Source organism: Ambystoma mexicanum, chromosome 14 (genome assembly GCF_040938575.1).
Source record: "Ambystoma mexicanum isolate Mex_15411 chromosome 14, UKY_AmexF1_1, whole genome shotgun sequence".
Taxonomy (NCBI): domain Eukaryota; kingdom Metazoa; phylum Chordata; class Amphibia; order Caudata; family Ambystomatidae; genus Ambystoma; species Ambystoma mexicanum.
Window position 1 is genome coordinate 530,015,704 of NC_090940.1, and position 72,089 is coordinate 530,087,792.

Genomic DNA, 72,089 nt, shown 5'->3' on the forward strand with positions numbered 1-72,089 from the left:
ATCCCTGCCACAGTCGGGAGTCGGACGTCCAGCAGGGGTGGGCACCTCAACAACTGCACCCCAGCTGGAGGAGGATGTGCAAGCAGCAGGAGCCAGGGCACAGGCAGCGGCACAGCAGCAGCCGCAACTAGGTAGGAGCCATGATGGCTTGAGGCCTTCATCCTCGGAGGGGCAGGCATCGGCTGGAGGACAGGAGGTCCCTGGACGGGAAGTGTCTTCCGTGCGGCAATGGTTGGGCCTTGCGATAGATGCGGAGCGGCAGCGGGTGGAAGAGGCACGGCTCACGATGGTCAGGGCGGAGAACTCCATGCGTAGGGCCCTGAGGCGGGCCGAGTGCTTCAAGGCCATTCGCAGGGACATGGAGTGCAAGATGTCATCGTCCCTGCGAACCCTCGGGGCCATGGAAGAGGACTTCCTCCGGGACATCGAGCAGGAGTTCGATGATGCCCTGGCCCGGAACATTAACATGTGAGCTGTTGGACTTGCCCGCTGCCCTTGTAAATAGTTAGATAGTGTTAGGTTTCCTTTGGTGTTTTTCTTTATTTTGGTTGCGCTTGGACAATGCACCACCTTTCTGTATATAGTTTTTCATTAGGTAGCATTTTTGATAGGTTTCATTTCTTCAGTTGGGATCATGGACCCTGGATTGTTCTTCTGTATATAGTTCACTATTGTATTCATCTCTTGTATTATTTTATTTCATCATGGAGCAATGGTTTTCACTTTAGTTTTTCCCTTGGATTTCATTTTTTGAACTGTGACTTTGGACACCTTTCCTTAGGATTATGATTTATTGTTTTTCATTATTTTACAGACATGCAGCTTTTCGTTTTTAATTCCCTTCGTCGTTTGTTTGTTTTTTATTCCATTCATGTTGCTTTTAATACATTTTTTTGTTCATACTTCGATGTGTGGTATTATCTCATTGGTTTCATGCGTGTCATGATATGGGTTTTGACATTCACTCGCACCCATTGTGTGTGTGTGACGTATGTGTGTTCGTTTACATACTTGCCATTGGGGTTGTATCATGAAATTGGCATTTCTATGTGGGTGGATGCAATACTTGGGTGGGTCTTTGGCATGTGGAGGCTGGCCATAAGGGCCAGGGATCTAGATTGTGATAACGTGTTGGCTGGGGGACATGAGTGGGGGCCTGCTGGCAGGTGCCCCACACTGCTGGAGGGTGGGGTGCAAGGGGACATGAGTGGGACATGAGTGGGGGCCTGCTGGCAGGGGCCCCACACTGCTGGGGGGTGGGGGTGCAAGGGGACATGAGTGGGACATGAGTGGGGGCCTGCTGGCAGGTGTCCCACACTGCTGAGGGGTGGGGGTGTAAGGGGACATGAGTGGGACATGAGTGGGGGCCTGCTGGCAGGTGCCCCACAATGCTGGGGGGTGGGGTGCAAGGGAACATGAGTGGGGGCCTGCTGGCAGGTGCCCCACAATGCTGGGAGGTGGGGGTGCAAGGGGACATGAGTGGGACATGAGTGGGGGCCTGCTGGCAGGTGCCCCACACTGCTGGGGGGTGGGGGTGCAAGGGGACATGAGTGGGGGCCTGCTGGCAGGTGCCCCGCACTGCTGGGGGGTGGGGGTGCAAGGGGACATGAGTGGGACATGAGTGGGGGCCTGCTGGCAGTTGCCCCACACTGCTGGAGGATGGGGGTGCAAGGGGACATGAGTGGGACATGAGTGGGGCCTGCTGGCAGGTGCCCCACACTGCTGGGGGATGGGGTGCAAGGTGACATGAGTGGGACATGAGTGGGGGCCTGCTGGCAGGTGTCCCACACTGCTGGGGGTGGGGGTGCAAGGGGACATGAGTGGGACATGAGTGGGGGCCTGCTGGCAGGTGTCCCACACTGCTGAGGGGTGGGGGTGTAAGGGGACATGAGTGGGACATGAGTGGGGGCCTGCTGGCAGGTGCCCCACAATGCTGGGGGGTGGGGTGCAAGGTGACATGAGTGGGACATGAGTGGGGGCCTGCTGGCAGGTGTCCCACACTGCTGGGGGTGGGGGTGCAAGGGGACATGAGTTGTTGATCAGTGGTGCAAGCGGACAGGTGGCTTGTCTGGGGTGCATGGCCATGGTTGATGGGCTGCCTCCGGGACATGACCAGGGGTGCGTGGTAGTCCCCTGTGGTGTGGTCTGCCTGCAGGGGCCGTGGAGGGTGTAGAGGGGACACCTGGGAGGACCCACACTGCCAATTCACGTATAGGACTCCCCGTGCACCCCGAAATTCACGTACCCCGCTCTGACAGCTAAATCGCGTGTGAAACTTACCAAGAACCCCTGAAATGCACGTACCCCACTCGCACAGGGCCTATCGCGGGTGAAACTTCCCGCGAACACCAGTAATGCACCTACCCCACTCGCACATGGCCTATCGCGTGTGAAACTTGACGCGAACCCCTGAAATACACGTACCCCACTCGCACAGGGCCTACCGTGGGTGAAATTTCCCACGAACACCAGTAATGCACGTACCCCACTCGCACATGGCCTATCGCGTGTGAAACTTCACGTGAACCCCTGAAATATACGTACCCCACTCGCACCGGTCCTATCGCGGGTGAAACTTCCCGCGAACACCAGTAATGCACGTACCCCAGTCGCACATGGCCTATCGCGTGTGAAACTTCACGCGAACCCCTGAAATACACGTACCCCACTCGCACAGGGCCTATCGCAGGTGAAACTTCCCGTGAACACCAGTAATGCACGTATCCCACTCGCACATGGCCTATCGCGTGTGAAACTTCACACGAACCCCTGAAATACACGTACCCCACTCACACATGGCCTATCGCGTGTGAAACTTCACACGACCCCAGGAATATTGGCCCTGTGCGAGCGAGCGGGGTACGTGTATTCCTGGGGTTCGCGCAAAGTGTCACCCGCGATTTCAGCAGGGTACGTGTATTACGGTGTTCGTGTGAAGTTTCACACACGAAAGGGCCCTGGTCGAGGGAGTACGTGAATTTCAGGGGTGCCCGGAAGGTTTTACACGCGAAAGGTCAACGCCTGTGCACAATACGTCACAAACGCGCCTACGCACTAAGGGCCTTTGGTCCAATGATATCGCGTACGTGTGCTGATGCGCTTACGTGCTAAGGGCCTTTCCTCGAATTACACGCTGATGTGCAAGATTTTCACGTGCCAAATCACTCCGTATCAAGCTGGCCACGCTTACACACACGGAAGACCACGCTCCTGCCCAGAAGGCCATTTTCCTGCCCCCCAGAGCCCCGAGCCGGCTCCCACCAGCCATCTGCTGGTGCCTGTCTGCCTGCTGGCCACGTGCCCTGCTATTTGGTGCCTGCACGTCAGCCATCTGTAGGGGTCCAGTTGCTGTGTCCACCCCTGCTGGAACAGAAGACTCCCGACTGGGATTCCATCGCTCCACAGCCCAGCCCCAGGACCCAGTTGCCCACCCACTCCTGCCTCTGGGGTTGCCATGTCGGGCACTACACCATCTGGCACCACTGGCAAACCCCAGCCAGATAGGCAGAGGGCCACCAGCTTCACTGCCACCGAAGTTGGTGTCCTGGTGGAGCATGTCCTGGGGCATTATGATGCCCTCTTTGGAACATCACGCGCCAACAAGGAAGGACGGGAGAGGATCTGGGACGACGAAGTGGTTGCCATCAACGCGGAGGGGGTGGCAACCCGCGACATCAAGCACGTCAAGAAGCGCTGGGAGGACTTCAGGTCCAGGACCCTCCACAAGGCCCGGCGACTCACGGAGGGTGGCCGGGCACGCCTGAGTGCCATCCAGATGAGGGTACTGGAACGCGTAGGCCCAGCGCTCCACGCCCAGATCCTTCGGAGGCAGACCCGTCTGGAGTTGAGCAATAAGTGGCCAAGCATTGCTGTGTGAGACAGTGCATGTTGCAGTGTGCTGGTAGTCTAATGCTTGCCTGTATGTGTGACATAGGCCATGTATGGATATGTGTGTGTGCAGGGACATCATGGACATGCATGTGAGACCAGTTATGTGTGAGCCATATGGTTGGTGCATGTGTTTTAAAGCAACATGGGGAGCTCTATGTGGAATGCACACATGAATGCATGGCTGTCTCTGTTCCTGGACATGGAGGAGGGGGTGAGGAATGGGTGCTGATGTCATGTACATGTTTGGTGCACGTGTGTGTGTGTGCCTGAGAAGTGTGTGTGTGACTTTGAAACGCCATGGATGCATGTGACTTTGAAGGCAACATCTTGGACAGGGGCCCTTCTACATGGATGTTGATGTTGATTGCAGGCGCACAGACTGTTTCTGCATGTGTGTTGTGTGCATTCACCCATGTGTTGTGGAATGACAGGATGGCAGTGACATTTGACAGTGCCACTCATGTGTTATTGCTTCCTGTCTAGGGTATTTTGTACTGTACCCTGATGCTTGTGTTCTATGTCTCCCTCTACGCAGCGTCAAGTGAAGAAGAGGGCGGAGATGGCGCTGTGGAGCCAAGCGGCGGGGATGCCTCCACTGGGCAGCGATGCAAGGCCCAGCCACCCTCCCAGGAATTACCATCATCCGGGAGCGAGGGGGCTGGTGCTGGGTCTGCCTCAACGGCTGTGGCGGAAGGGCCGGGTGAGCCCCCACAGGGGCTTCCAATGGCGGAAGACGGTTTGGAGACATCCAGGTTGGTGGTCTCCACAGAGGAGGAGGAGCCCGCTACGGAGCCGCACATGGGGCCTGGTGGGGGTAGTACCACTTGTGCAAGTGGTGCAGTCCAGGGACAGGGTCAGGAGGCAGCACAGGTCACCGCGGAGGGGCCTGTGCATGTCGCTGTCCTTGACCCTGTGACTGCACCATCATGCACCAGCACGGAGGCCCCATCCCAGGCCCGTCCGCAGGTAGGGGAGAGTGCCATATCACCTGCCTCTCCACTACCTGCGGACGAGGGGTCCCGCGACCATATAGGATCCGTCCTGGTGGGTGTCGTGTTGCGCACGCGTGTCATTCGTGATGACGTGCGTTCTTCCTTGGCGGAGAACGCACGCCATCACGAAGAGCAGCGTCGTGACGTGGCACTGCTGGGAGGGGCCCTGGTCGGAGGGTTCCTACATGTGACGCGCACTCTGGCAGACCTCTCCTCCTCTGTGGAGGCTATGCACCGGTCGTTCTCCACATCGTCTTCTGTCCCAGATTCCACCAGGGCCCTCTGTGGACCTGGCCTGACCAACACAGCCAGCTTGGTGGAGCTCACATCCCTGCCACAGTAAGGAGTCAGCGGTCCAGCAGGGGTGGACACCACAACTGGAGACCAGCAGATGGAGGATGTGCAGGCACCATCAGAAAGGGACATGGACAGCAGCAGAAGGAGCAGGCTGTAGGTGGGAGCAATGATGGCTTGGGGCCATCAACATCAGAGGGGCAGGCATTGGCTGGAGGGCAGGAGGACCCTGGACGGGAAGTGTCTTCCGCGTGGCAGCGGTTGGGCCATGCGATAGATGCAGAGCGGCAGCGGGCGGAAGAGGCACGGCTCACGATGGTCAGGGCGGAGAACTCCATGCGTAGGGCCCTGAGGAGAGCCGAGTGCCTCGAGGCCATTCGCAGGGACCTGGAGTTCCAGATGTCATCGTCCCTGCGAACCCTCGGGGCCATCGAAGAGGACCGCCTCCGGGACATCGAGCAGGAGTTTGATGATGCCCTGGCCCGGAACATCAACATGTGAGCCGTTGGACTTGCCCGCTGCCCTTGTAAATAGTTATTTAGTTAGTATTAGGTTTCCTTTGGTTTTTTCTTTATTTTGGACCTTTTGGACAATGGACCACATTTTTGTATATAGTATTTTTATTAGGTAGGAGTTTTTGATAGGTTTCATTTCTTCAGTTGGGATCATGGACCCTGGATTGTTCATCTGTATATAGTTGACTGTTGGATTCTACTTTTTTGTTTGGATTTCCCCATGGAGCAATGGTTTTCACTTTTGTTTTTCCCTTGGATTTCATTTTTGGAACTGTGACTTTGGACACCTTTCCTTTGGATTATGATTTGTTGTTTTTCATTATTTTACAGACATGCAGGTTTTCTTTTTTAATTTCCATTGTCGTTTGTTAGATTTTAATTCCATTCATGTTGCTTTTAATACATTTTTTTCTTCAAACTTCGATGTGTGGAATTATCTCATTGGTTTCATGCATGTCATGATATGGGTTTTGAGATTCACTTGCACCCATTGTGTGTGTGTGAGGGACATGTCTTCATTTACATACTTGCCATTGGGGTTGTGTCATGTAATTGGCATTTCTATGTGGGTGGGTCCAATACTTGGGTGGGTCTTTCCCATGTGGAGGCTGGCCATATGGGCCAGGGATCTAGATTGTGATGATGTGTTGGCTGGGGGACATGTGTCAGGGCCTGTTGGCAGGTGACCTGCACTGAAGGAGGGTGGGGGTGCAAGGGGACATGAGTGGGACATGATTGGGGGTCTGCTGGCAGGTGCCCTGCACTGCTGGGGGGTGGGGGTCAAAGGGGACATGAGTGGGGGCCTGCTGGCAGGTGCCCCACACTGCTGGGGGGTGGGGGTGCAAGGGGACATGAGTGGGGGCCTGGTGGCAGGTGCCCCACACTGCTGGGGTGTGGGGGTGCAAGGGGACATGAGTGGGGGCCTGCTGGCGGGTGCCCCGCACTGCTGGGGGGTGGGTGTGCAAGGGGACATGAGTGGGGGCCTGCTGGCAGGTGCCCCTCAGTGCTGGGGGATGGGGTTGCAAGGGGACATGAGTGGGGGCCTGCTGGCAGGTGCCCCTCAGTGCTGGGGGTGCAAGGGGACATGAGTGGGGGCCTGCTGGCGGGTGCCCCGCACTGCTGGGGGGTGGGTGTGCAAGGGGACATGAGTGGGGGCCTGCTGGCAGGTGCCCCTCAGTGCTGGGGGATGGGGTTGCAAGGGGACATGAGTGGGGGCCTGCTGGCAGGTGCCCCTCAGTGCTGGGGGTGCAAGGGGACATGAGTGGGGGCCTGCTGGCAGGTGCCCTGTACTGCTGGGGGGTGGGGGTGCAGGGGGACATGAGTGGGACATGAGTGGGGGCCTGCTGGCAGGTGCCCCGCACTGCTGGGGGGTTGGGGTGCAAGGGGACATGAGTGGGGGACTGCTGGCAGGTGCCCCTCAGTGCTGGGGGTGCAAGGGGACATGAGTGGGGGCCTGTTGGCAGGTGCCCCACACTGCTGGGGGGTGGGGTGCAAGGGGACATGAGTGGGGGCCTGCTGGCAGGTGCCCTGCACTGCTGGGGGGTGGGGGTGCAGGGGGACATGAGTGGGACATGCGTGGGGGCCTGCTGGCAGGTGCCCCGCACTGCTGGGGGGTGGGGGTGCAGGGGGACATGAGTGGGACATGAGTGGGGGCCTGCTGGCAGGTGCCCTGCCCTGCTGGGGAGTGGTGCTGCAAGGGGACATGAGTGGGGGCCTGCTGCCAGGTGCCCCACACTGCTGGGGGGTGGGTGTGCAAGGGGACATGAGTGGGGGCCTGCTGGCAGGTGCCCTGCACTGCTGGGGTGTGGGGGTGCAAAGGGGCATGAGTGGTACATAAGTGGGGGCCTGCTGGCAGGTGCCCCACACTGCTGGGGGGTGGGTGTGCAAGGGAACATGAGTGGGGGCCTGCTGGCAGGTGCCCCTCAGTGCTGGGGGGTAGGGGTGCAGGGGGACCTGAGTGGGACATGAGTGGGGGCCTGCTGGCAGGTGCCCTGCACTGCTGGGGGGTGGTGCTGCAAGGGGGCATGAGTGAGGGCCTGCTGCCAGGTGCCCCTGACTGCTGGGGTGTGGGGGTGCAAAGGGGCATGAGTGGTACATGAGTGGGGGCCTGCTGGCAGGTGCCCTGCACTGCTGGGGGGTGGGTGTGCAAGGGGACATGAGTGGGGGCCTGCTGGCAGGTGCCCTGCACTGCTGGGGGGTGGGGGTGCTGGGGGAGATTAGTGTGTGCCTGCTGGCAGGTGCCCTGCACTGCTGTGTGGTGGGGGTTCAAGGGGGTAATGCGTTGGTGATCACTAGTGCAAGGTGACATGTGGCTTGGCTGGGGGGGCATGCCCATGGTGGATGGGCTGCCTGCGGGACATGACCAGGGTGCAGGGTAGTCCCCTGTGGTGTGGTCTGCCTGCAGGGGCCGTGGAGGGTGTAGACGGAAAACCTGGGAGGACCCACACTGCCAATTCACATGTAGGACTCCCCTGCACCCCCGAAATACACATACCCCACTCGCACAGGGGCTATCGCGTGTGAAACTTGCCCGCAACCCAGTAATACACGTATCCTGCTGAAATCGAGTGTGGAACTTCTCGCGCACCCCAGTAATACACGCACCCTGCTGAAATCGTGTGTGGAACTTCCCGCGCACCCCAGTAATACACGCACCCTGCTGAAATCACGTGTGGAACTTACAGCGCACCCCAGTAATACAGGTACACTGCTGTGATCGCGTGTAAAAGTTCCCTGCACCCCAGAAATACACGCTGAAATCGCATGTGGAACTTCCCGCACACCCCAGTAATACTGGTACCCTGCTGAAATCGCGTGTAAAAATTCCCTGCACCCCAGAAATACACGTACCCTGCTGGAATCGTGTGTGGAACTTCCCGCGAACCCCTGTAATACACGTACCCTGCTGTAATCACGTGTTCAACTTCCCCGCACCCCAGAAATACATGTACCCTAATGAAATCGCGTGTGGAACTTCCCACGCACCCCTGTAATACACATGCCCTGCTGAAATCGCGTGTCAAACTTCCCCGCACCCCAGAAATGCACGTACCCTGCTGAAATCGCGTGTGTAACTTCCCGCGCACACCAGTAAGACACCTACCCTGCTGAAATCGTGTGTTAAACTTCCCCGCACCCCAGAAATACACGTACCCTGCTGAAATCGCGTGTGTGACTTCCCGCGCACCCCAGTAATACAGGTACACTGCTGAAATCGCGTGTAAAAGTTCCCCGCACCCCAGAAATACACGTACCCTGCTGAAATCGCGTGTGGAACTTCCCGTGCACCCCAGTAATACTGGTACCCTGCTGAAATCGCGTGTAAAAATTCCCCGCACCCCAGAAATACACGTACCCTGCTGGAATCGCGTGTGGAACTTCCCGCGCACCCCTGTAATACATGTACCCTGCTGTAATCGCGTGTTGAACTTCCTCGCACCCCAGAAATACACGTGCCCTGCTGAAATCGCGTGTGGAACTTCCCACGCACCCCAGTAATACACGTTCCCCGTTTGCCGTTTGCTGTTTGGCAGCCCTGTATACTGGTCCAGGGTTAGCGCAGCCCTTCGCGATGAATTGTGAATTTTGATGGCTTTTCCTTGCGCGAGGGCGTTCTTGGGGGCGTAACTGGCGCAGCTGCAGGGTCGCTGCGCCACTCTGCGCCACGGCTGGTTTTGGAGGCTGAAATCCATGAATACGCTGTGCGTGGATATCGATTTTAGCGCACGCGGCTGGCGCAGACATTCGCACGCGCACACTGTGCGCCAGCCACGTGTGCCACTTTTGTGCGAATTTCTATGAATTACCCTGAAAATATCCGTTGGCCAATCATTGGCAGACCTGTCATCAAATGGATAATGCTAAGGATATTAGATTTACAGGACTACATCTGCTCTCTTTGCCCAAGAGAGGGGGTAATATTGAACTTAAGCTTAGACTACTTGAAGCACGCCTCATTTGTAAACATAGAATGGTTACTAGAGGCCTTTATTCAGATCATGAGTTTCATGTATTTTTGTGACATACCTATGTTTGACACAGATGATGTTGCCTCCTTTCCACTTTTTCTTTGATTTTCTTTACCTTTCATGACTTCTGGGGTCATTACGACCCAGGCGGTAATTACGCCAACTTTACCACCATGGTGTAAACTACGTTTACACCATGGTGGATGGCGGATTTACCGCCCCATTCCAAGGTGAGTGGGGCGGTAAATCCCCATTTCCCATTTTCCCTTCCCCATTCCCATTTTTGCCCCATAGGGCATAATGGGAGTGGGGAAGGCGCTAATTACGCCACCGTAAATTACGGTGGCGTAATTAGCATCATGGCGGGTTAGCGCCATGGATTTTAACGGCTGCTAAAAGCAGACGTTAAAATTGGAATCAGGCGTTAAGGGTTAACAACGGCGTTAACCCTTAACGCCTGGGTCGTAATGAGGCCCTGGGGAAGGCACTAATTACGCCACCGTAAATTACGGTGGCGTAATTAGCATCATGGCGGGTTAGCGCCATGGATTTTAACGGCTGCTAAAAGCAGCCGTTAAAATCGGAATCAGGCGTTAAGGGTTAACGACGGCGTTAACCCTTAACGCCTGAGTTGTAATGAGGCCGACAGGTAATCACTACAGCATGTTATTGGTTTCGGTATCAAGTGATTTATGGACATGTTCTTTATGTAATGTCTATCTCAGGATTGTTAAAATGAATAGGTGATATACTCATGATGTGCTCAACAATGTACTGCCAGTGACAAGACTGAATTGCTAGTGACCTTTTGCTGTACACTAAGGTTTCAGTTATACACAGCATGTATCACTTACAGTTGAGTGGTTAGGCACTCGTGGCGAGCTCTGTGCAAATGACTATGGTCCTTTAGGATCATGCAATTTTCAAGAATTGATTATAATTATACAAGATAATCGGTGCAGCGGTTCCACATGTCCGCTGTGTGGCACCGGTTTTTCCTATTTCCTGTTATTCTAATAATGACTTACGCCAATATTCTCTGGCAACCTACTATATCTGCCTTTATGTTCTTATATCTCAATCTTCCATTGAAATAGCTAGGTTTTATAGTTTTAGCTTACTTTTAAAATGGGATCGGGTGCAATATGGCTGCACCGCAACCCTCCCAAGATGGCGGCGTATTTGTTTCGCTGCCCGCGTTGTAGCGACACGCTACAGTTGTAAGTTATAGAGTCCTGGAGACGCGGCAGTCCGCTCTCCCTTGGACTCATTTTTCAGCCGACTGGCAGGTAAGCAGGGTGCGTGAACCTGCACACGATCCCTGATTACAATTATTAGCTTTAATTGGCAACGATATAACCTTTGAGATAATTAGGCAATCGCCATTTTTCTCATTTTGTCTTTATAATTGATGCACGTTGGATTTACGGAATCCCTTATTTGTGCCTTGCTGACGGTCTGGTGACATCTAACCTCTCACATTATGCCGGCATTTCGGAATCGCTGCAGCCTGTAGAGTTAATTTACATTGACAACTGCAAGTTAATCAAGGTAATAGTATTATGATTAATAAACAATATTATAAGTCTCTGGTTGGCGGAGAGGACGTTAATTTAGTGTAAATGTGTTATTTTTCTTCTAGTTAAGCTTTTTGATTTCAGTTTGTGATTTACACAACTTATTAATTGGTAAGTGATACTTTTTGGTTGCAGTAGTGCTACTTACCATCTAGCGCTTGTTTTTCCCTTGGTTCTTTATTAATACTTATACTTTCCTCTTAACGATTAGTGGTTCAATTTAGACAAGAATACGTGGTAAATGTGTTTTTTCTCTGGCATATGCTACTGGAACAATGACTAATGGTTATTGCGCAGACCTATTCCACGACTGCCTATCTACCACTCTGGCTAACTGCAGATTTTGTTCTATTTTTTCTCTTTTTCTTTGTTTTGGGCTATCCTGATGCCATCCCTGATTGGGTAATATGAATATTACGTATTATTTCTCTTTTTGAATGTTACATGAATACTTTTTGCTAAATGCATATTTATTTTCTCAATTTTGTATCATGAATGTTGATATCTGATGCTTGATAATTGTGTAATTGCTGGATTATACACTATGCCGACAACCTGTTGCTCACCAATATTTGGCCCATGCATTTTGAATGGTGTTACAAAATTATCTTGTACAACTTGAAATAATGGTTGCTATTTTGAACTTTAACAGCCTCAGAGGAAGAGCTACGCTCGAAACAAGTGTCAGGCTGTTCTTGGAATGGATTAAATAACTGTACACCTGTACTTTGTGGCAGAAATTTCTTGTGTGTGGCGCAGTTCGATTGTTACAATTGTTCTAATTTGCTTACACAGTGGGTGCTGGGCAAGGCACTCACACACTAACAATTGAACGCAGCCGCACAGCCGCCTTAGAATTACGATGCAAGGGCTGGGATTTTTTTCCCTTTTTGCCCATTTTCCCTTGTCTCAATATGATATATGGCATGTTACAACATCAATTTCTGAAAACAATTGCAGCTGCTGGTAAAAAAAGGGTACAAAAACATTTGTAATAAATTGGACACATTCTATCAGCAACCATCTTTGGTGGAGCTCAAAAACTTGTGATGGATCTGTAGATATCCTGCTGGAAAAATGGAATTTAATGCTGCACCATTGTTCAAACATACACTCTTGGGAAGAAAACAAACATTTCCATGAATGTGTACATGGACCTTCGAGTAAGGACCAGGAGCACAAGAAAAAGTGGTTGGTGGCTGGCTCCCCTCCCCAAACAGCATCGAGAAGATTGTGTATGACTATAAGCTTTGAAGAGAGATGAAAGGGCTCACCAAATTCTGCCACACTGGAGATTTGGAGGTGTTCCATAATATGTGCCTCAAGTGCAGGCCTGATAGGTTGCCTTTCGGTATAAAGGTATGGAGGCCAGAACAAGACTGGCTGTACTTGCACACAAGAATGTTAGTAGGGAACAGGCAAAAACTGCAGGAACTCTTCGAATGCTTTGTTACAACATGGCGTTTACAAAAAGAAGCAAACATTGGGTGGCAATGCAATATACAGCAGATGGACTTTGAATTTGTTAAAGATCTGACATGGACTGTGCTTGCCATGCATACACATGGAATGACACAGGACATGGATTGACAGGATAATAACTATTAATTGTGTGATTGACAGTAATGAAGCATTATGGCGGGCTGAATTCAAAGGGACATGAGTGTGGGCGGAGCAGCCCCACTTTTTCAAATAGTCCACCATCTTTTTTCATAGTGCACCTTCATATGCCAGTATCAGTTAAAACAACATTCTATTAATATATTGATGAGTCAACCTTTTTTTGTGTGACTTAAACACTGGATCAAAGTCTGACAATGCACAACGCTGAGCAACTAAGCTGACAATGTATGGATTTTAGCATGCAACAAAAAAGCATTTAATTTTAAACTTTGACAAACTTGTACTTATCTGTCGCATAGCATTAAGAAGAGTCATTACCACTAGTCGTGATTTAATCATATGTTCTGAATGCAATGAATTGTAACATTATTGGAACAAGAACCGAGTCTAACTAGTTCCACAAGGAGTTTCATTGGATTACAAGTCAAGGATACATCTTTTTCAACAGCCACTCAATCTAATGACCCAGCTTTCATGATTTATACCTCTGTCTCATGTACCCTATTTTATATACGCCACACCATATGGTTCTACCATTGAACCGTTTCATACCCCTGCTACCATCTTGAGCATCCCTATTCTCTTTACTGACCTACCTTCCCTTGCACGCAACCCATTTCATTTGCCCGCATTGCCCATTGATTAATTGCTTATAAATCACCCCCCTTCATTGCATTGGTTCATGGTATATCACATTTATTTGCTTTTCATGTTTTGCAAGACACGAGAAAAAGTTGTGGTCGGGGACCTGATATGGTAAAAGTAGCTATGGGGACTCCCCATTGACAAGACAGCAAAAGAAACTGATTGAAACTGACATTTATTGTGCTGACATATTGCACATTCTTGTAAAGCTTGCTGCATATTTCAATTCATGGAAACAGAGGTAACTGCGTTGGGTGTCATCCATGGAAAGATGATGGAGATGGAGTAAGTCTGACCAATAGTATGTATTTGTGTTGTGCAGAAAGGGGAGGAGCTTTCCTTCAAACACTTTAAGTTTTCAGAAAGGGCCATGGAAAGGGGTGAACAGAATGGCATCTCAGATGCACACATTTTGACAGACTTTTACAAGAAATGCTTTAAGGGGACAATGTTGTCTATTATGTGCATACAATATGACCAAAAATGGTACTATTAGAATAATATGTAATACCTGACTGTTACATCCTTCTGCACATGTTATTGAATTGTGCCCAAAAGTGAGCATCACAGTCTACCATCATTGTAGTACTCATGATTATTACTCTGGGTGCGACCAAACTCTTTTTTGTAATGAACTCACAAGAGCTCAAGAATCTCATCAGAAAAGTGGAGAAGCAGTCATGCAAAATGAAAGCAAGGTAAACATTTTTAAGAAATGGATTCTAACTTTGTTGGCAAGTAGGAATCATGGTAAGTGCCTGCAGATTGCAATAGACCAACAGTTTATGGGTCACAGTGTGAGCCATCATTGAAACCTCGGGTGACAAAATATGTCATTTAAATGCATACTTCACTGATTTGCACTATGATATTGTGCCTGTGGCCTTTGCTCATTTTAATCTCACTGTGGAGGCCTGCATGTGGAGGCCATCCAAGCGTTCCTGCAACATTGCAGAAATCAAGATGATTGCTGGACTAGATCTACACAGAAGCCAGGAAACCTTCCAAAACTGAGCTCATTAAAGGCATGCTGGAACTCTAGGGATTTTGGTTTTGTTGTGATGTTGCTTGACTTTAAATTGAATGAAGACTGGTACTTGTTTGTAAAAAAACTTTCGACATTAATGAAATCACCTCCTGGTACGATCTGAACCGTATGGGCAGACAGATCTACGGCCCAACCACAATGCTGTAGTATGCACTCCCTTCTGGGCATCTTTATAAAATATGCCCAGTGCTGAAATGCTTGTTTGTGGACACTAGCAAACAGCAATGTGTGGTGTACATGTTCTGCACCCATGGTGAGACTGGGGCATACAATTGTCTTGGGCAAAAAAGAAAAAGTGGCTCACAGTTGCAAATGGCAATTCATTCCTTTTTTACCAGACTGTTTGAATGGTACCCAAGGGGGAGCTTTTTGACAAAATGTAATGCAAATTGTGAAATTTAAAGAATATTTGTTCAACAACAATGGTCAAAACTACTAGCCACATCATGAAGTAACTCATCAAAGTGGCCCACATTGACCAAAAAAGTAGTGCACTTTCACTCAAAAACTTTTACTTTTGGGCATTGCCCTATTGGCCTCTAGGCCACTCCGAGTCTGTTTGCACCCTGCTGAGGTGCGTCGTCAAGGACTCTGTAAATGTTGTGGGACCAGACGCCTTGATACCGTTAAAATGTAAGTAAATATTTGGCTTTCTGGAATAGTTGCAGTATTACATTGGGCCTCATTCCGAGTACGGCGCTAACCAATGGCGCTATTAACGCCTTGGTTGACGCCGTACCCGGACCGGCAGCGCATTGGTGGATGGCGGAATTACCGCCCCATTCCAAGGTTGGCGGGGCGGTAATTCCCCAATCCCCATTTACCCTTCCCCATTCCCATTCTTGCCCCATAGGGCATAATGGGAGTGGGGAAGGCGTTAATTACGCCACCGTAAATTACGGTGGCGTAATTAACATCAAGGTCCCTTAGCGCCATGGTTTTTAACACCTGCTAAAAGCAGGTGTTAAAACCTCCATGGCGCAAAGGGAACTCGGAGTATGGCGGTAAGGGATTACCGCCACCGCTCTCGTTAGCGGTGGCCGCTATCCCTTACCGCCATACTCGGAATGAGGCCCATTGTGTTTGCCGCACACCATTGCATTGAAAGCAGAAAAAAATATTGTTTATTTTTGTGGCCTGTTTTCCCAAAAACGAAGCCAACTGGCGGCTGGCTGAAAACACACAATAAACGGCCTCATTGTTATTTGTCCTTAAATGAACCGTACTAACAATTTGAAGGACACAAAGGGCCTCATTATAAGTGTGGCGGCCATGGTATGAACGGTGCCGGTAAGACACCGGCACCGTTTATACCGTGCGGCCACATTACAAGTTCTGCTCGTAGGTTTCCTGACAGCTGTGCACCGTATTGAAAGCAGACATAGGAAAGTTACGTTTCTATTACTGAGATCTGTCATTTGAAGCAGTTCTTTACCATCACATTCAGGGAATGGTTAGTCAACAAATGATGTTAGTATACTGTAAGGAAGGCATGGTATCAAAGTAAGACAGACAAAAGTGATCACAGTTCAAGGGTGTTTATTGAATTTTATCAATGGTGAGATAAAGGCCTATCTAAACCTAAATCTAAAGATGGGAGCAAGCTACGACCATCAAATAATAATAACGCAGTCCTAGTGGAGTCTTGTCAAAATAAAGGGCCTATACTAAAAAGCCTTTTGCCAATCCTTACAGCTCATTTACAAATAGTTTGGGGAAATGTTAATGAAAATGAAAGAAGTGTTAACAAAATGATAAGTTAGGATGTTCAGGCCATTGGCCTCCCTGCCACACATTTTCCGCACGGGACAAGGTTGTTCACTCGAGCATAGTACACTCTTGGGCTTCTTCGGCACAAGGACACAGTTCTATTACAAGCATTAGGGCCTTCTATGCCCAATTCTCTTAAGTTATCAAAAGTCTCTTCATCCAGAGGGCCTGATGTATCAAACTAACAAAAAGTTCCTTTCCAAGTATTCAAATAATTCACTCTTCACCCCGAAACCCCCTGAATCGGGCTCAAATCCTTTTAACACAATTAGTCTCCTTCAGTCAGGCTCGGACCAATTACAGAATGTATATATTTTCTTGAGTGAATCATGGTGCACCCCGGACTCCCCTCAGTTGGCCCCAGACACCCTTTTCACAATTAGTCTCCCTCAGCCGGCCTCGGACCAATTACAGTTCATATAACTTTTCTCGGGTGACACCCGGTTCGGATCTCCCTCAGTTGGGCTCAGATCTCCTTTTCACAATTAGTCTCCCTCAGCTGGGCTTGGAACAATTACAGTTCGTATTAGCTATCGAAGACTTTCGAATGTGCACAGGGTTTGGGTGGACCCGTTGCAGGACTACTTAGATTTCACAGTTCACAATCTTATACTCTCATTTGGATACCTAACAGAAACCTTGAAATGAGCACCCACGTGGCAGCTGGCCACTCTGTATATGGCATCTACCTTGGTCTCAAAAGTTCAGTCACTCCTTGGATAATCAATTATTTCTGTGTCGGTCATCACATATGTCTTATACTCTGTTATTTGAAAATGTCTTCATGCGATGTTGCCGCTTGCAAACCTGGTTCTAACACAGACTGTTCTGCTATTAGTTTCCCATACAAACCGGCTGTGCTGCCTTTACTGTGGCGACTTTGTTGTAGGAGCCAAGGACAGTACCATGGCGGCGCGTTGCTCCTCCCCACCTCGGTTATCGATGTGGGAGAGCCACGGGTATCTTCGACACACAATGCACCTTTCTTCAGCTTTAATTCCCGGTCTTATGTTTCTTATTATCGGGGCTCATGAAAGTGGTGGTTTCCTTTCTCTGAAAAGGCCATGGACAACTCCCTCCTTGCAACCCTTTCTGGTCTTGCCATCTTTCTCCTCGTATTAAACTGCCATCTCGGAAATGCTGCTTCCTTGTGTGTTTTGCCTTTCTCAGAGTGTGCTTTCATGCTCCGCCTTGTACCCATGTGGGGAATAATAGAAGTCAGGTGTGTGTAATTATCAGTAATTGCCTGACTCTGCCTGACCCTTGTGTTGGGACATGTCAGGTACATGGCTCTGATGTTAGTCCATTGTCACTCACAGTGAACTGTCTGTGAGAATGCTTTTGTGTCGGTAAAGTGTGGCCGGTTGAGTTCCTAGGATTCCTATCTGGTGGGATGGGGAAAAGGTGTTACAAGGGAAGGAATACCGCGTATCACATTCCGACGTCCCACTTCCTCTCCCAGAGGATCCCTCATCCAGGTGATCCTCCCACACCGGTCCACCCCCAGGAACTGGATCCAAAAGCGATGGCCATGTCCTGGCCACCAGGATGACAGATCCCTGGGGTCTGGCGGATAAGACACCTTCAAGTTTCTCACATACTCTTCCCCTATGCAAGTTGTATATGCCTTTTCTTTGTCCAGGTTCTTTGATGTTAAGACCTGGGAGAGAACAGGGATATGTCCAATAACTCTTGCATATTCAATTCATTTATTTTTTCGATGTAGGTAGTAGTGGAGTGGTTTCATAGGTCTCTCTAAAGTAACCCATGAACTGGTCTGTAGGGGTTGATTCAGGTTTCATACATTATTTATATCTTGAAGGGGTGTGCTGGCATTCTGATTTTTCCCAGTCCCATTTTGGAGAGTTTGGGAGTAGTAATTTGACTGCCAGCAATTCTGGGGTAAAAAATCTCCAAAGGGAGGTGGGGTTTCCTGCAAGAGAGTAGAAAAGATAGGGAAATCCTGACCCAGAATAACTTCCTCGGGAGGTTCAGGAATGATGGCGGAAGATATTAAACAGGACTTGGCCCGGATATTAATGTGTATGGGTATTTTGGGGTATACTTCATTGTCCCCGTATACACAGGTAACTCTAACTAGGGCAGCATTATCAAGGTCCTTTGTTGTGACCACGTCAGCTCGTATAGCAGTTTGCTTGCTACCCGAGTCTATTAATGCCTTTACTTGCTTCCCATTCACCCAAGCCTTTTCATATGTGAAGTCAGCAGGAGACTGACATAAACATATGCCAATGGTCTCTAAATCATCTTTGGGTTCTTCCCACTGTTTTACCTTTAAACAGCCTATTTCCATGGGTTTGTCCCTTAAATTATTCGGCAGTGCTAAATGCCTTGTTTCTCTACAGGAAGAGCAGATAAGAGGGGGGTGCTAGGAGGGGGGAATGTGTGCTGGGGAGTTGGTGGGGAGGGAGCATGTGTGCTGGGGAGTTGGTGGGGGAGGGGGCAATGTGTGCTGGGGAGATGGTGGGGGAATGTGTGCTGGGGAATTTGGGGAGTTGGTGGGGCAAGGGGGAATGTGTGCTGGGGATTTGGTGGGGTGGAGTGGGGAATATGTTCTCGGGAGTTGGTGGGGATAGGGGGGAATGTGTGCTGGGGAGTAGGTGGGGGAGGGGGTTAGTTCCACTTTAATTAAAGTCTATTGAGACATGACAGAGAGCTTGGACATTCATGATTGTGTAGAAGTGTTATTGATTTTGCAAGTGCTCTTCGTGGCATGTCCCCATCCACCAAATCAGAATAAATTCTCAATCAACAGCTGTATGGCCAACCTCCCTCTCTGACCCCTTCCCTGTGTGCAGTAGCCCCAGCAAGGGGCACATGGTCATCACTCCCATCCCCTGGGTGTTGCCTGTCAGCATCAGGGGGCCGTGGCACATTACTATGGCAGAAGATGTTGTGCAGCATGGCAAAGATGAGTACAGTTTTGCCAACTTTTTCTGACGCATACATCTGTGCCCTCCAGTCCGGACCAGGCACCGGAACCGTGCCTTCCGCACAGGGGTCATCAGCCATGTGAGCTGCGGGCATCCTGAATCACCTGCATGGGATGAAATGTGTACATGAGGCGTAGGTTGCTTCATTGGGTGTGCAATGAATAAGCATCAATAGACTGTGCACTATGGTCCTCTTTGTGTGCAATCGGGACATGCAATGTGATTGGCTGATTGGTATACATCCATCATCTTCCAGGACAATGCATCATCTGACCCGTACATGCACCCTATGTGATTGAGTGCACTGTCCTGTGACAGATTACATTTGCCTGCACTTGGGATAACTTGCAGAAGTGGATGATGACCTATGTGTATGGGATTGTGTGGGACACTGATATTCATCAAGTTCCGTCATGTTACCACTTGTCCTTTGATCATGGTGTATTTATGTGCCATATGTTTCCTCTCCAATGTGCCCCATGTCCCTTGTAGCCCACTTTCTACATGCACTGCCCCCTGGGTTTGATTGGCACAGGGGTGCATCCATAACATCAGGTTGAGGCTCCCGTGATGACTGCCTGTTCAGGGCAGTGTTGATTTGTATTTGGTTGTGGTTATCTCACTGGATGGTGGGGCTTTCGCTACAAGGCACCCGCTTCCATGACATTTTTTTTTAACATGCATGTAAATGTGCATTCATGGGTCACTCTCTCAGTAATGTTCAGGCTATGGTTTGAATCGGATCATCGACAGTGGTTTCGTGGATGGGTATTGCTTTACTCTCACTTTGCATTCCTGTGGGGTGTACTGGGTGAGGTCACACTTGTGTATCGGGGTGCAAAGCAACACTGCAACACAGACAAGGTGCATCATGGATGTTGTGGTCACATGTGTTATGGTGTTTTCAGAAGTGTGTGTATACAACACTACAGGACTGTTCAGGGTTATCTCCTGTGGGTTAACCTAATCTGATATCACACCAAAAAACCACACAGGTTAATCATTTCTATAATTTAAGGTCACCAACATGCAGTTCCCTAGTCTGCTTTTGCCCTTTAAACAAGTTCTGCTAGGCCCTCGCCAGGGGTGAGGGGATAAGCGGCGAGAGAAACTTGCCCTATCACTAGTCTACATACAGATTACTATGTCTGATGATAGAAAAATAATGCTAAAAGGCACATGCCAAACCAGGGATCAGGCATGTGTCGTCTGCCATTCAAAGGAATTATTTAGACATTTTTATTTGGATTATTCGTCTAGCAAAAGCAGTTTAAAACAAAAAACAAAAGAATTGGGAAAAATAAAAAATGTTTAAGTTGTCCTCTTGTTAGGTGCTATATGTGTGTTCTGGGCACACCGTTGGAGAGGACTCACTGCTGCATAACTTGCCTGCAGGTTTGTAATTTTACTTTAGAGTGTAGAGTGACAACCCCACATATCTAACAGAGATTCCTTCAGGTCGTTGGGTCTCTCTGTGTTGTGTTTTACACAAGTTTGTGGTATCTCTCTTTCCTTGTTTGTAAGAGAGAAATTGTTGCAACCTTTTCTGTGAAATTATTTGCATCTCACTAGACTGGGTCGTATAAAAGCCGACCGGTTTCAGTGGACTGGTGTAGATGTACCACTTTCTTCAGGGCTAGGAAAAGGCACCAATCTGTGTCCCTTGTCTAATTCGATCACAGCTCTGTCTGCAGTTAATTGTTGTGGTCCCACCAATAAGGATGAAAGGAGGGGTGGGGGGAAGAGAGATACTTGTCCCAATTAGACGCGCATGAGGAAGAGCTCAATCTTACCTTCTGCAGCGAAGAGTGTAGTCTACAGGGTCCAAAGAGCTGCGCGTTTATTCAGAACGTGGATGCTCAGTTGTTTGGGTATATCATGGTTGCCATGACGCACGGAGCATCACGTGGATAAACAAAGATGGTGGCCCGATTTATTTAGAATGGCCCCCATCTTTCAGTGTCTACTGGTGTCTGTAAGTTCAACTGCAGTCTTGTTGTTATGAACTACTTGTGATCCGATACTGGATGCTGCGGGTGCCAGCATCGCTCGTGCAGCCTTTTGCAGGCGATCTATGATTGCTAATACATTTGTAGACAAGTTAAATTCAAATTAGACAAAATGCAATGCTAAAGCTAACACTTGTTCCAGTTCACAAAAGTTATGCAAGCAGTTTTCTAGGGCCCATGGGTAATTGGAAAAAGTTACAGTTAAAGTTAAACCAGGAGGTCGGTGTGCATATGTCTCTGGGTCAAACTGGGCCAGGTGCCCATTGTAAGCCTCAGGATAGTGCATCATGCAGGCAGATGGGTGATCCCTCACTTTACATCTGTCTTTGCGTTGTGCACTTCTCTTTGCTCTCTTCAATGTACATTTGTGTAGTAACAATTTTTACGCTATTTCCATATACATGTTATTACAGGTATGCATTATTAAATTCTGCACATTTCTCAGGACTTAGATTACAAAACAAACAGGCACATCTCTCCAATTCTGCTCATTATGATTTCAGCAGTGGTGATGTACACCACTAGATTGCGACTCATGTGGGCTGATGTCATGAACTGCGGGCCATTCTTCTCACATGGTTGCCAAGGTTTGCCAATTTGTAGGTCCATTCAGACCTGTGACGTCTGTCCTCATCCATAGTTGTTCCCATCTGTAAAGGAGGTTCTGAATGTAACCTCCCCTTTTGGGTATTGAGATCTTTTCAATGATTGACCACGTAAAGTCTGATGGTTCATGTTGTTTGGATATAAAATGTTCCACCATCGGGACAATCAGTATCTTGGTGCGTATACATGATCTGTGTTCCGCAAGTCTGGTCTTGATGGGGCGTGTGGTCATGCCCACATAGCGTTTTTGACAGGGGCATGTGATGATGTATATGACGTTGTTGCTGTTGCAGTTTGTCAGATTCTTCTGCTCCATGGGTAGCGGCATCCTATATCAATGCTTACCGATCTTTTGGTAGTAGCAAAGGCACTGCATGCACAACAAGGTGTGTGTCCCACCGGGGGGGGTTGGGTTGTTTCACAAGGTGTTTGGTTTGGATTCAGTTACTTTGTAGGTGTGAATAAGTGAGTCCCGTAGATTCTGTCTCCTTTTCATGGCGAACCATGGTGTGTCTAGGGTTTGTTCTCCTACATTCAGGATGGGCCACAATCTCAAGACTTCTTTTTTGATTATGTTTGCTAAAGTTGAGAAACTGAATATCGCTGTGATTTTCTCATTGGTGTCGTTACGTCTGCCATGATGTTCAAGAGTGACAACACAGAGAGACCCAACGACCTGAAGGAATCTCTGTTAGATATGTGGGGATATGTTAGATGCTCGGTAAAGTACAATTACAAACCTGCAAGCAAGTTATACAGCAGTGAGTCCTCTCCAACGGTGTGCCCAGAACACACATAGAGCACCTGACAAGAGGACGACTTTACATTTTTAAATTATTCCCAAATCTTTTGCTTATTGTTTTAAACTGGTTTTGCTAGACAAAGAATCCATATAAAAATTTCTAAATAATCATTTGAATAGCAGACAACACATGCCTGATCCCTGGTTTGGCATGTGCCTTTTAGCATTATTTTTCTATCATCAGACATGGTAATCTGTATGTAGACTTGTGATAGGGCAAGTTTCTCTCTCATCTCATCCCCTCACCCCTGACGAGGGCCTAGCGGAGCTTGTTTAAAGGGCAAGAAAAGACTAGGGCAACACATGTTGGTGCACCTTAAATTATAGAAATGATTAACCTGTGTGGTTTTTTGGCAAGTGTGGGTTCAGGCATGATGGCCATGCGCAGATGTCCTTGTGTGTCACACGTATATGGAACTGGCGCTGTGATGGTGCTGGCTGTGGCTCCTGGTGGCATGCAAGGCTTCCTGTGGGTCTGCCCCCCTACATTTGGTGTACTTTGGCATGCATTGCAGGCATGGATTTTACTCACCCACTATCCATGTGCATTTGGCTGTGTGCCGCTCCATGTAGGCTGGCAGTGTGCTGTTTTGCAGCACCATGGAGTCATGGGTGGATCCTGGGTAGCTAGCGCAGCAGTGGCTTATGGTCAGGTCTGGGCCACAGGTCATCTGCACGTTCAGAGAATGGAAATGCTTCTGATTCCTGTAGGCTGCCTCATGGTCACAGGGTGTTACCAGTGCAACATGTGTGCAGTCTAGGGCTGCAATCACGTTTTGGACTTGGGCAATGGCATAGAGCTGTGCCTTGAATTATAAGGAACATGGGACAGTGGATGATCCACCCGTGGATCAGGATATGTCTATAGGAGACAAAGATTATCTGTTAGACGGAGGGCTAAGATCACTTGAATAGATGGGTTTCCCATTTTTTTTCTCGAAAGATTGGGTATTTAAATTCAAGTCTCAGGGTAACCGGGAGATTGTTCCATTTGCGGGCTGCGACCGTATTGAAAGCTTTCTCCATGCCGTTGGACCGCTTGTGAGATGCAATGGCTATTGTCCCCAGAGTAGCAGATCTTAGGTTGCGACCTGGAACATACAAGTTTATCCTGGCTTTAAGGTAGGCCGGCGCTCTCCCGTGGATACATTTGTGTACTAAGGTGAGAGCCCTGAAGTCTACTCTATCCTCAACTCTTAACCAGTGTAGATCTCTTCTGGCGCCACTGATGCGATCAGATTTGGATTTTTGTTTGATTATCCTTATCACAATATTCTCTTAATGTGCTGGTAGCTTGCCACACATTGTTTGTTAGCTCCCAGCAGCAGAGCATTGCCATAATACAAGCATGATAAAATGGTTGCTCGTGCTATATTGGCACAGTTGACTCCACTTAAATGGGCTTTGATAGCTTTCAGCAATCTGATATAATAAGAACAGTTTTTGCTGATGTAGTGTGCTTGTGCGTCAGCGCTCAAAGATGCTTCCATGACCCTCCCAAGAGTTTTGACTTTACTCTGGACTTTGATATGAGTATCTTTGGTCAGAAAAGACTCACAATTGGAAGATAATTTAGCTCTGGCTTGATGAGAGCCAAATACCATCAGCTCATTTTTGTTGCTGTTTAAACACATCCAGTTTAGATCCATCCAGGATTCAACTGTGTTGTACAGATTAGTTACAGTTTTGCTGTCCTTCTTAGAGTCCTCACTGAGCTCAATCACCATCTGAGTATCATCAGCGTAATTGGTGAAAAAGATGTTAATGTGATCAAGAACTAGGCACAGAAATCTCAGGTAGAGGTTAAAAAGCAATGGTGACACACTAGCACCTTCTGAGACTTTACAGTCCATGTCTTTTCAGAGGAGAATTTGTCCCCCCAATGTATTCTGGATTTCCTGTTAGATAGGAAAGATGATATCCAGCCAATGACCTCTTCAGTACAGTTGGCCGTTTTCTCTAAGGCCTTCTTTAAGAGATCATGTTCAAGAAGGTCAAAGGTCGCACTAAGGTTGAGTAAGATAAGGAGAAATGATTTTCCCTTGTCCATTATGCTTAACATTTTAGCCTAAAGATCTAACAGGCAGTCTCAGTACTATGAGCAGCACAAAAGCCAGATTGTTGGTGGTTTAACGACTGACTTGCTTCGACATGTGCCTGTAGTTGTGACATAGCAATTTTGTCGATAACATTCAGTATAAAGTTACAGTTAGTTATGGGCCTAAGGTTACTGGGTTCTCTTTGGTCTAAGGTAGGCTTCTTAACCAACGGTGTAATGGTGACCTTCTTCATGCTGCTAGGCACAACTTGGTCCCGAAAGGATGCATTTATGATTTTCGTTAGAAAGGGCTTGAAGATGTCGATGTTCTCTAGGATTATCTCAGGAGGTAAGATGTTCTCTGCACAAGAGGAGAGCTTCATTTTAGTCAAAACTTTCACCATATCCTCTGTGGCTATGTCTGTAAATCTAAACGGTATTCCAATGTTGTCAATGGTCCCCGTGGGAAGATTGAAAGTGTTGTCACTGGCTTTTGTGTTCCTTATTAAATCTCTAGCATTCGATATTTTGTTTGAAAAGACACTTTGGGAGTTGTCACACAGCTTGGGAAGAAACATACGGTCGTGCTAGTGAGCTAGGCTGCTCGACGTATTTCAGTATGTCGAACAATTTACTAGATGCATTGGCAGCATTTACAATTTGCTCAGTAAAATGTTTTTTCTTTGCTTCACTGATACACTCCCTGTAAACTTTCTCACTTTCCCTCCAGTGATCCTTGTTGGTAATTGTAGGATTTGTTCCCCAACAAATTTCTCTTCTCCTTTTCTCCTTTTTTATTTCAATAAGTTGGGCATTGAAACATTTTTGATGTTTAGAGCTAGGTCTGATTAGTTTAGGTCGTAAAGGTGCCTTTTCGTCAACTAGCTTCCTGGTACGGTGGGACAGGCATGCTATGAGGGAGTCACATGAATCCTCAGCTTTACATTCGTCCTCAACATCCTTCATACATAAATCTAGGTGACATCTTTCCATTTTTTTTTATAGTTCTGGCAAATCAAAGGGTTAGGCTCATTTGCCACCTTTTCCTTAGGGAAGGGTAGCCTCATAGTAAAAATAATTTCACTATGGTCGGACCAGATGCATGGTGAGGTTTTGATGTCTCTGGTCACCAGATTTGGTGTGACCACCCAATCTAGTTGGTTACCGTTGCCAATAGTGGGTTCGTCATTCATAACCTGATAATCAACATTGTTCAGTAATTTCTCCAGGCTAATCGCCTCTTTATCCTTGGGGTCACCCCGCCATCGGTTGAGGTCACCCAGCATCAGTGTTGAAGTGTTTGGTCCTTTTAGAAGGTTCAGTTGTTGGGTGAGGTCTTCATTAAAATCCGCTGTAAGTGATGGCGGTCTGTAAACAACAATCAGATTCAGGCAACTATTGTCTGAGGGTGTATACTTCATGTGAACTATCTCACAACCAGTACATAGCCTTGTTTGCTGGAAACATATGTATGGACTCTCTAGCAATTATTGCAACACCCCTCCCTGGCCTAGTTCTCTATTTGTGTAAAAACAGAGTACCCCTCTGGGACCGCCAAGGCACATGTTGGTCCTATGGGATCTTTCAATCATGTCTCAGTAATACAAAATATATCAAATTTTTCATCCAGGATGATATCATGAATGCATAGTGCATGTTTTTTTAAGGAACACATGTTCAGTAAACCCAGTTTTTGAATCGGTCACTGACTCTCTCTCCTTTTTGGGCCTAGGCGTACTTGGATGTTTAGGTGAATGTATAGGAGAGGATTTGGTTTCTCTTCACTTGGATGTAACTTTACTGGTGTTAGTGGGTGGATAGGTACTCCCATTATCGATTGCCTTAAGCACAATTTGTTTGATAAAATCCATGCGCCGAGCATTGTTAAGTTCCAGCGCTAATATTTCCAATGTAGGAAATCACATTCTTACCTTATAGCAGGGTAGAATACGGAGTGGGTAGCGAGGGGCAGTGATTCACACCCTGAATGCCAGGGACGGCTAGGAGCGGCTTGGCTAATGAAGCGTCTGACGTATCGTCTAACAGCTGCTGGGTGTTTCTGGGAGTTGTGATCCCGATGTGAACAGCCTGAGCACTCAGGCACAGTGATGTCTCAATCGTGCAACACAGAGCGCAGAGAAGATTGTTCAATTGTTAAGTTCTGCAGAGAAGACAATGAAACACACATGCACCCTAGTTACTTAACACAGAATGCTAGACCGCAAGAGATAAGCATGCCGCTGCTTTAAAGAATTCACCTGGCCCAGGACGGCACTGAATGTGGACTGGGCCATACCATGCATCATGGCAACTGTGTGCACAAAGCTGCCCGGTCCAAGGTATTGTAGGACTGACACCAGCTTCACGAGTGGGGGCACATCGGTGCTGATGGAAATCCTGCTGCCAATGTCACCTTGGATTGTGTACAGCAACTGGGTGATGGTAACCCAGTCTAGCCTGTACTCGGATACCAACTGCCCATCAGTCAGGGTCCAGGATGTTGGCTTGACCCTGGGGATACCTGCCCGCCTTGCTGGGGCTGGTCTCCTCCATCTCCTCCTCCTCCTCCTCCTCTTCCTCCTCCTCCTCATCCTCTTCCTCCTCCTTCTCCTCTGCACCCCCCTCGCTAACTGTGCCCTAGCCTGTCCTGGTGCAGCATGTATAGGTCCATGCCAAGGCTCCCGGCTCCAAATGGCAACATGGTGTTGGAAAGTGTGTGTGGGTCTTTTGTAGATCTCTTGTGTGCATTGTTTGCACCTGTGCCTTTATTGCTGTCACCTCCCTGCTCATAATGGCAACATGGTGTTGAGATGGTTTCGTGGGGCCTGGGTGGGTCTCTGGGCATTATTTGCACCTATGCCTTTTATGCTGTCACCTACCTGCCCTGCTCCTAATGGCAACATGGTGTTTGGAAGGGGTGTGTGGGGCCTGGGTGGGCCTTTTTTAGGCCTCTTGTGTTCATTGTTTGCACCTGTGTCTTTCTGACTCTCACCTGTGTTCTTTTACCTTCAGCATTTGGCTGGGAGTATTTTCAGTGCTATTAGCGCCGGACCTCCAGCGCTAAGAGTGCCAATACTGTACTTGTGATAGGTCTGTGATAGCATGTTGGGTTGTCTGAGCTATTACAGTCGACGCTATTACAGCTGGATGTAATACCGCCCCACTGTAATAGCACTGGCTGGATTGCAGTCTTGATCCGGCGGAGCGGTATTGGCTGCACTAATACCGTTAATGCCGGATTTAAGGGCTACCGCCCAACTCATGATGAGGCCCATACTCTGATATGTATTTGTGTATTTTATTATGTATTTTATATAAAGTGATGTCTAAAATGAAATATGTGAAATAGTTCTTAGGAACTAGTAACACATTATGAACAATACAAATAAAAATATAAAACAACCAAAGGAGTCCCCTTTCCTTCACAGCGATAGTGCATGTTTGGCCATGGTGGTTTTTTTGTGGTTATCATAGCTCCTGGACAGGAAGAATTCAAGTCCCCCGCTATTATTTTATGCCCATCACGTGATTGGTATCCATTCCACACTATTGAAGACAGTGTGCAAACCTCTTGAATAAATCCCATTGTGTGGGAACTAATCTCAGAATATCATTTCCTATTATGTAACAGTTTTGTGTGACCCCCCTGACATCCCAAGACACAAATGATATATTATCCTGCACAATAAAGACATTGGGCCTCATTACGAGGTCGGCGGTAACCCACCGGTGCAACTGGCGGGTTGCCCCCGACCCCGTAACACCAGATCCGCTGCCTGACTTCTCGGTGCCACTGGGACATTACAAGTCCCAGTGGAGCAGGAAGTCAGGCGGCAGGTTTTGTAAGTCCCCATTCGGACTCCATGGGAATGGAGACTCGGAAGCACCGACACTGTTGCTAACAGTGCTGGTGCTTCCATGGCAACTCTGCCGGCCTCTCTGCCGGCCTTGGATGCGGTGCCTGGCAGGGTCAGAACGGTTTGATGCAGCAACCATGGCAGGCAGACACGTAGTGTGGCGGTCCACAAACAAGGGTGCTGGTAAGCTTAACGGCACCCTTGTTTCCGGACCACCACACTCGTAATGAGGCTGTATGACTTCCTTCCCCCACTCTTTAATTCATTTTTCTTAGATATAGCCGCCAGCAGCCAGGACCAGTCCCCCACTACATGGTCCTGTTGAAATTCTGATTCAATTAATTTACACAGGCAATTTGAACAGGGACCCTTTGAGCAAGCAATCTTTAAACCAGCTCTTTGTTATATCGCATCTGAGAGCCATTGATTTTCCCCAGGGAAATACTGGGCATCAAATCGTACCCCATTGATGTCAAGGCTTCCGAGTCCTCGAGCAGCATTGCAAATACAGCTCTGGAAGATGCCTTGATGGCGACTATGTCTGATCAGCTCTGGTCAAAGAAATCCACTAGATCAATATCTTTTGACAAAATGAATCTTATTCATGGTATGTCACTGAATAACGCCAAAATGTTATTCAGCAATTCAGTGCTGCTTGTGCCTTTAACGATGTAGTTTGTCCTTTGTGTGGGCTCGCTGGAGATTTGTACGTTATCAGTCTTCAAAGATTGGTTTGTTAGAATGGGAGGATAGGTGAAAGTGGGCCTTTGCGCCATATTAGTTTGTGTATATATTATGCGTTTCTTTTCTTTCCCATGTTGGGGTTATCTGGATGTGGGGTTTGCGAAACCTGATTGCACATATCCGCCATAACAACTCTTTGAGAATCAAACCTCAAGATCTTCACTGTCTCTACCACAAGGGTCACCCATATTTGTCCCTCCGCCTTGAATTTTTCTCCATTTTTGTCCTCCTCCTGGGTCTGTCATGAATAGTTAGTTTGAGTTTGCTTAACTATTTTGCTGAAGAAGCAATTAACATTCGATTTCTCAACAACTGCTGCTGTCTGCGAACATGTTCTGGAGTTCCTCTTATTAACTCTTGTTTTCTATTGGTTCTTATTTTTTTTAAATGCAGTTTGCTTTCACTGGTAAGTTTCATCAATTTGCTGTGTTTCTTCCAGCCTTTGGTGTTTTTCATTGGAGTCGTTAGTTTGGCGTCTCCCACGTCAGTCATATCTTTTTCATTTTGCACAGTCGGTAAGGGGTTTCCAAACACATTCACTGATCGTAATCCCATCTGTGGATGGCTCATAAATATTCTTCCCTTTGCCATCTTTATTGGTCTTTTTTCTGTTAAAGTAATCTCAGGGCGAAGCAGAGGTAGGCTTTGCAGGTGGTAAATTCCAGCTTTCAAGCATACGTTTGAATTTTCTTAGAACCAACATATCTGACCTAACTTCATCTCTAATATTGTCAAACAAATTGACAAATGCACTTAGCACTACATTGAGAGATGATTTTGAGGGGGCGTAAGCTTGATCTTTTCATTCACGTCTCTTAATGTGTGATGCAATTGTGGGATATCTACATTGGACCCAGACAAGTCTATGCTTAAAGTGTTGTCTGATAACAGCTCTGTTTGCAATGTGGGGGTAGCTGACTAAGATCTTGGCTGGTCACTATCATCTCCTTCTGCAAACATTAAGGGGTAGGTAACTCCTAATTCCTCAGATTCTAGTGCTTGGCATTCACTGGGAGCAGCTATATCATCCATTTCCAGCATACTGAGGACATTTATGCAATTCAACTCGATGAGTTCAGGACACATTACCTGCATCGGTCTTATCTCTGTGCTAGGCCCAGAGGGAGGCAAAAAACAAATTCTGTTTTACTCATCCTTTTGTTGATACCGTTGTCTTGAGTGCGTAGCATGGTGTCAGCCACCTACACCTCTATAGTATGTTCCATCATATCCATGGGGGGCTCTTCCACCAACTCAACAGAGCAATTGACAAGGTTCTCCAAGGCTAAATTAGGATCCTGTGTTTCCACCACCGAACCATTGCAAGCCTTGATTCAAGACTGTTTGATCCTGTCAAACCAACATAACCCCCTGGAGATGCCTTGGCATTTGACCAATCTTCAGCTGATGTCTCGTACACTCAAACCAGTTCCCCACAGCACCACACCAGCTCAGTGAGTAATTGCCTCAGCTCAGCCCGAACTTGAAGCTCATTGCTGCACCTGCTGCATTCAAGACACCATTCAAACAATTAGCATCTTTGTTGCCGATCTACAACGACAGTCAATCTCAACCATTGAATTGTGAATGTCTATGGCCCCAGGGGACGAGAGGATGGATCTGCACTGTGATAACGCCATAAAGGTAATGCTGTAATGAGTAGTTTTGATATGTAGGTAAATGACGATATGGGAGGATAAATCTGGGAGGATATCTGTATGCCTGAATTATCACTCACTCCATAAATGCCCAAGTGTTTATTATTTTTCTTTTAATCCCCGCGGCTATTTGGTAGGGAAGTCAACATTTATTGGCTTGAGGTCATACTTGTCCTCAAGGGCTCCCTAAAGGGACATGCGCTGTGGGGCTGCTGAAGCAGCGCTTTTGGAGGCTAACAAGGTAACTGGGTAAAGGCCACCCACCTGCCATCTTTGGACTAAAACAGTCTGTACTGGTTGAAATAATAGAGCCTTATCCTTCACTGGAAGGATGCCAGGGAGCGGCGACCCTATGCCCCTCACCTGAGAAGGTGGAAACTGGACATTGTCAGACCAGAGCGACCGAACCGGAAGCAGAGCACCACATGATGATGGAAAATGGGATGGAAACAGAAGACAAACTCTGTAAATGAACAATGAGTGCTATTGTTATGTTTTGGGGTGGAAAAGGTCAAACAAAAGTGACATATATTGTAAGGGGCCAGACCATGAGGGAATATAAGTGGAAGGTGAATTGGAGGTGGATAGGTTGGCCTGGGTGGTGGGCTAAAGTAAATGCTGTCCGTTTATTGGCTTACAAGTCAGTAATAAGAGGACGTTTACCGATTTGTTGATTCCCAACAAGACTTGGTAGTCCTTTCAATTTGTTTACTTAGAAAGAATGATGCATCGATCCGCCTCACATGAACTGCGCATTCATTCACTAGCATCTTCGCTGTCGAACCGACGCTGTTGGCCTCCACAATCCACCCTTTTTTAAGCATTGCATTGAACTGCAGCAAACTTCAGCTTGACCCCTGCTCGACACTGCTCTCATTTGGAACAGCACGGCTGCCGCCTCCAGCCTGATTTGAACCACATAAACAATACTGAAGAGCATGGTTCACTCTTGTCGAACAGCCAAGACCAGTGTAAGGTATTATTATTTACGGATAACTGCATACCTTGTCCATCTTTGGGTCTGGAGACTGCTAGGTGATTTTTAATCCCTTTTTGCACAAGAACATATCCTATTTGAGAATGGGCCTTATTCCGAGTTTGGTGGTAAGTTGGATGGTAATTCTGCTGAAATAGTGTCAAAATACATTACAGTTACTGCAACTTGGTCCTGTGGGTTTACCAAGGGATTACAAGGGGTGGTAGAGCAGTGCTAGTCCCCATTTTAGGACTCCAAAGGACTCCATAGGGTTTTTGGTGGAATTACCACGAGTAGTTATTCCGCCACAGTAATTCTGCTGATTTTTGGCTTTAAAGCAGAGGATTTATCTCCAGAATGATGTTGATGGTAATTCCTCCACTTTAAAGCCAAACTCGGGATTTGGCGCAGTTGTAAAAACAGTGGTAATTCTGTTACCGTAAAAAAAGGTGCCAGTAACAGAATGACCACAACATTTTTTACAGCTTTGCCAAACTCAGAATGAGACCCTCGTTGTGCTTAGTGATTGCCTTTTCCCCACTTCTTTACCCAGAGTGCTGCATTTTTCAATCTTGCATATTGTCTGTTTTTTTCAATGGACTGGTTTTGTATAGTGTGAAAAGAAGCACGAGCCTATCCAATCAAAGCCCGAGTGCGACAAGGGCGAGTGACTTCTGCACCCACTGTTTGGCTGTTTGCTGCTTTTCTGCTGACTGCTGACTGGAGGGCCCCTCATTGCAATTAAGCGGCAGCTCGAGCCTAAAACTCCCAGTGAATCCCATGACTCGATCTGCCGAAGGTCCCCTGACACGGAGGAAGACATTGCACAATCGGAGAATGGCCAACCCGTGGACAGCATTGAAAGCCGCTTCGGACGGGGGTGGCAAGGTGAGCAAAAATGCTCCCTGGCCCGCATCCTTACCCTCTGCCACACCCCCTCCCAAATTATCCACCACCGCATTGACAACTATTAACTTGTCAAAGGATTTGTCTATTTCTAATGAGGATTGTGATTGCTTAAGCACTACCAACTTGCAAAACCCGCTGTCTCACTTCGCGAATGCAGATACAAACAAATGCATCGACATTCACACCCATAACTTTTCTACTCATATCACTGAACAATTGCAAAATAACAGTTCCCATGCCGTTCATACTAGACAACATTTGGTTGCTGAAGCAAGTGCAATACAGAAGGAAGTAATAATAAATATACATGGAACCGCAAACATGCAGGCACCGATGCGGCCTTCGTCACTGCCTCCGTCTTTGACACCCAATATACAGACTGCAGTGTCTGATGGGCCTCACTCACAGATAAAGATGACCATGATAATGAGCAGTGACCTAGGGAACTCGTCTGACAACTTGATCCTCCCTCTGTCTGCCATTGAGGTGACTGACGCTGAACTAAACAGTGCTGCCAATGGTCCGAATGTTGATCAACAACTAGCCACTAATGACATTCAAAAACAGGCGGAAGGAGCTTTTCTTAAAAACTCCTTCAATGAAAACGAAAAACAGACAGCTCGAACATTAACCAAAGACGCTTCTGTTTTACCAACACATCTGCGCCTGAATGCTTGTCAAGGAGCCACTACAGGGATAATAGAGACTCCATTACCAAACTCAAAGCAACAAGTGATGACAGGAAAAAACTGTACCATTAATAATAATATGAAGATAGTGTTGGCAGCCCACGATGAACAAGCTGACAAAAATCTCAATGATGCTGCATTACCAAGCAATAGGAATAATTTACCTGCACCTAAAAGCAACTTCATTGGAAGTTCAAGTCACGACAACATGGAGAAACGAAAAATTAATCAGGAAAAGGAAAGCGCAAATCAAGGCGCTTATGCATGCCAAGCTCCAGACAACTCAGGGAAAATCAAATTGCCATTATCAGGCATTGATGCTGTGGAAACAGACCAACGACCACCTTGCCTATCCCCCAGGATGGCAACCACGGACTCAAGCTCAATGGCAAGAGCTTGCCGCCTTCAGCGAATTATCAAATTGAAACTAAAACTAAATCAGTCGGCGTTTGACTAGTCCACACCATTACCAAAAAACGTGAGTACTCCATGTACTAAAAACTCCAACAACTCCAACAAGGAAAATGCTAAAAAAGCACAAAACTCCTCACTGCAGGATGAACAGTTTGACTTGGATCACTCTCAACAATCATCAAATGGAAACAACTAATTTGTGCAAATAGCACAACAAGTGACCTTATCTGTCGACACCTTAACTCAACTACACAATAATATTGTAGCTGCGTCTTCAACAGTCCTACTACCCTTTACCAAACTATATGAATCCTTGAATGGGACAATTAGTGATCAAGGGGCAATGCTCATAAATCTAACAAACAAAATGGAAAAACTCAAACTTTTTACAGTTTTTTTACAGAAACAAATACAGGCAGATTTGTCTGTCCACTGGCAGGAACGCTTAGGTGATTTAGCTGCACGACATCATTGCCAAAACGATAATTTAATAGAAAGTCTGCTGGAAGCAGTGAAATTGATGCGCCATCAGTCCGGAGAGGCAGTAAAGAGGCAGTAAAGAAAACTCAGACGTGTGACGCCTTTTTGATGCAAAACAATTTGCCAAAACCAATGCCTCCACAAAGTGGAAACAACACTTCAAAGGATCAGGGGCAAAGTTTGGCAACCACGTCATCAACAGTAGAAAGCATACGTCCATCAATGCTGCCACCTCATGACATCCATCCCCTGCCAAAGACTATGGACAACCCTGAATATCAGGCAAGATTTCAGCCTCTCGACTCAGACAAAATTGAAGTCAGGAGTCTGGAAACAAACAACCAACAATTCATCGAAGCCACCACAAATGCAAATAACATCTTGCAAAGTTATGCTGGAAAGTCACTGCCCGACTCGTTAGCACATATGCCCCTCGCCTCAACGAGCAACTCGGAGAACTCAACATCAACAGTGCCCTTCAATATCACAAAGAGTTCATTTGACATATTCAATGGGTCATCAAAAACCATTTCTATGACCGAAAAGCCATTTAGAACGGCAAGGAAAGAAAATAATGCACCACTTAAAGAAATCAAAAAAAGACAAACAAAGTCTAAACTTCCAAACGTGAAAAAATTCATAAGGAATCTTACAATACCATCAAAACCACGCTTGTTTGACTGCACAACGGGAACAAGCAAGCAGATGACAAATTACGTGCTCGTCCAAGATCCAGACAAAGGAAATGATCACGAACCCAACAAACAGTCATTAAAACGTCAGAGTCTCGAGTCACGTAAATCGAGTAATGGCAGTCCTGACGACGCCTCGGAAATAGATTTATGCGATCTATCAAGATACTCGGCAGAAGTCGACGACCAAGTTGAGCCAACAAATAAAGGCTAGCCCAAAGAAAGTGCGAGCATCCAAACGAAATTGTCCACTGACAATCAGAAACAACAAAAAACACTGCCCGGAAAAAAATCAACCGGGACTGTTCCACAAAAAGATGTGGCAAATTCAACCGAGAGACCATTGTCACTATTAGCTTCTAAGCTAAACCCAAAATTGACGTATAATCAAAGAAACACCAAAACCCGATTCACATCCAGGGTACACTCAAGCAAAAACCAAATATACAATAAACGGCCCTGGATATTACGACTTCAAAACATCCAAAACATACGACGATGACGTCAACTTAAACAGAGCAAATGTCATGAAATTATTTGCATGCATCCCAGTTCTACGGACAATATCGTCGGACGACATAAAGATCGTAGAATATCCAACCGAGTTAACATCTGACCAAGTACTACTACACATTGGCTCTTCAGCGGTGAAAAATATGCTATTGCGAGCAACAGAAGAACTACTCACTTTCGGTTTAGATTTAACTCTAGAACCTGAACATGAATATCAGCACAATACCCTGGAGCATACCGCTCATGCAAAGGCGGAAGGAATGGACACTCAACGTGCAGCCCTGCGGAAATCATTGGCTTACGCTGTTGCTAAACACAATGAAAGCAAGACCCATAGCTCTCCCCCTCAAACACGGATAGGAACCCGGCTCTCAAATGGAAAACATCAATAACAATGATTGAAGACGACCAACGCTCCCCAAAACGTGCTATCCTGGAACACCCGAGGTTTCATCCACCTATTTAACAACTTTGAGGTGCCTATGGACAACATCCTTGCTGTATGCCTACAGGAAACATGGCTACGTGAGTCACCGACCCGAGACGGCTTCGTCACATTCCTAAATCCTGCAGGGAAAAATTTTACTGGTCGTCCATTTTCTGGGTTGGTTACCTTATTGAAGATCCACAACTGGCTGAAGCTGCTGGAATCCCTAAACCCGAATCCTTTTGTCCACGGCGCTCTGGTCCAAATAACAGCTACAACAACGTTGGTGAAACAACACCTACTCCTAATAAATGGATACTGGAATCCTGCCAAGATCTCTTCAAATAGCTTCATCAGTACTGTGACAACTCTAATTGATGAGACATCATTGAAATATAACAATCTATCGATAATGGTATGTGGTGACCTAAATTGTAGTTGGTACAAATATGATAAAACCACACAAAAGAACACACCGAAGAAGTCGGATGAGGTTGAACCTAGAGGAAAGCTTTGGTCTGATGCATTAGCAATAAGAAATTGCATCATTGTTAATGGGAAAACCAAAGGGGATCAGCCCTGTAATCCAACATGGCAAGGTCCATACAGTCGAAACACATTGGACCATATTTGGGCATCCCGACACCTTTTCGACCAAGTGGCTTCCCTAAATGTAATACCTATGTCTCATAGCGATCACGATCTACTCCGCCTAGTTTTGTAGATGGACTGGGGGGATCCTCCTGACAAGCACGACTTACAAGTCACATCAAATGCGGCAGGAAATTGCCTGAGAATCAATCGGTCACAAATTGAGAAACTCACAATTGTTCTAAACAGCGAGAATAACGTGGACTTTGTCCCCCTGTTGTCAGTCCGCCAGCTGGAAATTGTAAACTCCAGAGTAATTGGTCACTCAGATAAACACCTGTTCAGCAACGTCATTGCACAAGCAAAAAGGGAATTAAGGAAAGACTTGCGACAAATCAAGAAAATGAAGTCACCATCAGGAAAAATAGCGATCAAAGTAAAAGCAAGACGTCAAGAATATCGACACTAGCTAAAGGCCCACTCAGTGATGATCGAACAAAATCGTGCTGAACTGATGCTTAAACTGCTGATGATAAAAAACACGCACGATATATGGGCAATTCTAAACAAAGGCAACACAAAAGTTGTACCGACGATCTCCAATCCAATTGATGGTACGAAATGGGAAGAGTCCTTTGAGAAAGTGTACAAAAAACCCACAGATGACATTCAAGCTAAAGAAAGTGTTTCAGCACCACAGTGGGATATACTTCCGACAAGTGATGAAATAGAAATAGTAATTCAGAATCTAAAAAATTCAATAGCAGCAGGTCCCGACCAAATTTCGAACATCATGTTGAAGAGAAACAAAGATCTTTGGGCCAAGTTCATGGAATCTCTGTTTAGAACAGTGTCGGAAAGCAAGAAGATTCCTGAGTCTTGGTTAAAAGCGATTGTGGTACCAATCTACAAGAAGGGCGATAGAAACAATCCGGTGAACTACCGCCCCATCACCCTTCTCGACACAACCGGGAAAATCTTTGGTTCCTTCCTTCGAAAGCGACTCTCCTCATGGGCCTCCAAGTCAGGGATACACGACACTTGACAAACAGGCTTCACCGAGGGGGTTGGCATCGATGTAAACCTATTTATACTGAACATCCTAAAACTTGAGGCTCTGCGTGCAAGGAGGAAAATCTTTTTTGCATTTATAGATTTGAGGCAAGCCTTTGATACGATAAATTGGGAGAAATTGTGGTATAAGCTAAAAAAGTGGGGATGTCCTTTAACTATCTTGGAACCACTAAAAGCACTTCACTCCAACACAACGATACAGATCAGGTTAAATCAACAAGGCGAGCTGAGCTTACCTGTAACAACCCACAAAGGTGTCAAACAAGGATGCCCGTTGGCAGCAGAACTATTTAAAATTTTCATAGCTGATCTGCCGGCATGGTTAAACTCTGTACCATGCTTCTCGCCTAAAATCAATGACACCCCAATCAAATGTATTGTCTACGCAGACGATGTAGTACTAACCGACTACCCACAGATCGGATTACAGCGCCTTCTGACACGACTGAATGAGTACATGATAACAAATGAGCTGCTGATAAAAACCGAAAAAACAAAAATCATGAGTATCAGCCATACGCTCAACAGGGCAGACAAAAAATGTAAATGGCAAATTGCGAATGACAACCTCAGTATCGTAACATCTATAAAATACTTGGGAGTGATGTTTAACAACTCCGTTTGCGAAAAAGCATGGATTAATGATCTGACCAGCAGAACAATTAAACTTGGTCTGCAAGGAGTAAAGATTAACCATGACTATGGGGAATTTACTATCGCACCAATACTGACATTTTATCTACAGAGGGTCATTCCAACTATAGTGTTTGGCACTGAAGCAGGTTGGAACTTAGACTACCGCTTATGGCAAATACTGGAAGGTATCTTCTGGAAACGGGCTTTGAGGCTTCCCCATTACATTCCGATATCAGCGTTGAGATACAAACTGGCACTCAATTCACTCTACATGACAGTCATTTGGAAATCACTCTCCATCATGAGGAAAATGTACTGTGGCCAAAAGATATCTGCATATAAAATCTTCCAGATTGAAAATGATGACATGCTATCCAAATTAATACAAATCTGGAAACAAAAACTAGATGTCATTATGGAAGCTGCAAATATAAGCAGATTTGAGCTAATTAATCTCCCCCAATACGCTAAACAAAAACTAGAAGAATGGGATTGGATTCAAAACATCGAAAAACGCATGGATCTTAAAACTGCCCTACCATCAGGCCCAGGTGAAATCAAACTGCATAAGCCACCGAAATATCTACTAGACTGCCCTTCATCTTACCACAGGAACAGATTCCTAAAATTTAGGCTAAATGCCTTAAACAACCGAGAAAGCCTCTGGATAAGACGAAACAAAGACATCAGGGACAGTAAATATAGATTTTGTGGAACAGGTGAAACGGAGTCCTTAAAACATTTGATACTTGCCTGCACAGGCACAACTAGCCAGTGGACCTTACACTTGAATAGCTTTAAACCCCAGACCCACGACATGAATGAATGGTGGACATATGTAAGTGCCGGTCAAAACATCAAGCTATCATGTAGGTTAATTGATTATCTAGACATGAGTCTCCATGACAAAGCCGGGCTCTGATGCTTGGTACCTGCATAAAATAAAAAATAAAAAAAAAGACCATCAGGTTAATCGACAAGGACCCATAAGAATCACCACTACAAATAATCACTGTGAGTAAGGACTTTGGTATTATGACGTGACGTGGATGAGGCATAATTGTAACAAAAGTTTGATATTGATTTATTGAACTTTAGTTTTTTTACAATAAAAAAAATAAAAAATAAATAGTGCTTTTCTGTTTAGTTATTATTGAAGAGGGTGTGTTTAATTAAAGTAAATATATTTTTATAGAACCTTGATTGGACATTCTGTTTATTTTGGACTGTTAAACTTTGCTGTTTGGGTTGCTACTGGATCACATTCACACTTCTTTTGAGAGTATAGCCATCCCTCGACTGACGTTACTACAAAAGGCAAAGGAGGTATATACTTTTACTGTGTCTGTTTTACCTTTATGAGTGAGATCACTCTTGCTTTGTAGAAGTGTGAGTGCAGAGTGGGTGAATTAACCACTGTTCATCCTTGTACTATGGGGCAGAGGTAATCTTGTCCGATTGTCCCGGTAACATCCCTGAAATGTACTGCACAGAAAAAGTGGAATTCTGAAAGAAAAAGACTCTCCATGTTTCAAACAGGGTTCAGAAGAGGAGTTGGCACATCCCTAAATAAGATGGTTCTGGCACAGTTAAGGAGACAAGACAATTCTCCCTTGTATGCAGCTCATATTGTTCTAAGGACTGTGTTTTGACTGCATAAATCAGAGCGTTTGGAATAGACTTTAGAAGTGGGAATAGCCAGGAGTCTCTTACAAATAATCATTCCACTATATTCAGATATATAGGAGTCTATTCTAAAGACAGTACCACATGCATAGGACTATGACAGGGATATGTCCTGGCAATCACCCTCTTTAATTCGTATATCTCTGACCTGATGGAAGAAATAGGGAAATTTAGAACATTCCTCCCTAAACTTATACACCTACATGTTGGTGTTCTGAGCTTGCCAGACGATATAGTTTTATATTACATCTGAGAAACCTTATGGGTATCCTCACTCCTAAACCTCATAGTTCTAGAATTCCAACCCGGGGTGTGGAGAAGCGAGAGAGGATAACCTAGGTGGATAGTCCTTGGGGATTGGTAGAACGGTGCAACCAGGTGAGACATGGTATCCCCCTTTCCCTATTGACGACCAACCTAACCCTGCCCGACCTTTATGGGTTATTGTAAGTTAGCTTCCCTTATTTCTCCTCATGTGACACTTGACAGTACTGAGACGAGGAAGAGGCAGCTGAGAGCAGTGAACACTATACCATTTTACAATTTTGGTACTGGGACGAAGAAAATGTCTGTTAAGTGTTGCAAAGGTCAGGTATGTTTTTCTTAATCCTGGTCAGGCAATTAAATTGGAAAGGCACACCTGCAACCTGTTAGAGGGTTGCAGGTGAATAAAATGGGGAGGAGAAAGCAAAACAGAAAGGAGAAGCAGGGAGGCCAGTGCAAGCAGCAGGGAACCTTGTCTGAGGAGAGATGAACACCTGGGGAAAACTGCTACGGGTCAGTTTACCATGTGCATGTTGAGGCGTTGAGGACTGTAGAGAGAGGGGGTCTGTGGAAGCGTGGCGTGGGAACTGGGGCTCCATGGAGCAGACTAACAGTGGAGATGGGAGCCGCGTGGGGATGTTGTCCCATTCTCTTATGTGCGAGGTACTCCTGTGTTGGGAGGTCCACACAGGAGTGTCTTTGTGGACAGGAGCTGGGACCGTGACATCAAAAGCAAAAGGCTGTGTGATCCACGCTGCTGGAAGAACTGTTAAAGTGACCAGTGAGTTTCTGGGAAATGAGAAACCCGGTGCACAAGTGTTTGCACAGTTCTATTGTTAAGGAATACTTTGTATCGGAGTGATCGTGTGTTTCAGAAGAGCATGTTTTTGAATGTCTATGGTGTAAACCCTTGTTGATTGTTAAACTGCCAGGAAAACTTTGTATTGGAGTAGTCCCAAGTTTAAGGAAACTAGTTTTCGAAAGTCTCTGAGTGCTGGGCAAGTCAATTAAAGTGAATAGAATGAATATTTAGCCATTGCTGTTAATCCGTTCCCATAATCCTGACTAATGTTTAGCTCCCATATTGATCCATTGATCTAATATTTGTCAAAAGCAAGCCTTATTACTATTTATTTTGTGAGTTGGCGTGAGTTGATATTATTAGTCTTACCATAGGTTTCTCAGTTCTTGTTTGCTCAAGTCTTTAGTCTTTAAATACTACAAATATTAGATCAATGGCTCAATATGGGAGATAAACTTTAGACAGGATTATGGGAATGGCTTAACAGCTATGTCTATAAGTGAATACAATGGCTAATAGAACACTTACAATGATGGTGATTTTTTTAAAATGAAGACGCCACACAGGAAGTAACCTAACCTTATGTTTTTTCTTTCCTTTTTTTCTCTCCTCTTTTTTGGTGTTTGATGTGGCTTTTCACCTGACCTTAATCATCCTCCCCTTCACCACTCCCTCATCTCTGTGTTATGGATATATCTATTTATTTCTGCTCAATCTTTTTATGACATGGAATATGTATGGTTGCGCATATCTGTATTTGGTTTTGTTTTTGTTTTGAAAGTTATGTGTGATCATGTAGCACTAATTGCCCAGATTTGAAAAAGGAACATGACATGTTGAAACACGTGTTATCACAAAAGGCTCTCCTATGGAAGTTGAATGACATGATTAAAATAACCAGACAAGGTTTTGATTATACCTGTGGTGCAGTTATTGTGTGAAAGTCAATTTACTCATGCTTACAATAGAGGTGGGGAACCAGTCCTGTGATTCTTTTCACGTGCACGCAACACATAATACCTGAGAGTGAATGTGGTTGCAGGGCACCAGAAGTTGATATTTGTTAACCCCACACATAAAAAACAAAAAAAAATGTATACGAAATTTCATCACTTATTCTCAAAGAATGTGCAGAGGAATGTGCATTTGCACTTGATGAGATGGGGTGCACTCATGATTTGTTGGCTAATAATCCAAATAGGGTGAAAGTAAGAGTAAAACAGTATGATTTGATTGAACTGATGCGCTAAACAAACATGACTTATTAAAAGGATATATGTAAACGCTTCCAGGATATACAACACAATTCTTAAAAATCAGAGATCTTACTCTGATAAGAAATATAGCCCTCTCATCATGAATTTTGGATTGAACTCTTTATGTACCTTGGACGTTTGAGGTCCTCATAGATTAATTCCCAGGGAAATCAGGGGGTGTTGTTTATGTAAGCAAACAGCTGCAGTAGAAACTGTCATACACTTAATTATGGAATGTGGGAAAACAAGTGAGGTGCCCTTAGGAATATTAAGAAAATGAATGTACACCCTTAAGGGAGTAAATGGACTATAGTTTTGTTTATTGAATCGTAATCAGTCCACAATGATCATCAAAATATTTTTTTTATGGCCAAACCTATTTATGATTACTTGAAGAAGATATGTTTGTATATTAATGGATTACTTTTGAATTGTTGATCAAGACCATTGATTGTTTGATTAAGTTAGGGAAAATTTAAATATCAAATATATTGGGAATAGGGAAACATTTTAACTGTATTTTTAACTTGTTATTGTTTATCAATGGCAATGTATCAAGGCTTTCAAAACCATATCAACACTAAAAAAAGATAAAGAGAAAAATATTCTTTTTGGGATACCCAATACGATTTATTTATTTATTTTATTTATCTGTACATTTCTAATGCGCCGAAAGCCTGCAGGCATTAGGGTGCAGAAACAGAGAGGAGAAAGGTACACAGAAATTGGCTTGAAATTATTCAAAAAGGATTGTATTCAATCTTTTCCTGAATGCCAGATGGTTTGTGGACCTCTCTTGTCAATCTAGGGATCAGTTAAGACACCCCTGTTTATGAGAATCTGTGCTGCAGGGTGGCTGTGTTCCATTGTTCAACGATCACAAACCTGTGTGGTATAATCTGTCCAAGACAGTCTGACAAAACTACAAGGATACAAGAAAAATACGGGAATCCATTCATATGTAGTATTTTTTTCAGCTACAACACTACAGGGATAAAATAGATAAGAAATATTTCAAATCTGCACAACACTTAATGATGAATTCCTCCTAATTCAATGATACATGTCAAAGAAAATGGAATCCACAAATACTCAACGAAAGCACGAAATGCTGTAAAGGTGCCTGGCAATGTTTATCTATTGTGTACCTTTTCTCCAACCATGAACATAAACACTGAGGTACTTTACCAAACTCTGCAAACATGAAATATGGAGCCTGTGAAATGCAAATCAATCCTTCAGATAAGTCATTATATAACAATATTCCGTAGAAATGTTGTGGAAATAATGCAAGAAAGCCAAAGAGCTGTCCCCTGCTTCTATATGTTATGTCAGAAATGTTATCAAACAAAGAGGAAAACCCAGCTTGTAACAGAGAAATATACATTTAGAGTGAAACAAGACTAGAAAAATGACCCTTTAATTTCAGAAGCCATGTGTTTTCTTATGAAGAATTGAATTGTACAAGACTTTGCTTTAGTTTTTCAGTGTATTTCATTCAAAGCATGTGAAATAAAGCTAAATATAACAATGATGCAATTATAAATAGAAACAATTGGCTCGATATTGTGAAAATGGAAAGCCATATCTAATTGATGGGGACATTCCTTACTTGCGATATAAGAAAAAGAATGATTATGAATTCAAATTGTTCATAATACACCCTGTCACATGCTGAAATATTTCTGACCTATGAAAATAAGGGGTGTATTCTCTAGGAGTGTCACCAATCAGAAATTGTAATAACATAATAATAAATTTGTATTCATATATCACTAAGAACCCTTAGGCATCTGAGCGCTGCTTTTTATTACCCATGCTGTGTGGTGCTCATTTATAGACCTTGGAAGGACGAAAGGCTGAGTTTGGCCCTGCTGGGATTCAAACCTGCATCAGCAGGGCTCTGTATGGATTTCAAAATCTGGAGATGAGAAGGACCATGGGCCTTATCCAAAAGAAAGCCTACAGCAGATTTCAATGGATGCAGACAAGATTTCCAAGAAGCTGATGAAACAGAGAACAGGGGCCTAACTGACTGGGAAATTACCTGAAAGCTCAGAGGGTCAATGCTGGCTCTGTGCCTTAAAGGGTTATCTAAATGTGAGTATATAAAGCCCACTACAATTAAAATTATTCCCTCAAGACTCATCTCTCTACTAAGTCCCTGGAGTGGGAGGAATTTCGGGAATCCTACTCGGGGCAGCGGATTTCATTATAGAACACTTTAGTAGTTCAGTGTGAAATGCATTTTTCCCCCACACTGTATTCAGACCCAAGTGAGATTTAGTGTAGAACATATAGCATTTTCCAACACAAAGCAGTCAATGTCTGATAAATGATAACTCATTTAATGCAAGTATAATTCTGTGCAATGTTAATGTGAAATGTATCATGCATTCTGAGCTTAATCAAAGTCAAAGGAAGGGCAGGTAAAACAGGAACAAAATAGCTTTTCTGCACAGAAAGTGCATCCTTTTGTAGATCATAGCCAAGTAAATTAAACCCTGAATGTTTTTACAGGTGCAGTCTGACACTGGATTTGTGGACAGTTGTACAACACATGAATGGATGGATTGATAAATTGTGACCTGTAAAAGCCATAGATATTTAATCAATATATTGTGATGAAAGAGAGCTTAATTGAATTCCTTTAATTTGCAGATGGAATTATGCAATTTCAAATGAATAGTAGCATACAACCAATCACATTGTGTTGAAGCAACATGACCCAAAATAGAAACATACAAATCATCCAAAGGAATTGGGGGATAATTGTTGCCTTGCAGAAAAATCATAATTCTGGGCTGATATATAGTGGCAGAGTCTGCGTAGAGTATTGGAGTCTGCTGAGTCTGCTGTGCTGTTGTGTGCTGGGACAGGCTGTCCTCAATTTCCATCACCCCTTCAAAACCTCCGGGAGTCCACGGACCAGACGAGGAGTCTGGGTAGAGTCTTGGATTCTACTGAGTCTGCTGTGCTGTGGTGTGCTGGGACAGTCTGTCCTCGATTTCCATCACCCCTTCAAAACCTCCAGGAGTCCGCGGACGCAGAGTCTGAATAGAGTCTTAGGTTCTTTGAGGTGCTGAGGAGCAAGGAGCATTTTGTTTCTACACCTGTGCACCCCATCTGAGGAGCAAGAAGCCTCTTTTTTACACGTGTGCACTCCATCCGACAATGAGAACTCTTTCACTACACTGCTGGATGGTAACGGACACCAGCAAAAGAGTGTCAAGCTGTCAGATGGGGGTCCAATGACCCACCAGAAACTTGTCCAACAGCAGCGGAAGACGTCGGCAAACGACCCGACACGCAATCAAGGTGAGCCTGATAGCGCTGCAAAGCTTAATAACTCTGCTGTGCCATGCTCGCCTATGCATTGCTCACCCTCAAACGACCCCTCAACCTGTAATCCAAATGGTGTCATTAGTACTTTTACAAAAGTGGCAAGGTTGGCAACGTTGGATGCTAACAGCGAGGTAGCCCATTCAAACAATGCTGCAGACATGGACCCTAACATGTGCAAGCCTGACGCGCAACTCCAAGTTGCTCTCATCAGTCCCAACCACTACACACATTCACCTAACTCCCCATCTGCACCTGAACGTCCTATGGCATGCCTTGGGAAGATTGGTGAAATGCAAATCGAGCTAACTGACTCTGAACTATTGGAATTAAGCCCCTTCAACCGTCCCTACTGTGAAACCCAGTATAAATCTCTTAGCTAAAGCCAAGTCGATGTTAAAACATGAAAGCGATGCCTATGCTGATGACAATTTTGGTATGGTCGGAGATTTCCCCCTCTACGTGCCTCCACACCGGCACCTGAACACTCCGCCTCTTCACTGGCTCTCCGAGTCCTGGGGGGATCACAGCGGCCCTGAGTCCCGCAATCTTCATTTTGCCCACCGCCTCCACTCCTCCTCACGCAAGTGTGGATCCAGCCTGCCTCATTCTCTGGCTCCAACCCTGCTCCTACAGTCCTCGGTTCACTCGGCACCAGATGTGGACTGAACGTTGCTTTGCCGTCGCTTTTCTTCCTGTTCTGGACCACTTTGTCAACTGGTGAACTTGCACTCCCAGTGGAGTTGTGGCTGCCTGGGGTACCTCCATTCTGCCCTGGTGCCACCTACGATGGTCCTGCCCGCCTGAGCTTGATTGCTCACACCCAGGTACGCCTTCTCCAGCCATGCTCCTCCTGAACGTGGCTTCGCCCTCGCTTGTCCTCCTACTTTGGGCCACCTTGTCAACTGGTGCACTTGCAGTCCCTGTGGGGTTGTGGCTGCCTGGGATACCTCCACTCTACCCTGGTGCCACCTACAGCAGTCATGCCCGCCTGAGCTCGATTGCTCACACCCAGGTATGCCTTCTCCAGCTTGGTTCCTCCTGCATTCCTCCTACAGCGGTCCTGCCCACCTGAGCTCGATTGCTCACATCCAGGCACTTGCAGTTCCTGTGGGGTTGTGGCTGCCTGGGGCACAGCCTTTATACCCTGGTGCCACCTACAGCGGCCCTACCCGCCTGAACTTGTTTGCTCACACACAGGTACGCCTTCTTCAGTCCTACCCCTCCTGCATTCCCTCCGCCTTGTGGCTGTGACAACCACTGAGACTGCAGCTTTCACATCTCGCCTATCTTCCTGGCACACTCGTTGCTACCCTCCCTGCCTTTGTCCAGTGTGTTAGATCGGCATCCTCACCACTATCTGACTGTCTATTCTGCATGGTGACCTGCCTGAAGTCCTAACGAGCTGATTCAGTGGTGCTTCATCGCCCTTTGTCACCTGGTGCACTGCTTGCGGCCTCCCTGCCATTGACCAATGTGGTTGACGGGACCCCCTACTACAACCATCTCTCTCTGCTACTGCAAGTCCTCCCGCTGATGCCTCCTTTCCATCTTCTACGACTGCTGGCAATCCTCCCCGCCCAGGGGTGGATGAAGTTACAGACCATCAATGCACCGGCCATCTTACTTGACTCTCTTACTATTCTCCTTATACCACCACTCTAATCCCGGATCCATTCCCTGCTGCCCGCTTGTCCTAACGTGACTCCAGCCTCCTTGTATCCCTGTGCCTCTCCGCATTCCTTGGTTGTGTGATTTCTTCACCTGTTGCCACTGCTCTCCCCTTCTTCCAACTACTGTGTCGAGTGCCTGCTCCCTCTGTCTCTATTGCTTCCTGTCTCTCTTCACTAGACCTGAGACCACCTTTGGTGCCATCCTATACCTACTCTTGATCTATCCTCTCCCCATACCACACTTTGGTCCTCCATTGCACACTGCCCCCTTTCTGTAACGATCACACTGGTCTCTACCCCCTCCATCTCTAATTCCTACAACTAGGGCCCTTCTCTACTCCTCCTTTCTTTGAGTCCTTTGGTATGTGATCTTCCACATCTCCTTTCCACCTCCCTCTACCCCTCTCTCCACCCTTCCACCTTCTCCTTTCCCTCCTACCGTCCTCTTTCCTCCTAATGCCTAGTCCTCTTCACTATCCTCACTCCCACTCCTCAAGTCACGCTCCTTCCTTCTCTCACCGCCCTAACCTTCTTTTCCCCCCTACCGCCAGCCACTCTGCCCTCATGAACACTGCTCTCTGGAATGCCAGATCCATCTGTAATAAAACCACAGCTATTCTTGACTTATTCTTTCGCCTTAACCTTCATTTCCTCTGTCTAACTGAAACCTGGATTCCCCCTCATAACACCTCTGTCCCCGCTTCCTTAATGACCTCCTCTTCCTCCTTCATCTACACCCCCCGCTCCTCTGGCCGTGGTGGTGGCGTTGGACTCCTCTACCACCCCAAATACATCTCCTCCTCTTCCTCTCTAACTCTCCCTTCTTTCCCTTCCTTTGAATTCCTCTATAAGTCTTTTTCCTCTCCCCACCCTATTTCCTTCCTGATCATCAATCGTCCCCCTGGCCCTCTCTCGCTTCCTTCTATGAAGACCTTGATCATCTCCTCTCGCTTATCTCTCCCTCCCCCTCTCCTCTATCAGTACTTGGCGACTTTAATATTCATCTTCCTTCTCCCCCTCAATCTTCTCCCCTCTTCTCCATTCTTGACTCCTACCTCCTCTCCCCCCTTCCTTCGTCCCCTACTCAGTCCACTGGCTCCACTCTTAACCTCATCTTCAACTCTTCCTATCCCTCTTCCCCTGTCTCTTCTCTTCATGTTTGTCTCTCTGACCATGCCTTACTCTCATTCTCCCTTTCTCCTCTCTCACAATACCCTACTGCTAATCCCTCCCCTCCAATCTACTCACGTCATGACTTTTGTGACTTTGACGCTACCCTCTTTTTCGACACCTGCTCGTCTTCCCTTCCATCTCTCCATGACTTTGCTTTATTCTCTGCGGACGATGCTCTATCCTCCCTTTCCTCCTCTATATCAACTGCCCTTGATCAACTTTACCCCCTTTCTCTCTTCCGTCCAACCCGGAAGCCTTCTCAACCCTGGCTTACTTCCCATCTCCTCTCTATGCCGCGCCTTCTCCGAGGCTGGAGAGACTCTGGCTCAAAACTCCCTCGCTTTCTAATCAAACTTCTTACTACTCTTATCATGCACTATATAACTCCTGTCTTGCAGCGGCCAAATCCTCCTACTACTCTAACCTTCTCCAGTCTCAAGCCTACCACCCTCGTCGTATTTTTCCAACTCTCTCTCGTCTTCTCTCTCCTCCTACTCCTGATCCCTCATCCAACTCCACACTTTCTCCCTCTGACTTTGCTAACTTCTTCTCCTCGAAAATCCTCACCCTCTGGCAAAAAATCAACTCCCTCTCTGACTCCCCTCTCATCTTCCCGCCTCTCCTCCCTCTTCCTTCATGTCCATCTTCTCACCCGTTTCCCCTTCCAAAGTCTCCTCCCTTCTATCCAAAGCCCACCCCACGTCCACCCCTTCTGACCCTCTTCCCTCCGTTCTTATCCCCAAGATCTACCCTCTTCTTATCCCTTACCTTACTACTTTCTTTAACACCTGCCTCTCCTCATTAACCTTTCCCTCTGCTTTCAAACATGCAACAATTATTCCTATTCTAAAGAAACCCTCTGCTGATCCTCTTATCACTGCTAACTACAGACCTATCTCTCTTCTACCATTCCTTTCTAAGCTTCTTGAGCGCCTTGCCTACTCTCAGGTCTCATCCTTTGTCACTACTTCCTCTCTCCTTCCTCCCTTCCAATCTGGCTTCCGTCCCAAACATTCCACAGAAACTGCTCTCACCTCTATCCTTAACTCCCTGCTCTCTGCTCGACATGCTAAGCAATCCTCTATCCTTGTTCTCCTTGATCTTTCTGCAGCTTTTGACACTGTTGATCATCCACTCTTGCTCCACACTCTTTCCTCCTTCGGGTTTAAAGTCCCTGTTCTAAAATGGCTATCCTCTTACCTCTCCTTCCGTTCCTTTGCTGTATCATGAGGTGGCCAGACCTCTCCTTCCTTCCCTCTTATTTACGGTGTTCCTCAAGGTTCTGTACTTGGTCCTTTCCCCTTCTCTCTTTACACCTCCCTCATTGCCCCTGTATCTCCTCGTTTGGCATCTCCCACCATTTCTATGCTGATGATACTCAACTCTTTCTCTCCTTCTCCTCCTTCTCAACTGACCTTCACCTTAAACTCTCCTCCTGCCTCACTGCTAACTAGAACTGGATGTCCTCCCGCTTTCTCTCTCGTAACAACGATAAAACCGAAGTCCTCTTCATCCGCTCTAACTCTCTTCCTCCTCCGTCTACAACCACTTTCATTCAATTTCCTCCCTCCAATCTCCCTATCTCTCCCCAAGCTTGTAATTTAGGCGTTCTCTTTGACTCCTCTCTCACCTTCTCCCAACACATTTCACTCACCTCTCGCACCTGCCGATACCACCTCTACAATATTCGCAAAATCCATCCCTCCCTCACATTCCACGCTACCAAACTCCTAACTTCCTCTCTCATCTTTTCCTGCCTCTTCTACTGCTCTTCACTACTCTTTTGACTTCCCGCATCTCAACTTGCCCCTATTTAATCCATCTACCACTCTGCTGTTCGTACCCTTTGTCTCCTTACCCCACGTGACTCCACCTCTTCCTCACTCTCTTACCTTGGTTGGCTACCATTTCACTTACAGCTAAAATTTGACTTTCTATGCCTTGTCTTCAAATCCCTCCATGGTCTTGCTCCTCCTTATCTCTCCTCCCTTCTCTCCATCTACTCCACCTCCCGTTCCCTTCGTTCCGCTGATCATTTCCTTCTCACTGTACCTCCATCCCCCTGCGCTTCCTCCCGTTTCCGCTCCTTCCAACTCCTTGCACCTCTGCACTGGAACTCACTCCCTCTCACAATCCGCTCTACCACAACCTTCACCTGATTTCGCACTTCCCTTAAATCCCTCCTCCTCCACTCTCCTCCTTGAAAACTCCCCTTCTGCCCTCACTACTTCCCCTCTCCCCTCTCCCTTCCCTCTGATTTTCTCTCTCCCCTCTCCTCCTCCTCATCTCTTTCCCTTCCATTACCCTCGTCCAACTCATCTCCACCCCCCCACACCTAATACCACTCCCCATTCCCCCCACCTTCAGTTAATTGCTCTTTGCACTGTTTTGTCGAATGATTCATGATGTAATTTTGCTCCCAAAGTTATTTTGTTGTTGTTATCTTGTATTATGTTGTTCCACTGTACAGCGCCTTGGTATAAAGTGCTCTATAAATCAATCAATCAATCAATCAATCAATCAATTAAGGAACTTATCCTCTGGTGACTGCAGGTTGTAACACAATTTCAACAAAAGGGCCTGACATCTCTTGTAAACCATTTGAAGTGGCCAGACCTAGGGGCGATATAATTAATAAGTGTGTCTGTGACAAAACTGCCCCTAAGTCAAAAGTAACATCAAGTGCCAAAAAAGCATCAAACAAGATAACAACCGAACCGCAGCAGAAGTCTTTTCCATCAGGCTGTAAAGATCTCGAGTGTCTGAGCCCTTGCAGCGACCCAATCTTTGATAATATTAACAGTAATTCTCATTGGGCATCAAGTGCCACCTTTGGAACAGAGGTGGGCGCGCTGAGATTTCACTTTGCAGATGCTGCTGCTCGGGAGGCCAGGCTAGCAGCTCACCTAAAATATAAAATCGACAATAACTGGAGGTTGTAACTTTACTTTCAACCGACCAGACGAATTTGAAACCACTATTGCAGAACACCATTCTTTTCTGGCAATACCTTCATACTCACTAGTTGAACCTGAGACTGGGTTCTAGTACAACCCTGCCCCACAAAACAGCTGAGCTAACCAGTACCCCTAGGTCCTGCAAATCATCAATTTGACCAAATTCTAAACTAAGTTCAACTTTACGATCTAGAGGCAATGAGCCCTCGAAAGGCACTGCTCGTCTAAGTGGAGGGTCTGACTCCACGCTGGATAATACAACATCTGCCCCCAACACGACACACCAAATTGACGCTGAAAGTTTGCAGGCAAATAAACAGCACTTATCAGTAGCAGCTGGCCTCCAAATTTACAACAATGTATTGGCCGCATCGTCAACAGCCCTAATCCCCTTTACGAAAATATAAGAATCTCTACATGATGCAATCAAGGATCAAACCGCTTTACTAGCTGCAGTAAACACTAACATTAGTGTGTTGGAGACGTTGTCAGATCACATCCATAAACGTCTTGACTTTGAAGCAGACACTTCTGCCAAATGGCAATACCGGCTGAGTGACATGTCAAGAAATGAGCTAGTTCAAAATAACGAACTCATCGAAGCAGTGCTAGAATGCACAAAATGGATGTGTCATCATGTCCATAATCCCATTTCAAATGACACTTTTGGGAAGTGCAAGTGTCATATCCCTCAAAATCCAAAGGGGGTTTCAACAAAGGCCAATTCTACGAGTCAATTGCCATTATAGGTGTCTGGAAACAAAGGTCTCAAGCACCCTCATAAGATGTTGGAAAATAAAGTGCGATACTTGGGGGTTCCTGCCGCCCCTCCTGTAACTGTACAAATAATGCCACCATCTGACGCTTTGGATGAGACTGTGCCTTCCTCAAACTCCTTAAATAATATTGAAGAACGAAAGAAAGAACCAGATGTGATGACCTCAGCTGCAACAATTCCATATAGCTTCATCTTTACCAGTTCAGCTCCAAAAGACCCTCTGGTGACAGTGATGCCTTTACCAACCTCAACAAGTACATCTAAATCTGGTACATTCAGCATCTTTCTGGCTTCCAAAATTGTTCCATCAGATCAAACAAATAAGAAAACTAAACCAATTGACCCCACTAATAACGCAGCCCTGCAAGTGGGTAAGGGCTGCAAGAGCAAGTCTAATGCTGCGAAGAAATTTATCAAGAATTTAACACCTCCTCCTCCGATTGCCATTTTCAAATGTCTAGACAAGAAAATTGTACTCAACAACACGACTATACCTAATCAGTCCAGAACGAACATTGTAGAAACGCATTGCCTTCCCTCTAAACGTCCAAGACTTGAAGATGATGAGCAGGATGGAAACGTTTCCCTCACTTCTGCAGATATAATACATTTTTCTACATACTCAATTGATGATGAAGAGGACTCAAACACCTCTCGTTCGAGTGACAACGGCAGTGGTGACCGTAGCCCGGAACCTGAGTCAATTTGTGATAGTTCTCAAGTTCACGAAGACGATGGTAACGCAAATCGATTGTTTAAAAGTAGCAAAGCAAAAGCTTGACGTCGGAAGTCCTCTGAGGAAAAGACCCTTGGTTCCAATTATCGATATCGGTAAAAAGCCGACTCTTAAGCAGCCCAAATCTAACAGGGTGAATTGGAACCCGAAATATACCATCTCACAGGTTAAAAGAATCAGGCACTCAAACAAGTCGGTGGATAGCCGCAGAGTCTTGTGCTCTAGAAGCACCAAAAAACTCCAGTTAGAGTATATACTTCAAGACAACGATAAAGTCAATTTGAATCAACGAAACATCATGAAATTGCTAAACTGTGTGCCAACTCTCAGAACCATCGAATCTGACGATATCAACTTAGTCGAATACTTATCTGAGCTACGTTCAGATTGGGTTGTGCTACATGTGCACTCCCAGCTAGTAGCAAATACCCTCAGAAGTGCAGAAAGCGAGCTATTAACATTCAGATATGAATTGACTGACTTGAGTCTAAGCCCCAAAGGATTTCCTCTATGGAAAAATTGCAGCGGCTTAGTCCATATAGAGTGAATGAAAAAAGAAGACAAGACCTGCAGGAACATTTTGGGAAGTACAATGAAGACAAGGAGTCAAAGAGATCCTCTCAGGACAAAAATCTCTGACATTCTATGGAAAATAACAAAAACAAAAAAAAACAGTTAAAGCACTATTAGTCCCCCATAAAGGCCAAGGACAGGAATGCTCTTTAATTTTGTGGAATACGAGGGGATGCATGCATCTTCTCCATGAAAATGAACTGAAGAAAGAAAATCATACTATAATCTGTTTACAAGAAACTTGGATGAGAAGTGCGCCTGTATGTGAAGGATTCTCTTCGACCTTTACTCCAGCCCTGAAAAACTTGTCTGGTCGCCTGTTTTCGAGGCTTATAACTTTGATCAAAGACGTTCCTAGCTGGATAGTCATAAAGTCTTTCTTCTGAATTGTGCAGGGCACAATCATCCAAACAATAAACGACACATCAAGTCAAGAGGAATTCTTACTTCTAGTGAATGTATGCTGGAATCGGGAAACATTTCCTCAAACATTTTTATATCTTCAGTTACCTCTCTAATTGATGAATTCATAACAAATTACCTGAACTTCTCTATTATCATATGTGGCGACCTCAACTACTCATGGGTCGACTCGACTCTACTGGAACCATTCAAGACCTACACCACAAATCCAAAGTAAGCCATGGTAAGAAATGGTCCATCGAACTGGCAAGCAGAAACTTTTATGCTGAACGGACAAACGTATGGCAATATACCAGCTTGGACAACCTGGCACAGAAATGGTTCTACTAAGACATTGGACTACATATGGGTCTCTCGCGATTTATTTGCAAAAATTAATATCTTGGAAATTGTCAAAATGCAACATAGCGACCATAATGCTGTAAATTTACGTTGGACAACTAAAATTCCACAAAGAACTCAGCCTTATGATGCTTCACTTGAGATAAATCAAGGCCTAAATCAAATTCGAATTAGACCCGCAAAGATCACTGCACTCACAACGAAATTGGGCATTGACACTATAAATGGTGATGGGACTGTTGAGTGTACTCCTTTACTAGCCCAATATAAATGGTACCGAAGTGGGTTCAGTGTTGTCCATCAAATACACAACATCCTTTTAGCAAAACAACAAACGACAAGAAGAAAAAGCTTCAGAGCGACCTCACGTTGCTTAAGTGATCTTGCTTACCCGCTGCCTTTTTGGAAAAAAAAGGAAGTTACAACAACAGTATCGAAATTGGCTGCTAGCGTTCAAGTGTTGTTGTGTACAGGAGCAAGCTGAAGTTATGCTCAGCCTGATTTGCTCCTGTAAAAGTCATGCAACCTGGTCTATCATAAACGCCGGCTCAAGATCACAGACAGCCAACATGATAGTTGTCGTTAGCAGAAACGTCTGGGTAAATCATTTTTCAATAGTTTTTAAAGCAGCCCCTACATATGATCTGTCGCAATATATTGACCCGTCCGTGCCCTGGGACACTTGATACAACAGAACAGAGATAGAGGAGTCAATCACCAAGCTCAAAAATTCCAGAGCACCGGGCCCTGACGGTATTACGAACTACTAAAGAAGCAGAAAATCTTCTGGGCTTCCTTTATTGAAACCTTGTTTGCGAAGGTAGCCAAAATAAGAAAAATCCCTTCATGATGGCAATCGGCAGTAGTTGTGCCTATTTATAAGACAGGTGATCGAGCCTACCGTCTGATTGCCCTGTTGGATGTCATTGTGAAAATCTTTGCTTCTTTCTTACAGAAGCGATTGTCAAAATGGGCTAGCGAATCAGACATCATCGACGACCGACAAACAGGTTTCACAAGTGGTGTTGGTGTTGAACTTAATCTCACCCTACTCAATCTTTTGACACTTGAACCATAAAAAATAAGAAGCCATTATTCTTGTCATTCGTAGATCCCCACCAGGCTTTTGATAGGGTCAATCTGGCGTCTCTATGGGACAAACTAATAAAATAGAAGAGTCCTGCCGATTTGTTGCAGATGTTAATTCAACTTTACTCCAACACCTCGATGAAAGTCCGATTAAATGCCAATGGCAACCTATCAGAGAAGATCACAACAGAAAGAGGTGTTAAGCAGGGGTGCCCATTGGCTGGTTTAATCTTCAAGCTCAACATTGCGGATTTGCCTGAAGCACTTGGAGACTGCAACAGCTTTCCCCCGAAAATCAATAGAAATCCAGTAGGTTGGGTGACCTATGCGGATGACATAGTGCTGATAGACTCCACGCAAATTGGCCTCCAACGTCTGCTAACAAATCTGGATGCATATCTCAAAACGAACAGTATGGAGATCAACGTTGAGAAATCAAAGGTAATTGCCTTTGGGACTCAACTAGGGAAGCAAGGAAAACATTTCAAATCGGTTGCAGCAGAGAAGCAAGTTCAAAGAACTGAGACCATTCGACACCTGGGGACTTTATTCAACAAATCTATAAGAGAATGGGAATGGATCAAAGACTTGAAAGTAAAAATAACTACCCTTGCTTTACAAGGTGGCAAGCTACATCATGAATATGGTAAATTTACACTCATGCCAGTGATTCAATTCTATCGTCAAAAGGTTGTAGCAGCAATTACCTTTGGTAGTGAAGCAGGCCTAAATATGGACTCTAACACATAGAACTTGCTGGAAGGGAAGTTTTGGAGGAAAGTATTACACCTCCTGTCAAATGTCTCAATTTCAGCGGTCAGATACGAGTTGGGGCTACAATCACTTGGTGCCTCAGTATTATGAAAATCTTTCGCCTTATACCGAAAGATGTCGTTACCTGATCAAGTCGCTCCATATTCAATTTTGAAGGAAACCGCCGAAATACCTTATAACGGATAACTGAAAGACTGGGTGACACAAATATTAAACAATTTGATCCACGTGGGTGCTTCTGTTGGATTGCTGCATAGAAATCAATGTGCAGTGAAAAAAACGGTGATTCAAAGCGATTGGATTGCGACACTTAAAAGTCGTCTGAAACTGAAATCATCCATCACATCAATTAGTGATGTTCGTCCGGGTAAACCAAGTCCCGAGATATCTTCGACAGTTTCCTTCGAGATACCACCGCGACCAGTTCATGCGGCTGCGATTGAACTTGCTATCGACTAAAGAGATGCTCTGGCCAAAACTTGACAGGGATACTGTCAATAATTCTTGCCTTTTCTGTGACGTGCAGGTGGAATCGCTGAAAAATCTAGTGGTTGAATGTTTGGTGCTAAAATCAGAACGATCTGTGGTACTGGGAAAGTTTGCTCCCCTCAATGGTAACATGGACGATTGGGGGTCTACTCTAATATCTGGACAAAATAACATGTTGATCTGTGCTACTGTTGATTATCTAGATAGGCTTTTGACAATTCGATGACTGCACAGACTGCCCATAGATTCTCTGATGTTAGACTCATTGATGATGTTAGACTCATTGATGCTTGATGTGCTAAGGTGGGATCTAACTTGTTGTCAAATAATGCTTTTTCACTGGTTATGTGAATTCTCTCCTTCTTCGTTTTCCACTCTTCTTTTCTCTTACTTCTTTTTTTTGGTTTTAAATAAAAGAAAGTGACTGATGAATAGAAGCTTTTATGTACCTCTCGTTCTTCTGATTTCTTGTTTCACCCTGATAGGATGACCAAAAACTAAGAATTCTAAAGTTTTTTTTCTTATTTTTGTTGCAAAGATGTGTACAAAACTAAAAAGAATTTAAAAACATTAAATAGCGTAGATAAGTCAACAGGAACCATCGAGAGTTGTATTTCATTTTTATGCATATCCAAGAAACAAGCATTGCACATGGGAACACATCGCTAATGAAAAATATCTAGCAAATTACATTTTCTGTTTAACATTTCTCCCAAACCAATACTTGTGTTTGATATTGGAGAAAATAAACGCTGTGAAAAGTGATTTATTCTGTGCATGTGAAGTGAAAGCCTACGCTATATTAGCCGGGAAGTGGCATCTAAGGAAATGACAATTGGATTGTGCTGTTTAGAAATAGTTGTTCAGAAATGTATAGGTATTGGTTTCATATGAAAAAAAGTGTGTGTCATAGAATTATCAAGATTTTACATGCAGGTTGAGTTCTTCCACTGACAAGCTGTCTATGTTTGTGCATTTTATTGTGGGGACTTCACCAGCATAAAGTTTGGAGACCACTTTTGAATGGACTCTTTATTTGACTAAAACAAAACACTGATCCACAAAACAGCTGGATTCTTGAACCATAATTGTGGGGTAGAATTGTATAGCAGGTGACATTGTTAAATCAGATGGTGACCCTTAGCAAGAGTAAACATAATAGTCACAATAATTCCGACACACTGACTCCATAGGAGGAAAAATGCCAAGCCGCTCCAAGAAATAGACCCGACACCCGCAGTCTGAAGCTGGATCAGCACAGAGCAACCAACTGTTGTTGGTTGAGTCATTTTTAGATACTCTCAGAGGAGGAGACTCCAAATTTCTATAAAATAAAGTAAAAGACACAACATTCCTCTGGAATCCATCACCTATTGGACCTACTCAGTGTGGTGAATCCCAGGACACCTCCATGTCACTGATGAGCATCACTGGATGAGCCAGAAAGTAGTGAGAGACTCAGGCCTCTTTCTTTAAATGAGATAAAACATGAACCAAGGAGGGGCTACTACCTGAAGAGTATGAATCCTTTGTACCCTTGATGTAAGTAACAATGCCCTGGCCTTGACATTACTGACGATGAGATCAGGAGCTACTCAATTTGAACCCAAACTAAAAAATCCCTAGGACCAGACCATGTCTTTGAAGGGACAATTGCGATACAAGTTGGACCCGAGTTTGGCCAATCATACACAGCAAGATAACGATGACATAATGGAAATGCACACCACCTCTCAATATGTACTCGATAACAGCCCTGGCATTACCTAAAACAGGTTCAGTCGTTAGACACATGGAGACAGTGCTTCTGAGGAAAAACAATCCATATCCACCCTGAGATGGTTGGCAATTCCCAAAAACCCATCGCCTTAGGGTAACCACTGCTACGACCCACTGTTGCTGTCTCTCTCTTTTTTGGCACTATACAAATAAAATACAATACAATTCAATACAATATGTTTCATTGTTGCTGCCTCTCTCTCTTAGAGAAGCAGAGGTAGAGGCATGATAGAATGTGAGGAAAGGAATCAGGAAAATGATAATTCCTTAGAGTGGGACCTGTAGGAGCTTTCACCAGCCTTACTTTAAAACAGGACCAAACATCTTAAGAGTGCATACCAGCACTGCCCATATGCCGCGTTCATATTGCCCGGCCTTCAGATGCTTGTATCACAAACTGCTAATTTCAGAACTAAATACTTTTTTTGCCAAGTCAGACCCATCCATCTTAGGCCTACCAGACATTTCTATGACTTGCTTGGTGGGAATGCAGCAGCACCCACGTTATCTCCAAGGGTGTGCACAACCTATTCGCGCAATCCAAACTTTTCTTTCTAGGAATATCAGTTCAGTGTGGCCAATGGGGCCTTTGTGCGGTTGCACAAACCCTGTTCTGGCCCAGATACACAGGGAAATCTGCAAAAAATGTCAACCCTGCCAACATTGCAGGCAAATCAGGAAGCATGCTGTCATCTGCGCAACCCTGCCATGCAGGTATAGTACCATCTATTAGACGAACTGAGGGGGAAACAAACCTGGGCCTCACCCAGATTCCATGCTGTCTGATGGATAGACAAAAAACACAGACTGGCGGGGCCTCCTAAGGTCTCAGAGAATAAAGGTTGGCCTTGTTTTTACTTAAAAGAAAAGTCTCCCAGGAATACAGGGAAAATGCCTATCATAGGATTGGAAATCCTTCATTAAGTAATGAATGGGCCGAGGAAGATGGATAAGGGGTAATGAAGATTCCCAGTAACTAACCAGAGCATTTCCTCCACATCCCTCTTGTCACAGAACATACTCATGAAGTATACCAATTCTCAAAGATTGAACCAGTGAAGGCGAGCGTCCCCATATAGCACGATCCTCCCCACAATGAGAGACAATAGTGGACTCTCCCAAGATGGGAATAAGGCTAAGACAAAGTGCGGGTGAGCTTAATGGGAGTTTATATAAGTCAAAAATAGGGCATGCAAAGGACTCTGCAAACTCCGAGAGCGCTCTGTCTGACACTAGCAAAGACAGGCGCATATATTTACAAAATGTGTCATAAGAACCTACACACTACAGGGGGCACATGTTCGTGGGGATTGGGTGGCGATGACTAACTATAGGTGCAGCTGTGATGTGGTGCGCCGTGGTTGGTGGACGTCACTGGTTGCCAACGTGGGCCGGGCAGGTCAGCTGGGCTCATCCGGGCGGTGCTGTTGTGCCAGACGTGGCCACTGTCATTGATGAACGTCTTCCTTGGCTTTCTGCCCTAAGGGCCATGCACACCCCATTCATTCGATACTGCAATATTATCTTTCCCTGTAAATCTTGCAATAGGTTATTCTACAGGTTAATGCAACACAGGAGGAATGCACCTAGAGTGGGGTCCTTTGGTGATACGTCAATACATGGTTACCATTATCCTGTTGGCCGGGTATCTTAGGTCACGAGGTTGGGTCTCAGGGCAAGGGGTGAGCTGTCCAAGTTTTTGTGTCTCGTTAGAAGTCATTATGAATGGGTTCCTACAGGGGCCATTAACCTGGGGTGAGCTGGTGGGTCGTGGAGCCTAAGAAAGGGCACCTTTTGGCCTGCGTTTATGGCCGGGGTTTACTGTTGGGTTGTAAATAATTCAGGTGGCTGGTCATGGACATGTGAGCTGCGGGGGAACGTGAATGCTTGAAGCGGCTCCAGCCGAATTGGGGGAGGTGAGGCAGATTAGCCCGGGCCTCTGCCTTTTATCTGGCAGGCTTCACTGGGGAGGGAGGGGAAGTGGCCTTGGATATGCCCACAACGGTATTTTCCTCGTGTGTTTGCAGGTTATACAAAAAGACATAATAATTCATATACTGTACAATACTCATTGAGCTTTTTCTTAAAAGCTTACATGTCTACATTGTTAGTGCCTTTACATGGCCATTTCAAATGTGTTACCTATACCAATGCGGCTATTGATAACTATATGGTAAGTATTTAACAACCATGACATTTTGTTACACTCTATGCATACACTATAAGCGAGGTAGTATTAAGGTTGGTGGAGCGCGCAGGAACAACTGGCCAATGATACTGATGGCAGTGACACATGGTGAGCTTGAACATTCAAATACATTCTATGCGTTTTCTTACACAATTTACATGAGCTCCCAAAGCGGTTGCACTTGTTTTCCGTTGCACTCTAGCAGCATTAGTTCAGTTATAGCATAGGGCCTTGGAGTACATTTTTCTCAGAGAAACATATAACATAAAACCCGGTACACTTCTACCATTTGCGCATAGCTACGGGGATATGGGTATTTCAACCAGAATGCCACATGAACACACATTCTGCCATCTTCATGGAGTTTACATATTTTATCAAACGGCCGTGGATAAAAGGGTTTTATCACAGGCAGTTTGCATATTGGTATTTATGGTCTCTACTTTTGTCGGGGGACCATTTTACAGTTCTTTTCCACCCCGCCCCTGCTGGCCGGGTCATACTGTGGACAGAGATACACTGCGGAAGGTGAATGTTACAATGTTTGTTTCTAGCACTAGCTCATGTCCGTCTGTTCATGGGAACGGGCTCTCAGCAGATCTGCCAGGGAGCTGCGGCCGCAAGGCCAAGTGAGAACTCTCCAAGGGTGGGGGCAGTGCTGCGGCACACAGGGGCTCATGTCATTCTGGTTTCACAAAATGCTTTCCAGGGCCTAGCTTAATACAGCACGTTTGGTCAATGTTTCAGCCAGTGGTTCATCCGCCACCTGGGCCCTGGTGGCAGGGGGGACCCCCGACGAGCCATGGACTCCACAAGGGGGGGGCTGCAGGTGAGGGGGGTCTCTTGGGCCTATCCTCCCATACACCAGCCAGGAATGAAATACCATTATCATAGAATGCCCAACAAGGATCGCAGGTGACCCATTGGACAAAAGGACCAAGATGACTGAACCCAATGATCACTGGAACCCACAGGGATGGGCCATTTTACACAAGAAAAGAAACAACAGAAAAATCCCATTCAGAGCTAAGAATGCTCAGATGTCAAAGTTCCATAATAGGATACCATAAGGATAAGGATCCTCCTGGTGGGATAACACCTGAGAGCCCTAGTCATCGAGACTCATCCAAACAAACACAAACACCTTCATTTTATATATTTTGTTTTTGTATTGTTATCTGGTTAAACTTTAACCTTTAACAATCGACATTGCACAAAATCCATTTTACAATGTTAAGATCAAAAGAGTTCATACAAATCTACTAACATTCACAGATAAAAAAAAAATCTATTTCAAATCTACACTTCATATAAAAGTGATTGAACAGTTCATTATCTACAAAAGCTCCAAATGCATCTTATACAATTTGATAAAAAGCAACTTTCTATTCTAGAAAAAAAAAACATTTTTAAACGGAGCGGTTACCTTTGCTTTTCCTACAGAGATTTGTGTAAACTAATTGACCTCACAAAGCCTGCGACAGCAACCATATCAGAGGTAAACATCGCTCCCATACATTGATCCTACATGTATTTCAAGTCAATTCTATCCAAACTATGAAAAAGGTGCATCAAATATTTTAAACGACTAGCTTGCTGCATAGGGCATTCAAGCAACAAATGTCAAACTGGTTCCAACCTATCCTCAACCTTACAGAATATACAATTATGTCTCATTAACTTTTATTTTATTATACCTAAGAAGAATTTCTTTTGTTGGAATTAAATTCCAGCAAAATCTCGGAAAATCGCTTCTTACCGACCTGCTCAGATAAATTACAAGAAAGGGAGCTACCCCGTTTTGTTGTGATATCCTGCAAGATGCGAGAGGGATGGATAACTGTGGAATTTTCAGTTGTTGCAATCCACTCCCGACTGGACCCAATTTTGCTTAATAAACGATCACAAAGGATGCTAAAAGATTTAATTACTCTATTCATACTACCTTTCTGTTTACAGTTCATCACTTCATTTAGATCCCAATAGAGAGTGTCCTCTTCTGCATTCAAAATTGTTCGCATTAGATTAAGAAAATTCCAGATGCCGCTGATTCATAGTGACAGAATCCCCAGATCAAATCTAATGGCAGCTACTGGAAATGATTTTGGCGACTGTAACACTCCTCCAAATTCACGTCTCCATAATAGGTAAAAGGTTTAATTTAGATAAATGATTTGTCACGGTTTTATAATACGGCACACTCCAGCCAGGGAATCCTTCAATGACAAAGAAGGTGGCGCACAATAAAAGCGCCTTTTATTTTAATAACCCACAGATTTGTTTTTTGAGTAGGCCCCAACCCGTCTCACACCCACCTTTTACAAACATCCCGTGTCACAATGGACTAGGAAGCAGGCCGGTGTGTTTCAATACAATATTTATTTAATTTATGATTTAATGAAAAAGGAAAAATATTCAAAATACAATTTTACAATAGCCACCAATGTTGTGACACACAATGCAAAGTTTCCTATAGAACAATTGGTTCAGAAATCCTATACAGTTCGCATGAATCTTTAATGGCAAACAGGGAAAATAGTTTTGAAGCATGTGATAGCACTAAAGTTAAGCACTCCACCTGCAACACTCACCGACAAACATCAGCTAACTTAAATCTCTTTGAATGGAAGGCAGTGGCAAGGAGTAAAGATAAAGAGAGAAAAATCGAATTTAGAATACAGCCCACCATTCCAAGATGGGAAGTATGAAAAGAAAATTAAAACCTGTTTTTAGAACAAAACGTCAGAATCGGATTTGCTTGATTATGCGCAGAGCAACTCACAACCACGGTGGGACAGCTTGAAAAGAAATTTGTGTTGCTACACTTAAGGAGATAGGAAAGCTTGTGGACTGCTAATCAGCACACCTGGGTAACGTGGAAACAAGATAGGAAAATCGATTTTGGGGAAGAAAGCAAATGCAAAAGAAAAACACACACAGCAAAATGGAAATTCGTTTTACACAGGATTTGGATTGACAGTTAGCTAAGGAAAGGGATGGGCTGTTTTTCAGGGATATGGACAGAGGTACATAACAGGTAAGATGCTAGGCACAATGGATTGCTCTCAATGGGACTGCGGTTCTGGTTTTCAATGAGACAGATGCAAGTTCAGAGTTCATGGGGTAATGCGGACAGGGCACGGGCAAATTTGGTTTTCAGTGACATGGAGGCTACTTCTTAGAGACTATATTTTAATGACTATAGTTATTAAAGAAAGACTCTGGACACAAGGGGGTTGATTTTGAATTTTAGCCTGCTCGCACCGTGAATTTTCTTATATGGGAATCCATTGATTTACTTCAAAATGAGACTAAGGACTTATACAGACAACTGAAAGATTTATCAAAGGAATATGCTAACATACACACGCTAACAGATTCTTCTATGGCAATTTGGGACTTTCAATGGGATTTTCAATGTGATTTATGTTACAAACAGAGTGATATGCAATTTGGGACTGGAGTTATTTTCTACTTACAAAGTAAGCCTTGGTTTGGGATTCTGTAAAGTCAGTGGGATCACAGGACCCTTTGGACAGCTAGGCAAAGGGTCTGGTCTCTGCACTCTCCTGGAGGGGATTCTGGACAGCCAGGCTGGATCTCAGGACTCTCTTGGATGGGATCAGCTAGGCATGGGTCTGGTCTCTGCACTCTCTTGGATGGGATCAGCTGGGCAAGGGTCTGGTCTCTGCACTCTCTTGGATGGGATCAGCTGCCTCTGTCATCCTGTCTCCCTGGATTCTTGTGTGTGTGTCTGATCTGATGTCTATTACAGTCCCCCCTTATATAGCCACAAATGACATAATTTATTTTACATTCTGGGGGAAGTACCAGAGAATTACTCCTACCCTGGTATAGGAAAGCATACCATTCTTCCCCATACCTCCTGGCATCATTGGATCAAGGAGAGAGAGAGCATCATTGGTCTGTTTGGCGTTTATGACAGTTCTTTGTTCTCTTTGCCAACTTTTAGCAAAACTGAGTTATACATCACAACTTCAAATTTGTACCAGCAGCCGCCATAAGAAGTAGATAGGCGGTTTCAGTGGGCCACAGGGAATTAGTCAGTCCGATCGTCAACTCTGTGCGAGGTAGCATAGCCCTTTGGTGTATTTTTGCCTTTTTTATGAAATGCACAAGTTATAATTCTGCAAATAATTCAACATGTTCATAACCTCATTTCCCACCTGTCCACCAATTTTCCTCTTTGTTCCATTTATCCATCAGCCAGAAACTAGTCTTTATTGGCCATTTCAGTCCACAAAGGACTAGGAAAATGTACTTAGTCTTTTAACATCTGCCTGGAAATTGTATGGAAAAATAGCATAAAATGACATTTTTTCCTTATTCTGAGTTCTGGGAAAAATGCCTAAAATGAATCAGTATTTTAATGTCAATTTGGATGATCTGTCACATATGGGGGGTGTAGCCTCATTCCCCACAGCAAACTGTCTCCCCCTGGCTCAGCTTGCAACAAAAGACCTTTATTTCCCCTGTGAAGTTTGTCAGTTTGTCCTTCAGAGGGGTTGCTGGAGGAACTCGCACTTCTTGGTCAAGCACAACCCCCAAGTGCTTTCTTTTGTCCCTCCTGCCAGGACTGCCAGGTAATTATCATGCCCTCAGCCACCTCACATGTCATTGCGGAATAGTTCACTTATAAGTGTGACTTCCAGGGGGAGACTTCCAATTGAGTTTTTCCTGCCTGAGCCAAACTGGTTTTACTGGTATTCCTGAGCCTCTACCAAGTTGATTGAAGTCTTGTGGGGGAAAAACATAATATACATGGCTTTGTCAGCCCCCACCCCCAACATATTCACTGACAATTCTGTGCAAGCAAAGCTACCCTTCTCACAGTGGCTTTTAAAAGACATTTAGACTCATTACAAGCGTGGCGGTAGCCGTGCATGCATGGCTGGCACGGCTACCCCCAATGTTTGCTACCGTCACCGCCTCCCGCAATTGGGCAATGACCGGCCCATTTCGAGAAGAAGGGGCTAGTAATTGCCCATTCGTGGGAGGCGGTAATGTCGGGCTCCCGATCCACATTCTGCCCCATAGGGCAGAAAGGGGGTGGGGTGCATGGTTGCACCGGCACCGTTGATAACGGTGCCGGTGCAATCACAAAGTTTCCCTTGCGTGTGCCGCAAAGCCCACCAGGTAAGACCTGGCAGTCTGTCAGGGGCCCGCAAGGGAAACTCGGAATAAGGCGGTACGGTATGGATGGTGCCGGTGCCATACCGGCACCGCCCATGCCATACCGCCAGGGTCGTTAGGAGGCCCATTTTCCTTTAAGTTCTTTCCCACTTGTGCAAGCCGTATTTCATTTAATGTTGGAAATACGGTTCTGCAGGTCATGGGATGTTCTTTTAGTTTGACCTTTCGAGTAGGTTTGTAATTGCTGTTGTTCATGGACAGAGAGCAGTGCGGCACAGGGTCCTTTGTTGTGACATGAAATGAGAAGAAAAACCCAAGCCATTATTTTCCATTTGCAGTGATTTGAGCGGTGCGGTTTACATGAAATGGAAAACAAAAGCTGTGTCGGGTTGCATTTTGATGAAATCTTTTCCCCTCATGTGAATTAACAGTCGGACATGGCTGTTATCTTGATGGAATGCATACTTTTTGACATTCAGATGGAATAAAGTAGACGCATGGCCATTCTTCAGTGCAGGGTTGAAATGCTTGCCACACATGTGCAAAGGAACAAAGCACAGCCGGTTTTTGGTGGCAAAGCTTAATGTAGTTTTTCAGGTGATGAGTATTTCTGTTAGGCCTGTAAATACACCCCACAACTCCACCACACCCAATGCAACTGAGGCTATCTACTCCAAGAATGCTGGCCCCACTTTTTCCATGCTGTACCCCTAAGCACGCATTTGTCTGAGATACGGGAACTGTAGCCACTCCTCAACACTAGTCAATTTAACATCCTCAGCCGCTGGGCCCACTGTCCTGAGTAGCACCCCACAAAATGAGAACAAAAGTTCTGATCACAATTAATGAAGACCACCAAAACACTGTTGGCCTTGGAAATGCCTGGAACATGTACACTGTGAAATAGCGGTTATGGGATATGCACTGGGTATCTGCATGCTCAGAGCCTATAAATTGATCATGGACTTAAAACTTGAACATAAAAACGGGGTACATTGCCTAATTATCTAAACATATTCACTAATTCCAGAGATAGAACACTATTCGTGAGGTTCCGGATTAATGTGTTTAACAATTTGTGACCCAGGTGCGATACAAATAAAATATCATATCATATCGTACCAGAGAGATTTAGTTTACGAGGAATATGGCATTAGTTACCCGTTTCATGGGCTATACTGGGGGGTTGCGGCCGGGCAGCCCGAGTTAAAGGCCTGAGTGAAGCAAGGGCATTAAACAAGAGCACCAGGAGGTTATCCCCCAGTATAGCCCATGGAATGGGTTACTCACGCCATTAACACCCCAGGTTGCCAATCCAACCCGGGATGCTGAAAGTGGGGTCTTTTTCTATTAATGAATGGGACACTTTGTGGCATCCCGTTCATTCATAGAAAATACTGTTTCAAGGTAGCTGCATGGAGATGGATGATATGATATGATATGATAGTTTATTTATGTAGCGCCTATACACAATGTGTTTCAAAGCGCTTCAAGGCAAGGGAGGCAACAAGGGAAAATACAATGACATCCTTACAGGCCATGAACAGTAAGGATGTGAAATTAACTATCGTACTCGGCCTGACGACGTTTCAGATAGTGCAAGAGCTAAAACATAGATAAGGAAGGGAGGGAGAGAGTGGGAAGGAAATGGAAAGAGACAGGCGACTACCGTACTAGGCCTGACAACATTTCTGGTAGAGCCGGAGAAAAACAAAAGGTGAGGGAGAGGGGTGCAGAAAGGGAGGGGAGGAACAAAACAAGCGACTATGATACTAGGCCTGACGACATTTCAGATAGTGCTGGAGGGGGTGTGGGGAGGAAAAAAACAATAATGGGAGGGTGGAGGAAACAGACGAGGTTGCTATCATATTAGGTCCAGGGACAATTCTGAGCCCAGGGACAATGATAGAGTAAGTGCATAGAAGAAAGTAAGGGGAGGAGATAGAAAAAGGGAGAAGGGAAAGGAGGAGAGAACAGAGAGTAAGCAGTCAAAAGAGTGGAGAAGCAAGAGGGAGAGAGCAAATACAATTGCATAAATCAGTAGTAACACATAATGTTGCAAGCCAGGATACAAGATGAAGATGGGAACAGCATGATTCAGGGCCACCATGAGTACAGGATGCAAAGGAAGTCCAGCATGAGAGTTGTGAAAGAGTGACACACCGTCAATGAATGAAGTCCATAAAAGTAAAATCCAGCATTGGCCACAAGATGGTGATGGTGAAACCAGAATCTATCAGGACAGCGTCCTGCAGAAGTAGGCTGGAGGAGGTTGAGGGGGAGCAGGGTAGAAGAAACAAGCAAAAAAGGCAACACCTGTGTGCGAGAATGGGGGGGCACAAGGGAACATGACAGGGGGACCGGAGAGGTTGGGGATGGCCTGTGGGCACAGAGGGGTAACACATGTTGGTGCATGCTTACCTGCTGTCTGAGCAGGGGGTCAGGCCCTGGGTCTTCCTGGTCTGAAAATGTCCAAACAGGAATTGCCCTTTTCTTCGTCTGCCCTTCGCTGCAGACGCCCGGGCGAGAGACGCCCTTGATCTAATAGTTAAGAGCAGGAAGGAAGAGGCAGGGCTAAGAAGGTGGGTGGTGCTTAGACCAGGTGACCTAGATCCACTTGCACCTGCTCCCCATCTGCAAAGGAAAAGAGGCTGGAGGGCTCCTTAAGTAGGAAAACAGAGCGGCAAGCAGGAAGGCACCAGGTGGGCGGGGCTTGCTAAGTGGTGAAAAAGAGCGGCAAACAGGAAGGCACCAGGTGGGCAGAGCTTAGGCCAGGTGACCTAGATCCACTTGCACCTGCTCCCCATCTGCAAAGGAAAAGAGGGTGGAGGGCTCCTTAAGTAGGGAAACAGAGCGGCAATCAGGAAGGCACCAGGTGGGCGGGGCTTGCTAAGTGGTGAAAAAGAGCGGCAAACAGGAAGGCACCAGGTGGGCGGGGCTTGTTTAGTGGTGAAAAAGAGCAGCAAGCAGGAAGGCACCAGGTGGCCGGCCCTTAGGCCAGGTGACCTAGATCCACTTGCACCTGCTCCCCCTCTTCTATTTCACTGGCGACCGGCAAAGGGAGACGTAGAGAAACTGCGGTGGCGGGCGACAGTGCCGCAATGATCATGTAAGTAGGGTTAGGGAGGCAGGTGGGTTGGTAGGGATACTAAAAAAAGACAGGGAGGGAGTGTGGGGAGAAGATGGAAGCAGTCAGCGGGTTCCATGGAACGCAGGCTGAAATTAGCGGTTTTGGCCTGCGATCAATGGAACCTGATTGGCCACGCCCCTTGCCCTGAGTTCTAATAGGAGGGATTACCCCCGGCCCTCATGCCATTATTCTGAAACACTCAGGCACAGAGTAAGTGAATATCCAGCTCTAAGCGATGTTCGTACTCAGTACTGGGGGAGGTTCAATCCAGGAATGTCTGGGAACCCAGCACCATTAGCATTACTGCTTTCAGATATATAATAAGCACCCAGCTGCCGCTTGGCTTTCAGGGCAAGAGAAAATAAATAAATAATTAAGATTGTAAGATTTCTAAAAGATATTGGACTGGTTGAAAGATGAGTCGGGTATGTAAATGTAACCATAAAAATGTTATTAATGTAATGATCTATTACATTGAAGGTCTCAAGAGGATTTTATACGTTATTGAAATTGTTATGAAATTGGTTGTGCTCCTTTGTTTGTTTTTCTGTTTTGATCTTTTTTCCTTTGATACTTTCCATAATATTCGAGGATTATTAACTATATGGATGACACAAATCATGTGTATCAGATGTTTTATTAATAAGTGTATTGATACATGTTTTGTCTTGTGAAAGGTGTATATGTTAGACCGATGCGCAAATCAAATCAAATAGAAAATGCCAAAAGATAATAACATCAGACCCATGTTAGAGGTACAAACTATGGTGTCACACTCCAATGTCTCCATTGCTGAGAAAGCAGCAGGGAAATGCAAGCTCAGTACTCCGCAGATCTGAGTCCCTTGCAGAGTCCGCCCAAAAACCTTTTCCATGCATCAGGTTCGGGCTCTAGTGTCAAACGACACTACCACCGGGACAGGCTAGGCTAGTCAAAGGAATTCAGCCTGTGCAGCATTAGTCAGAGTAGGCTACGAGAAACCTACGAATTAAGCACATTCCAAAGAACGGCCAGGCACCCTCATTCCACTCGAACAAAACTACACGTTATCCTCACCCCTTCATCTGTGGAACACAGGAACAAAGCAGCAAGCATTCCCAGGAGCGAACACATGGAACACACTTCCCTTCCAACTGTAGTGCAGATGAAACCAAGGACAAAAATGCTGCAAAGGCTCTCAGTGGATGTATTTAATTGACAGAATACCCGTGAACTGTGCCACCTCTACCGGAGTCCCTCTTAGGTTGCGGACTCTCAAACAGACCTAGAGCTAACCGTGATCAGTAAGGGGGCTATCTTGATGCTTTACTGCTGCCATTGGCGAGCCACTTGTAATCCAAGCTCCATTCCTAGGCATCCTCTGAGAGTCAGATGGCTGATTTACTGATCCCATGATAAGTAGCATAGTCTTGTCAGAACACAGATGAACACCAACAGAGGGTAGGACCCCCCACTACCCTCGGCCCAGCTTGGAGTATAGAGTTCTTATCATCTGGAGATCTCACCATCTATCTGTTTAAACACTATGACAGCCAGACCAGGACTGTGGGAACCACCCTATGAAACTGGGGCCAAAGATCTTGCAAGGAATTGCCTGGAGAATACAAATACAACACATAATTACCACGTCATGCAAATAACAATAACCGTCAGAATGAACGCAGCTCCATTGCTTATGTGTTCAAGTCTTCCAGGGCGAGAAACCTTTTAAATACAGTGTTGCTGAATGCTATAGAAAGTAGTGTGTTCATGATATATCAAGTGGAGGTCCTAAAATGGAAAGCTGGAATTGTAGGACTCAAGATGCTTATGAGAATTAATGTGTACAGATTAAGGAGCGATTTCTGAAACGTGGGTATTTAAGACAATGTATCCAGAAAGGTATGCAACGTGCCAATGACATATCACGTGATACTATACTTGCAGTCTCTCAAACTAAAAAACCCACTGACTGTTCTGAAGTGCAAATTATTAATTTCTTTCTTTCTTTCAAATTATCGAATGCGCGGGCGGACCCACGCAGGCGCTTCCCCATCCAAAAGGATGATGTGCACCTACTCCACCAATCTTACACACAGCCCTCACATTCTCATAACTCCTCCCACCGCCCCGTCTGCCCCACAAAATCTAGCAGCACACTGCTCCTCTCCCTGCCCCTCACCCGACTCCTCCCAGCAAAGCCTTCCCACTCAGTTCAGCCACTCCCAGCGCAGACAACCGAACACTCATCAACTCTCTCTCCTCAACATGCCTCTCACACGCAAGCAAAAAATGTCCCACAGTCTCAGGCACCCCACACACCGCACAGTCCCTCGACTCACGCTTCCCCACTCGAAACAGACTGTCATTCAGCGCCACATGCCCTATCCTCAACCGGTTCAGCATCACCTCCCCCCTCCTCTTCCATTCCAGTTTCCCTGCATCCACCATCACAGACACTTTCTCACGAACACCAAACATCCACCTGCCCTTCACCCCACTCTCCCACCTCTCCTGCCACTCATCCATAACCCGTTTCACCACCACAGCCTTCACCTCATCCACACTCAAAGGTATTCTCACATCAAATTATTACGAAGTATGTTCAAAACTCACACATGTTGTTTCGATTGCTTAACAAACACTGGTACATCTTAAAATTGGATGCGGATTTAAGATCTTATATCACTGATCGACCTAAATTCATTTTCACGCGTAATCAGACACTCAGAGGTCAGCTTTGTCCTTCTTTTTTTTGATCCAAGGACAGAGCGAGTTGAACAACTTTATTGGTTACTACCTGAACCCAAAGGCTTTTCCAAATGCGGGATGTGTAACTTTTGTAAATTTTCAATTTCAATTCATTACAATCTGTCATTTCATTGGCAGATTTTTGCAATATTTGGAGTCTAGCAGCACAATTTATCAAGTGGAACTTAACCTTTTTGGTTTTGTCGTCTATTACCCATAGGTTGGAGGTGCCTATTCAGTTCCATTGCCCTGCAGCCGCTAGTGAATTTTATAGTGCCAAATTTTGAACCCAATTGGTCCGAGCGCTACAACGTTCTGGCATACCTCAACCTGACTGTTGTTTAGGTGTTCTCCCCCTT